We start from the raw sequence: 70,965 nt of genomic DNA, 5'->3' as shown, positions 1-70,965 counted from the left end.
CGGCAGTGTTGAGCCCGGTGCCCAAGAAGTCAGCCCTACCGTCAACCTTGATGCCGGCGAAGACGAGTTCGCCAATCTCTCCCCCCTAGTTTAGTGTTCTTTTTCCTTATTTATGTATTTTTGCTTCCAACTTTTTTTTTAATGTAACCGGGCTCTGTCCCCTCCGTTTGTAATGAATTTCTTATCAATGAAAAATTTGAATTTTTGCAAGTGTCTGCGCGGTTGTAATTAGTTCTGTCTTCAGCAAAACATCTCAGTATAACTCATCGAACCGGAATGCATAACACGGTCTAAGCACTTCAGCAGAACAAGACAACTTCATGAACCGAAGTAGCCACTTCGGCTGTAACTAAGTCGAACAAATCAACACTTCCAACCGGAGTACATCACCTCGGTTGGGAATCCAAAGTTGGACAAAACGCCAACTCTTCCAACCGGAATACACCATCTCGGTTGGGAATCCTAAGTTGGACAAAACACCAACTCTTCCAACCGGAATACACCATCTCGGTTGGGAATCCAAAGTTGGACAACACACCAACTCTTCCAACCGGAGTACACCATCTCGGTTGGGAGTCCTAAGTTGGACAAAACACCAACTCTTCCAACCGGAGCACACCATCTCGGTTGGGAATCCCAAGTTGGACAAAACACCAACTCTTCCAACCGGAACACACCATCTCGGTTGGGAATCCCAAGTTGGACAAAACACCAACTCTTCCAACCGGAGTACATCATTTCGGTCCGTAACATTAAAACAATAATTCAAGTGCTAAAGCAAAATGACTTCTATAATTTGACAAAAAGAATTACATTCTGCTTTGCAAGCCAAAAAATTGCTTTACAAATAGAGGAAAGTAAAAAGCTTAAAAATAATACAATTTCAAGTTGGCCGCATTCCATGGCCGGGGTATGGCTCTTCCCTCTAGATCTTCCAAGTGGTAAGCCCCCTTGCCAGCCAGACCAGTGATCTTATAGGGTCCTTTCCAATTTGCCCCTAGTTTGCCTTCTCCTGGCACCAGGGTGTTGCCCATAATCTTCCTCAAAACCCAATCCCCAACTTTGAATGGTCTGGGGTGCACTGTCTTGTTATACTTCTTGGAGAGCTCTTGTTGGTAGGCGGCCACATGGATGAGGGCTTTCTCCCGGCGCTCGTCCGCTAGGTCCAACTCCAAGGCAATAGCCTCGGCATTTAGCTCGGGCGCAAAACTCTCAGTTCTGAGGGTAGGCATTTCAACTTCCAAGGGTATGACCGCCTCCATGCCGTAAGCCAAAGCAAATGGAGTTTCCCCGGTCGAACGTCGCGGGGTTGTTCGGTATGCCCAAAGGACGCTAGGTAATTCCTCAGCCCACTTTCCCTTGGCCTTTTCCAGCCGTTTCTTCAACCCATCCAGTATAGTCTTGTTCGACGCTTCGGCTTGACCATTGGACTGCGGGTAGGCCGGGGTGGAGTTGTAGAATTCTATCTTCAGATCTTCACAAAATCCTCTGAATAGGCGACCGTCAAACTGGGTGCCGTTGTCAGAGATCAAAATCTTGGGGACACCAAACCGTGTGACAACGTTCTGCCAGACAAATCGCTTCACGTCTTTCTCTTTGATGGTTGCCAAGGGCTCAGCTTCAACCCACTTTGTGAAGTAATCAGTGGCCGCGATGAAGAATTTCCGGTTGCCCGGTGGCCGGCGAGTTCATCAGCCCGGCTGTTTTCTTCCCGGCCAATCCGTTGCACTCTGATTGCCTCAAACTGCTTGATATGGTCCCTGACCAGAGCTTGGTACTTCGCCATCCTATCGTCCTTCGCTTCATAAATCCCTGAAACTTGGTTAACCACAAGCTGGGAATCACTGTATACCAGGAGCTCGGCAGCCTTCATTTGAATCGCGCTCTTGAGCCCGGCGAGAAGCGCCTCGTACTCAGCCTCGTTGTTAGACGCCGGGAAGCCAAGTGTAATAGAATGCTCAATGGTTAGGCCGTCCGGGGATATAAGAACAATACCTAGGCCGGCACCATGGCGGTTGGACGCTCCATCAACAAAAAGCTTCCACATGTCCCCCACAAAAAGCTTCCAGCAGTCAGATGGGTCTTGAGAGTTGCGAAGGGCAATGGGATCACAACTGCTCGGCTGTGCGGTGTCAAGTTTGGTGTTGACCGGTTCAAATTCAGTGCCCCTAGGTGATTCGACACCGGACTCAGCAAGTTTGTCTGAAATACTCAAGTCCGTAGGCGAATCACCAGGTTGCGGTGTGAAGCCGGCCGCAAGTTTTGAGCTGCCTGGAACCATTCCTCCCCCCCTTGAGGATTCGGCACCGGACTCAGCAAGTTGGTTCAGAATGCCCAAGTCCGTAGGCGAATCATCAAGTTCTGAGCTGTGTGGAACCATTCCTTCCCCCCCTTGGTGATGCGGTACCGGACAAAGTGGATGGGTTGGTGATACACAACTCCGTCATCGCAGCACCGGGAGGTATTACCGTGCAAACTGAGGGAATTTCGATGGTGCGCGCTAACTCCGCGGCGCGACCTTCTGCAGCTGGTAGTTCCTCGGTTGGCATTGTGGGCGTCTCATCATCTGCCCCGGCAATGTCGACCGGGCATACCGGATGAGTGCCAGGTGAGAACTCGGCAACAAAATCGGCCAAGGTTTGGGCCTTGATTGCGGTGCGCGGCTGGAACTTCACATCGAACTGTCCCAACTCGACCGCCCATTTTAATATTCGGCTTGAAAAGTCTGCGCGCTCAAACAAGGCCTTGAGAGGGAACTCGGTCAGTACGACGATGGTATGGGCGTGAAAATAATGTGCCAGTTTCCTCGAAGCCATCATCAGTGCCAACGCAAGCTTTTCGAGCGGCAAGTACCTCGTCTCAACCGGCAGAAGGGTCTTACTTACGTAAAAAATTGGGAGGTGCTTAATTCCTTCAGCCTGGACTAACACCGCACTTACTGCGTGCTGGGAGACGGCAAGGTAAAGGTAGAGTTCCTCACCGGGCTCTGGTGTAACCAACAGCGGCGGAGAAGACAAATAATCTTTGAGCTCGGCCAAAGCTCGGTCACACTCGTCATCCCATGAGAACTTTGACTTCAATGCTTGAAAGAAAGGGCGGCAGCGATCTGATGACCGGCTTATAAATCGATTAAGCGCGGCGGCCATCCCGGCCAGATGCTGCACGTCCTTAGCCGAGCTGGGTTGTTTCAATTCTTGCACGGCTCTGATCTGAGTAGGGTCTGCTTCGATGCCTCGGTTCGTGACTAAGAATCGCAAAAATTTCCCGGATCCCACGCCAAAGGCACACTTCGATGCGTTCAAGCGCAGCTTGTGCTTCTTCAGAATGGCGAACATCTCGGCTAAGTCGGACAAATGGTGTGCCTCATGTCGGCTCTTTACCACCATATCATCGATGTAAGCCTCCATTGTCCGGCCGAGCAAAGGAGCGAACATTTTGGTCACCATCCTCTGAAAGGTTGCCCCGGCGTTTTTCAAACCAAAGGGCATAACTCGATAGCAGAAGAGTCCCCTTGGAGTCGTGAAAGAGGTGATCTCTTGGTCAGGCCCATGCATGGCAATCTGGTGATAGCCGCGGTACGCATCCAAGAAACTGAGCCGATTGTGTCCAGCCGTCAAATCCACTAGCTGGTCAATGCGCGGCAAAGGGAAGCTGTCTTTTGGACAAGCTCGGTTGACTGTCTTGTAGTCGACACAAACTCGCCACTTTCCATTTTTCTTGGGCACCACTACCGTGTTGGAAATCCACCGAGGGTAGTGCACTTCCTGTATTGCTCGTGCCTCAAGCAAGTTCTTTACCTCCTCTGCTACTACCTCGGCGTGATGCAACGCCGATCTCCTTGTTCGCTGGATGACTGGCTTTGCTCCAGGGAAGACATTGAGGTGATGGCAGATAAAGCTTGGGTCAAGACCAGGCATGTCATAGGGCGACCATGCAAAGACTTCGATGTTCGCCATTAAAAACTCAATCATCTCGGTTCTCTCCATGGCCGAGAGACTTGAACCGAGCAAAAAGAATCTGTCCGGCTGCTCGGCATCAATCCGCACCTCAACCAATTCTTCAACTGCCTTGTCTTCTGCTTTGGTGCCAACATCATCCAAGACACTCCGGTCCTCCGGTCCCTCGATCATTTGAACGAATCCTTTGGCAGCCCGGCTCCCGTTGACCGCCACGAAGCACTGCTTGGACATGACCTGATCACCCCAAATCTCCTCGATTGCCCCCATAGCCGAGGGGAATCTCATCACCTGGTGGTAGGTCGATGCTACGGCTTGCATGGCGTGAAGCCATCCTCTTCCAAGGATAAGGTTGTACGTTGAAGGCACTTGTAGCACCCAAAACTCCACTTGCTTGACCACGGATCCCGCTTTGACCGGCAGGATAATCTTTCCCAATGGCCACTCCGGCTGCGAGTTAAATCCAACCAGTGGCGAAGTGGCCGGAGCCAAGTCTGTCTCACGAAGTTTGAGCTGTTTGAACGCATCATAATACATGATCTCGACCGAGCTTCCCTGATCGATCAAGATCCGTCTAACATCAAATTCTTTGACGCGTAGTGTTACGACAAGAGCATCGTTGTGCGGCGTCTGGATACGCTCTAAATCCCTTGAGGTGAAACCGATCACGTCTTTCTCTTCTGTCTTCCCCCTTTTGATGGCAGGCTGTACTGACAAAACTTTCCTCATATGCTCGGCCTTCTTAATCATGCCCCGGAGTTCGCAAACACGCTCCGGTTCCACGATTCCGTGGATGACATTAATAACTCCCTGTGGTGGTGCATCTCGGTCGTCCTGTCCCCTGGGATCGACCGGAGCCTGATTCGGTTTCACTCCGCCATCAATGTAAAGGTCCAGATGCCCGGCCGCAACCAGTTCTTCCAAGTGTTGTCGCAGAGGCAAACAATCCTCAGTCCGGTGGCCCCTCTCCCGGTGAAACGTACAACGATACCGCGGATTGTAGCCCTTTTGTCCATCGCCCAACTTAGCAGGAAACCGAACATACTCCTCGTCTCGGATTTCACTAAGTATGCGATAGATTGGAATCTTGAAGACCGTGGTTATGCCAGTCCTTGCCTTCATTCTTCTGTTTGCGTCCTCGCCGTCATCTCGGGGGTAATCATCCCGGTCATTCCGACGTCCTCTACCCCGGTTTTTTCGATTTGAACCTCGGTCTGATTCCTCTGCTCGGTCATTTGAGCGGTTGGACTCTTGCCCAACTGCGTGCACCTTGCCTGCTGTCTTCTTGTCTGTCCCGACCGGAGTGGCCTTCACGGTGGAAGCCGACGCATCATCCTCTACTTGGATGTGCTCATTGATGCGCTGCATGAGCTGGCCCATGGAGGTCGGTTGGTGCATGGTAAGCGAGTCCCGCAGTCTATGTCCGATCGGGAGACCGCGCTTATATTGTGTGATAGCAAGGTTGACCGGGCAGTCTAAGATCTCGTTGAAGGTTTCCCAATACCTTGAATTGTACGCCTTCAGTGTGTCGCACGGTTCCATCTTGACACTTAGCAAGTGATCGACTTCCTTTGGTGTTTTTGTGTTAGTTTTGAAGCGCGTAACAAACGCCTCGGCCAACTGATGCCACCTTTGTATGCTCCCTTCTGGCAACCTCTCGAACCACTTTAGGCCCAGCTCGCCTAAACTTGACGGGAAGATTAGGCACATAAGTCCGTCATTGCGCCGATGTCCGGCCATAACCTGTCGGAAGTGGCTCACATGCATGTACGGATCGGTTTTTCCGTCGTAAAGTGTAAACTTAGGCTGGTGGAAGCCTGCCGGAAGCGGCGTTGTTTCTATTTCCAGGGAAAAAGGAGTGGCACTCAGCCTTGTCAAGTCTGTATCTTCGAATATTGGCATTGCTTGGCGGGGTGGAGGCATTCCGACCTCCTCGCTGCCGTGAACCCCGTAGGAGAGCCGCTGGAAAGCAGGTATTCTTTGAGCTTCGCGGCGGCGAGCCCGCTCCCTTAACACTGCCCGCAGGTCCTCTGACTGAGCAGAATAAGAATACCTCGACGTCGTCGCCGGACGTGAGGGTTTGTAGGTACTGTCTTGCGCGCTAGACTTTTCTGCATGCATGTCGGAATCACCAACCTGGTAACTCCTGGTAATGGAAATGGACTGAGTACGTCGCTGACTCTGATCGCCTGACCGGCGGGACGGGGTGCGCTCACTGTGGTCTCCCACTCCAGCTACACCTTTCCCTTTGACATGCCGCTTAAGATCCTCCATCTCCGCCGTCATTCGCCTGATGACAGCGTCTTGGTCCTTTAACTTGCTTTCCAGTCGCCTGGCGTGTGAGTCTCTCCGCCGGTGACTGTCTGGACTGCGTGAACGCCCATGACTCCTTCCGCGCTTATCCCGCGCGTCTCCTGACTGCCCTCCAGTGGGCGTCCCCAAGTCAGCCATTGGACGGACGGCAGGAGGTCCCTCTCTCCTTCGGGTATACTCCGGGGTGGCTCCGTCGATGGCGGACAACGGGAACTCGTCGTTGTTCGCCATGGACGGCGATCAGATGAACCTGGAAGACAAGGTTTTGTCTGTCAAGTTCCCACAGACGGCGCCAATTGTACGGGGGGCAAATATTTCGGCGTGCCCGTATTCCTTTCCTCCAAGTTCCGTCGATGTCCGATCACCTGCGAGCCAATAGGGGTGAGCTACCCGGCGGTGTGTGGCCGGAAAAACCCTCCGACGGTCAAGTTAGCACACACCTTAGAGGGAATAGAGAGAAGGGAGAGTGTTTTAGTGTAAGAAATTCCTTACAGAGTGTTCGTCTGTTGCGTATGGGGGACGCAGACATGTTTATATACCTTCTGAGCCCCATATCCACTCCCTGTCATCTCCTGACACGTGGCTCTGCTATCCCATCTGTCAGCATAAACCATGCCATTCATCACCTGCTCTCAACTGCCTGTCAGCACAGCCGGAGCTCGGCAGCCGAGCTGCCCTACCTCGGTCGTACCATGCTTCATACCTTAAGCGCCTAACCGGATAAAGAAATGAAGGACCGGGCTAGGCGGCATCTCGGCAAAGCCTAGCCCGGGCTCCTCCTTGGGTCGGCCTTCTCGCCGGTCAATCAACTACCTCGGCTGACCGCGCCTTTCTGAGCGCCAGTCTCTCGGTCTGTCTAGTTTCGACCATCCTCGGACCGAGCATCCTGGTCTGACCGGTCACTTCCTGGCCGAGCAGCTTCTGCACGGTCCGGGGCAGCACACACTCAGTCCAAACTCTGCCCGGCCCAAGTTCTGGTAGCCCATCTCCGGGTGAACAGTCGATCATCTCGGCCCAAATATCTGCTGGGCCCTCAACTTGCTCGGTCTATACCTCGGCCCAACACCGGATCATAAATCACCCTCTCAGTTGCCATCAATTCCAATAACCAAAATTGGATGTTTCATTAATGTCTATTTTTCCTTTGGTATGGCATTCCATTTATATGAGCTAACTGTAGCTTCTGTGTCTATGAGAACACTGAGGCTATAGGGTTTATAACCTGCTAAATTAAATGTTCCCAGTACATATGTATATCTTCTTTTTCCCTGGCTAGGAGAAAAAATAATGTCATCATTTTTTGTTTGAAAATGATACATATATGCAGACTTAATATGTTCAAGTTTCCTTATTCCTGGAAAAATAGGAATCTGAACATTGTTTGAAGTAATAGATTCTTGATTAGAATTATTACTTGATTCTCCCATGCTTAACTTTGAAAATGATTTGTTAGAAAAATCTTTTTCAAATACAGAAGTTGATCTTTTAATTTTTGGAACTGTATTTTCAATATATAAATTTTTTCCTGATGCCTGCATTTGTAATTGTGCAGGTTTTTTTGTTTTAGAAGATTCTCCTTGTCCCACTAGGTCTTGGATTAACCATTGTCGAGAGGGACTTCTAAATCGCTCCAATTCATTAGACGATGTTATATTACCGTGTCAAATGGTCTTGGTTCAAAGATCTCAACTATTTTATTATCGTTTGATCTTGTTTTTGTTTCAGGAAATTTGGTTAATTTGTTAATTGTTTTCCAACAAATAGCCAAATCATGAGAATTTGATTTCATTCCTAATCCTTGTGTTTTAATTCTTATTCTGACTGTATCTTCAAGATTAGGATCATTTATGAAAATAAAAAAATTTGGTCGAACATTAAACCAAACTACTCCATTAGCCAAATTAGACTGAATTCCTCCAATGATTGCTTTCCTTGGGTCGGAAAATCTTTTGTAAAAAATTACTGCCAAAATAGGAGTATCTATCCCTTGGCGAAATAAGGCTGTTATGGTTAATTGAAAGACCCTAATGTTATCATTAGAGTAAGATCGATGATCTATACTAGACAAGATATAGATGAATTTGATATTCAACTCCAGGAACTTTTAGACAAAAAGTTAATTGAAGAAACTAAAAGCCCTCACTCTAGTCCAGCTTTTATGGTAAGAAACCATGCTGAAATTAAAAGAGGGAAAGCCCGAATGGTAGTCAACTATAAACGGCTAAATGAAAATTTAGAATTTGATGGATATTTTATTCCACGAAAAGATGTTTTGATTAACTTAACCAAAGGATAAAAAATCTTTAGCAAATTTGATTGTAAAAGTGGATTTTGGCAAATTCAATTGACTGAAGAGTCAAAAAAATTGACAGCCTTCAGTACACATTACCACTGGAATGTTATGCCCTGTGGATTAAATATTGCACCACAGGTATTTCAACGGTGGATGGATACAATTTTTAAAGACCTTAAAGATTGTTGTGTAGTTTATATTGATGATATACTTATCTTCTCTAAAACCAAGGAGGAGCATAAGAAACATTTAAAATTACTTTGTGAAAAATTCTAAAAATATGGAATTATTTTGTCTCCAAAAAAGATTAAATTAGAAAAAGAATCAATTGAATTTTTGGGAATAATTTTAGACCAGAAAGGTTTAAAATTACAAGAACATATTTTGTCCAAAGTACGAGATTTTCCTGATACTCTTGAAAATATAACACAATTACCGAGTTTATTAGGCATTTTAAATTATGGACGAAATTTTATCAAAAATCTTTCAAAAATAGAAATTCCTTGGTTAACCAAATTAAGGAAAAATGTTATTTTTGAATGACAACAGAAGATGTTGCTTTAATTAAACAAATTAAAGAAAATGTTAAAACTTTACCGGATGTTTATCTTCCTAAAACAGGTGATAAATTAATTTTAGAAATAGACGCCTCAGAAGCATGCTGGGGATGTGTTCTTAAAGCTATACCCAGTAATTTATGGCATGATAAAGAGATACCTTTATCAGAAAATGGGATTAGACCAAGAAAAAATTCAATACCCATAAAATTAAAAAAAGAAGAATTAATTTGCGGATATAATTCTAGAACATTTAAACCAAATAAACAGAAATATATTATTTTTGAAAAAGAATTACTTGAAATAAAATCGGCAATAAAGAGTTTTCATATTTATTTAGCTCCAGAAAATTTTATTGTACGCACTGATAATAAGACAGTAAGAGATTTCTTCATCAATAAAAAACCTATTGAACAAGGTAGAAGATTAGCCTGGTATAATAAAATTTCTGAATATACTTTTGAAGTAGAACATCTTAAAGGTACTAACAATTTTCATGCAGATTTTCTTAGCAGAAATTGTTTCAGAAAATTAAATTGCTAAACAAGTAAATTTAATTTTTGCAGAAAACCTCTAGACCAAGAGGAAACAATGGATAAGGGTAAACAACCCGCTCAAGGAGATTGGGTGACAATTGCTAAAAAAGCAATCCCCAGAGAAGAAAAAGTTTATCTTGTATTTGCACGTAGACAACCTGGAATTTAAACAGACTGGAACAAAGCCAATCTGCAAGTTTGTGGATATTCAGGAGCGAGCTATAAAGCATATGATAGCATGACCAAAGCTAAAAAAGCTTTTTACAGTGCACCCGCTATGCCAATTTATCGAAAGAATTTTTGTCAAATAAGAACTAACCCTGTTCCAGCTAATATTCAGACATCTAGACCAGATGAATCTGAAATAAAAGATTTTTTCAACCCTAGTATATCCAGAGAAATTTATACGGAACTCAATGGAGTTTGGAAAACTTACATTGTAGACAACAAAGTGAAATTTCGAAAACACATGGGAGTTCTGGCAAACAAATTAGCTGAGCAAACAGCTAAATTAAAAGATTTGCAAAATCTTTGTTTCAATATTCTTAAACAAATGAATTGGAATGAAGATTTTAATTTTGAAAAAATAAACAATTTTCTTCAGCTATCAGACCTCATATCAGATGAGTTTTCTGATCCAGTTTTTGAACAAATAAAAAGAATTTGTCTTTTTGAAAAAGCAAGAACTTTGCTTCCAAAAGAAATTTTTATGTTAATTAAAAATCGAGTTGAAGATCATCATGATAAGATTAGACAAATCTTAGAACGATCTTATAATAAATTAAATTTGAAAGATGGAATTCCCAAAATAACCATCATGGCAAACCATGACATGTGGTTTTTTGAGGATATAGATTGGGGAATAACTAATCAAGTTATTTTCCAAATTTTAGATCCAATCTAATGGATAGATTATCCAATGATCATCAAAGCAATGCTCTCATGGATAGTAAAAGGCTTTCGATGGAACAAATATTTTACTTTCGGGATCTCCAGCACTGTTGGTTGGCGAGAACGAGAACATTTTTTCCAACCATACCAAATTTAGTATTTTAAAGAAACTGAAGATTTTGAATTTGAAGATGACCATTTAGATGAAGATCACCGGAGAGAGCGATTGGAAAATATCCAAAAACTTTATTTGACAGAATATTGGATAGACAGTCTAATATCTGTTTCACAAGCAGCGTCCAACATCCATGACTCAGCAAAATTGCCATTCATGGTTGCAGATGGTAGAATATTATTTGTAACTCATTTTCCCATAACATATCAAAGGTCTCCTACATAAATTAATGAGGCTCTTGACATGTTAATAAATCTCAAAAAGAGAAATAATTTAGATCTTCCGTTGGAACTAGCTATAACCGCGGATGATGTAGAATATTTCCGGAATGAGCAATACAGCCAAGATCCGGATTCTCCTCCATCAGAGACTGATGAAGAATATCACAATCTCATTAACAGAATGGAAGCATAGTGGACCCCACTATTAAATGCAGTTGTCTCCTGATCGACTCCAACCTTATCTAGGACACATGGAGCAACCTGCATCATTCGGCAGAAAGTGATCTGCAAAATCTTTTCAGCCGACGCTACACGACAAACCGCTCAGCCAAAGCTTATCTATAACAGTCTATCTTCATGGTGGAAAGGAACTTTTTACTATTTTTATTATAGAATTACGTTGGAGTTATGAAATTATGAAAAGAAGCTTTTTACTATTTTTATTATGAAATTATGGTGGAGTTATGGAATTATTATTATTATTATTATTTGTAGTTTAAGGTTACAAATCGATTATTTAGTTTTGAACTAGGAGAAGAAGAGAATTGAACACCATTAACAGTAAAACATAATCAACCTATTACAGTCATGCTTGGCACGTGGAGACGTTTGTGTGCTCCAGAACCAAATTGAACAAAAAAGACAACAGATAAAACTACAATTAAAATAAGCTGTTAACTACAGTTTTACTTGTATATTCAATAGCAAATATCAACTAACAATCAGTACACGTAAGTACCTAAATTTGTTTGACAGGTATTACCACCGTTAACAATCAACATTATAACATAACAGGAGATGAAATTCACTAGTGGGCAATCTAAAAGACGACAACTCAGATCAAAGACTAATGCCATAATATATATATATATATATTTGATAAGTAAAATGTCATATCAGAAATGTAAGCCACCAATCAAATCATTTGGTCATAGAATATTACCCCAACAAAAAAATCATTTGGTGGACATGTATACAAGTCAGATGGATAAGTAATCAGTTCTATATATATATATATATATATTTTTTTTTTATAGTTAAATCTATTGAAACAAAAACAAAAACCATAGATGTTGGGGCTAACACATCAAGCTATCCTTGAGACCACAACAAAATTCTGATTTCACAAATCGCCCAACAAAACACAAAGTGCAGACTAATTTTATTCATATATTAGATCTAATCAATGGCTTCCAGCTGGTCTTCAACCTCCTGCCTCAAAGCTGTGAGTTTCTGCTGGATCAAAGCAACCCGGTTCTCAATTTCCCGTCCCCCAGTTTTCTTTTCATAACTGTCTACCACTGTCGAGTGTTTTGACATTAGCTTCTCCTGCAGTTCTCTCTCCTTGACAACCAGCTCCTCCACCTATATGAACAGCCAACAAGCTTTCAACAGCACTTATGCCAACGAAAAATAGAAGGAATGATGTGCATAATAAATAATCTATGCATGAAGTACAAATTTTGGGTTCCAGATAAATAAAAATAAAACAAGCATGTGGCAAACAATAGGGTTTTTCTAGCTATCTTCGTGTATTATCATGTTATCTGTTACCTCAAGCAAAAACAGTTCCTTACCAAAACAAGAAAAGCCCTGGTCAACTCACTTGAGGCATACAGTCAACTCAATTTCATTTATTAAACCTCATCACATAGTGGACTTTATTTTTTTTTTAAAATAGTGGAGAGTATCAAATAGGTAGCACCCAAACCTTCGGCAATATCTGAGCAGCCTGCGGAGAGGAATGCAAGAAAGCAACCAAGGGCTTCAATTCTTTGGAAAGCTCTTTCAATGAACTGTCAGCTGCTTTCCGAGTTGCTTTACAAGCTTGCACATCCCCTGTTCTGGAGAGATCACGTAACGATGCTTCTAGCCTATCATGGATTGTCAAACACCGATTGATGATGTTTTGAACCTGCTGAATAGCTGTTTGAACCTGAAAAGGACAGCTAAGTATATAATATTATAGACTAATTAATACAGTTAGAATGAGCAACATCAAATCCTCACTACCTCATCCCACTGCAGTTTTGCCAAGTAAGAAGCAGAAGACTTCGAGATTGTTAAGTCCGCATGCATATATACAATGCAGGCAACAAACAGGAAGAAAAATCCAGAAATCAACATCAATGGCTCCCTCAGCAATGAAAGGTTGTTGAACTTGTAATAGACCTGGAAAAAAAAACCAAAAAATAATAAACCAAAAAAATTGCCACTGAGCAAAATATGTAATTCGATGTCACTAGCAGAACAAGGTAAGAGAAACAATTAACTGAAAATTATCATTCTATTCAAGGAACATTTATCAACATTAAGGTACACCGAAACTTAAGGCAGTATTTACTTATCTCAAGGAACATACATAGCAATTGAGGTGCCTAAATGGAGGGAACAACCCTGGAGGGTGAAAACTATTTGGTAACTGTTTGCACCCATTTTTGTAAACTTCCTATTGACAAGGGGATTAATTGAGTGATGACATGTGGCAATGGAGTCAGAGTAAAAGTGTTCCATTGATCAGAGGGACAGGTGGCATGAAGAAGGTGATTGTGTGCATGAAGTGGTAGAAGTAACCCTGAAGCAGTTACCAACCAGTTTGTGGCTTAGTGGGCTGGTTTGTAGGAGATGATGCTTGCAACTGGGGGCTTATACTCTGTCGATGTGGTGCTCAGAGTGATGAGGCTTAGCTTTCGTGACCATAACTTAGTAGTTGGTAAGAAAATCTCTTTGGTGAGATTTTGAGTATCACCTAAACTATTAAAATTGTTGAAATTATTTTAATAGTTATATTATTATGCTATTAATTCCATCATTTCCTCTTAATTGTCATGATTATTAATCTAATTATTTTCTCTTAAAAAAAATGATAGGTTAATTATGTTTTCTTACTGTGTCGCAAAACTCATGGCATATATTTTGAGTTGTTTTGGCAACATAGTTTTTAGCCACTTTTTTTGGTTAGTAGCAAAAGTCAAAAGTTGGCTTTTTTGTCTTTTTTTTCATTTGGGAAGTTGGTTTTTAGCCAACGGTGAAATTACAATTTTACCCCTCATGGGTCAAAATGTGTTACATAAGTAAAGTTGTAAATATTTTAAATAAATAGGAGTAGTTTGGTCATTTTATTATGATTTGACATCATAAACAAACATTAATAAAAAAATTCAAAAGTTACTTTTTACCAACTTCCCAAATCATTTGTCTAAAAAAGCCAAAAGCTTGGTTAAAAGCCAAAAAGTCACTTTTTACCATCTTCCCAAAACAACCCTTTGTTGCCCTGGCGTTTTATGTCAGATTTTGACGAGGAAGAAATGGAAGCTGAAATTGGTGCTATTGCTAATATAGAATCTTGACTAACTTGAAGTAAAGATTTTAGCAAAATAAAATTTCACTATCTTATGTATTAGGATGTTATGATGTTATTTAATGTTGTATGTGGACTTTCATTTTTTTTTTAATTTCGTGTTGTTAAACTTTTGACTGTGTGAGAAAATTAAATTTTCCCTTTAAGATGTCAAAATTTTAATTTAATAAGTTATTATGTTATTTAAATTCTTGATGTTCCAAAAATTTTGGGTGTCACAATTTGGAATCAGAACTTAGGTTCGAACCTTTGGGCCATGGGTAGTAATTAAATTTTTTTACAAAAACCTTATGTTGCCTTGTAATTTTCTATGACATAACTAAGTCAAAACTTTTTTAATTGTAGGACACTAGGATCGTTGGATGTTAACTCTCACGAGGAAGATTTGGTGGGAAATTATGAAATAGAGTCTGACCTAAGTGAAGAAGTGGAGTCAACAATAGAAGACTATGAGCTTGAGTCTGAGTTTGAGTCTGAATTCGAAGAAATTGCACCTATGTATGACCCAATGGAGGTGATTGTGATTGAGTTTGACACCGAGGAGGAATCCGTAGAGGGTAATATTGACGAAAGTACTGGAGATATAGGGGTTGCATTTGAAAATTGGAATGTTCAAAATGGGTTGTAAATTGGCTCATTTGTGTATATTAGGATTTTTACCTTAGGAAGCTGTGCTTGGAAGTCCGAAAGTTGAGTAGGTGCTTACATCGGACCTGTCTAGATTTTAAGGCAAGAAAATCCCTAGTTGTATTAGTTAGGCCGTTTCCCGAATGGCTTTACTGATAGAATGGGCAACCTTTTTGATATTTGGAGTTTTCAGTATGTCATGCCTAACCCAAATCGAATTGTGAAGACAGATGGATCGGTGGAATTCAAATATTAGAGAATTTATCGAGAGGAACCGATATAGCTATTGGGACATTTTGTGCATGAAACTGTTGTTTTTGTGAGGGTGCTATAGCGATTCATGGGGCTTTTCCAAGCCACATGGGAGAAGAAAATCCTTGTGACGAGGGACTATCCATGGCTGTTTGATTAGAGGTCTTAGAGGAGTTACAAACTAGGCTAACTAATTGTTTTATAAGCTTACAGTGTAAAAATTGCTTTAAAGTTGTTGGTGTAGGTAACTCTAATATCATTTGTATTAACCTTGATTAGTAGAGACTATCATTTGTCTTATATTAAGCCCGTAGTATTTTATTTTTTTTATTTGTATTTTGCTGTTCTATAACTTGTCCCATCTAATGAATGAAGTTTCCTTTTATGAAATCTTTAATTACTGTCTTTGCATATAAATATATATATATAGTAATTGTGATGATAATAAATTAATAAATACATAAGTCACGAATTACCAACAATTCGATCATGCAAAATGACTGGACGAACAAGAAATAATAACAGTAATGGTGATGGAGTGTCTAATGGCGATGTCACTCCGATTATACGCACAATTGCCGACAGGGTAGGCAATATAACACCGTGAAATCACGATCACAACAAATCTAAAATGATAGCAAAGTTCGAAAAATTACATCTTCACAAATTCCTTGATGGATCTAACCCCTGCGAAGCTAAAGCTTGGTTAAGACAAATTAAGAAATTACTAGACACTTTTGACATCTGAAATGAACAAGATAGGGTGACCATAGCGGTGTTTCAAATGGAAGTGGAAGCAGATCATTGGTAGGAAATGATTAGAAGTACCCAACAAGTAGAGACATTGACTTGGAGGCAATTTGAAGACCTGTTTATGGAAAAATATTTTCCCAACTCACTAAGACAAGAAATGGTTCAAGAGTTCCTCCAACTGAAACAAGGAAAAATGTCAGTTACTCAATATGCAAACCATTTTGAGGCTCTCTCATGGTATGCTTCAGCAAAAGTAACAAATGAAGAGGATAAGATTAGACGATTCAAATCGAATTTGGACACAGATATTAGAGAAAGATTGATTGCAGTACAACTCTTAGTTGCAGGAATCGCGCAACTAGGTGGCGATTCTCACTGAGAATCGCGATTCCGCGATTCCTAGTAAGAAACGTGTAAGAATCGCGTTTCAATGGAGAGAGAAACGCGATTCAATGCAAGATGGGATCGTAAAGGGAAGAGAGACAGACAAACAGAAACCCTAACCTTCGATGTCGACATGAGAGGAGAAAGGGCTTCGATCATCTTCGTCACTCTCGCGATCGTCTTCGTCACTCTCTCGATTGTCTTCGTCTTCGTCACTTTCTTTGTTCTTCTCTCTCTCTCTCTTCGTCTCTGCTTCTGCTTTTCATCTCTGTCGTTGTTCTCTTCACACACTCTCTTCGTCTCTAGATAGATCATATATAATATATAATATATATAATTTATCATATAATATTTATATATATAATAAATATAATTTATCATATATTATATATGTAATAAAAAAATATTTAATTATTATTCTTAAAATATCATATATAATAATTTTTATAAATTATTATTTCTTAACTTTTTAACATATAATAAATAAAATAAATTATCCAATTATTTAAAAGAAATCTAATTAAACCATATATAATAAAAAAAATTATAAAATAAAATATCTAATTTTTCTTTTTATTTATTTTAACATAATTTATTATTCCTTATTTATTATAATTTTTTATTTATAATATATATCAATTAAAAATAAAAAAATAAATTAACAATAATACATTATTTAAAAAATATAATAAATAAATAAAATAATTAATGTATATTAAAATAAAAATATTTATAAAAAAACTTCTAATGTGCATTAAAATATATATATATATATATATAGCTTCCCGAGACGCTCCCAACCTAAGAAGTTTCTATTGTTAAAATAAAAATTAATTATCGGATTTGTTAAAAAAATTTAAAATAAAAAATCTAATTTTTATTATAAAAAATCTAATTTTTATTCTTTATTTATTTTAACATAATTTATTATTCATTATTTATTATAATAAATAAAATATAATTAATAAAAATAATATATAAGCGCTCCTAATTTACGACTCCTCTAAGTAGCCACGTTCCCCCACTCCCGCTCCCGCTCCTGCCCCCGCTTCGTGCAACTAAGGTACAACTTTCCACCTATGATCAAATGGTGGATCGAGCTTTAATTGTGGAACGTGAATTAGCAAATTCCGAACGCATTCAAAATCAACAATCAGGGAACAATAACCAATCACGAAGAGTAGGTCCAGTTCGAAACACCAAAAACCATCCTGCACCAACACCTTATGTCGAAGGTTGCAATAGCAAGAAAGGTAGAATCGAGGAAACCAACAAGGAGGACACTCTATAAATGAGTGGAAAGGAAAGTGTTTCAGATGTAAACAGGGGCATCGTCAAAGTGAGTGTCCTCAAGGTGGGGAATATTTTATGGATCAACAAGTGGCACAACAATACAACAAATGCCAGTCAGGACAAGGTTCTAAACACACTCAAACCAACAAGGGGCAGCCACAAGCCTCTAGGAATGCGGACAAGCCAAGAACACAACAACAAGGAGATGGAGATGGAAAGAAACTAGGAGGGACTAACCAATAAGCAATAGGAAGAATGTACGCTCTTCAAGAAGAAGAAGAAGATGTTGGTAACCCATCAGTAATTCAAAGTATGTTAATTCTCATGAATTCTTGGGTTAAAGTATTGTTGGACTCTGGAGCATCGCATTCTTTTATATCCACTGCATGTATATCAAGTCCGGGTTTGGAGCCCAAAACGTAGCTATGAATGTTGCTTCACCCTTTGGTGGTTAATCCCGAGTAAATCTGGTATGTAAATCTTGTGAACTAAAAATCTCCAGCTCATATTTGATCTGTGATCTAAGGGTTATGAAAATGTCTAATTTTGACGTCATTCTAAGAATGGATTGGTTATCAGTCCATCGAGCTATTATCAACTATTACCAAAAAACAGTGACAACATCCTCCCTGAATGGCATGAAAATTCAATTTAAAGGAGATAGACAAGATTCTTCAACTCCAACATGTCGCAAATCGTGGTGGCATTATCACCTAACTAGATGGTTGGCAAGCTTAATTTCAATAGACGAAAATCGAAAGGATCCAGGATTACCCCATGTAGTGTGCGAGTACACTGACGTTTTCACTAACGAATTACCAGGACTACCCGAAAACGGGACATAGATTTTACGATCGAGCTCTAACCTGGGACTTCACCAATTTCTATGGCACCGCATCGTATGGCGCCAGTTGAACTTCGGGAACTGAAGGAGCAATTGCAAGAATTGTTAGATAAAAAGTTCCATCAACCAAGTACATCCCCATGGGGAGCGCTAGCATTATTCGCAAAGAAGAAGAATGGAACCTTGAGGTTATGCATTGATTACCGACAACTAAATTGAGTCACTTTTAAAAATCGATATCCATTACCAAGAATTGATGACTTGTTCGATCAATTAAGCGGTTCAAAATGTTTTTCCAAAATTGACCTTAGGTCTGGATATCACAAACTTCGTGTCAAGGAAGAAGATATACCAAAGACTGCATTTCGAACCCGTTATGGCCACTATGAGTTTGTGGTAATGCCATTTGGTTTGAAAATGTTTTTCCAAAATTGACCTTAGGTCTGGATATCACAAACTTCGTGTCAAGGAAAAAGATATACCAAAGACTGCATTTCGAACCTGTTATGGCCACTATGAGTTTGTGGTAATGCCATTTGGTTTGAAAAATGCGCTGAGAGTATTCATGAGTTTAATGCACAAAATTTTTACACCTTATTTGGACCAATTTGTGGTAGTATTCATTAACGATATTTTGATTTACTCACGATCGGAGGAAGATCACAAGCAGCATTTGACAGCCACCTTGCAAATTCTAAAGGAAAACCAATTGTATGCTAAAGCTAGCAAATGTGAATTTTGGTTGAAGGAAGTAAAATTCTTAAGTCATGTTGTATCTACATCAAGAATATCAGTGGATCTTGCTAAAGTAGAAGCAGTAATAGAATGGAAACAACCTAAGAATACATTTAAGGTTCGTAGTTTCTTGGGATTAGCAGGTTATTATAGGAGATTTATTCAAGATTTCTCCAAATTAGCCAAGCCGATGACACGCCTAACACAAAAAAAAAGGGTAAAGTTTTGTATGGAACGAGACTTGTGAGCAATCGTTTCAAGAACTCAAGAAGAGACTAACAAGCGTTCCTATACTAATCATACCCGAACATGACATCGGGTACACAGTTTATTGTGATGCTTCTAAAGAAGGGTTAGGTAGTGTGTTAATGCAAAACGGGAAGATAGTAGCTTATGGGTCAAGACAATTGAAGAACCATGAGAAAAATTATCCTATCCACGATCTAGAATTGGCGACTGTGGTCTATGCACTTAAAACTTGGTGACATTAACATTATGGCAAAAAGTTCGAGATATTTACTGACCACAAAAGCTTGAAATACTTGTTTACACAGAGATTTGAACATAAGACAGAGACGCTGGATGGAGTATCCTGAAGATTATTAATTCATTTTGTCTTATCATCCCCGAAAGGCTAATGTTGTAGCAGATGCACCAAGTCAAAAGACAAGAGAGATCGTAGCCAACATATCAATTAAAGAATCGGAAATGGTAAGTATCGTGAATGAGTTTAGATTACAACCAGAGACTCAAAACGAAAAGGTTAGATTGTTTACGATAGTTACAACACCTCAACTTCTTACCAAAGTGCTGGAAGCTCAAAGATTTGATCAAGAGACCGACTTCATTAAGGCACGATTAGTGTCGGGAGAGTCTTCACCGGATTGGACGCTTTACCAAGATGGTAGTTTAAGATATTTAGGTAGAATTTTTGTGCCAAATATTGAAAAATTGAGAGTAGTACTTAAAGAATTTCACCATTCAGTTTTTGCGGTTCATCCAGGAGGAAACAAGATGTACCAGGATCTCAAGCGATAGTATTGGTGGAGTGGAATGAAGGACGTTGCTCAATTCGTATCTACATGCTTAACGTGCCAACAAGTGAAGGCAGAACATCAAAAACCGACAGGGAAACTCCAACCTTTACCAATACCTGAATGGAAATGGGAACACATAACAATGGATTTTGTAACGGGAACCCGTTCGCCACAAGGCCACAATGCCATTTGAGTTGTGGTTGATCGGTCAACTAAGACAGCACATTTCCTACCAATAGGACCAGTAGACGCACTCGAATCATTAAGTCAATTATTTATTCGAGGAATCATTAGGTTGCACGGAATACTAGTATCAATAGTGTTAGATTGTGATCCTTGTTTTATGTCACAATTTTGGCAAAGTCTATAAAAAGCTATGGATATAGAGTTGTGTTTTAGTACAGCTTTTCACCCTCAAACTGATAGTCAATCAGAAAGAACAATTCAAACTTTAGAAGACATGTATCAAGCTTGTGTGATAAATTTCAAGGATAGTTGGGAGAGACACTTACCACTAGTCGAATTCTCCTACAATAACAGTTTTCAAACAAGTATTGGTATAGCACCATATGAGGCTCTGTGCGGATGCCTCGTTGATCACCAATATGTTGGACAAAAGTCGGAAAAGCACCTCTTTTAGGGCCAGAGTTAGTTTAAGAAACTACCGAGAATGTGAAATTAATTTGACAAACACTTGAAACCGCTCAGAGTAGGTAGAAAAGTTATACAGATCAAAGGAGAAGACCTTTAGCATTTCAAATTGGAGATCATGTGTTTCTAAAAATACAACTTCGTCAAGGAGTCGTTCGTTTCGGAAAGAAGGAAAGTTGTCACCTCGCTTCATTGAGCCTTCTGAAATTTTGGACAAGGTAGGAGAGGTGGCGTATCATTTGGCTCTACCACCTCAACTGGCTGGGGTACATAAAATTTTCCACATCTCTATGTTGCGGAAATACGAGCCGGACCCTTCTCACATCAACTGGGAGGAAATTAATCTTGATGAAAATGTGACATTTGAAGAAAAACTTGTCAAAATTTTAGAACAACACGAGAAGAAATTGCAAGGTAAAACTATACCATTGGTTCAAGTTCTCCGGAGACATCGTGAGATGGAGTCGTCAACGTGGGAACAAAAAGATATGATACGTGCCAATTACCCTCAACTTTTCAAATCTAAAGGTACGAATTAATTTCGAAGACGAAATTTTTTTTGAGGGGGTAGATTGTGAGAACTCTCATTTAATTATTCTTAGAAGAAAATAAATAAGTAAATGAATAAATAAATAAATTAATTAATTTTATCCAAATTCTGTCTAATATATATATATATATATATATTAGTGTATAAGTTAGGGGTTGTTTGGGATGATCTAAATAAGTGCACTTTTTGACTTTTTATGAAATATGAGTTGGGTTTGGGTTAGGTTTGAAGTGATGTGTTAGAGAGGTGATGTGACTTAAATAAGATGATGTAACTTAAATAGGATAGTGACTTTTTGTTTTTTTCAAGACATGCCAAACTTGGCCTTAGTTCAAAATTAATCCATAACCAAAAAACAAAAAAAAAAAAAACATTGTTAATAAAAAAAAATAATAATAATAATTTTGTGAGTATTCAATATTTATAATTTATTTTAATAATCCTTACTAAATATCTTAGCTAAAAACCTCAGTTAATTAATTTTTAAAAACCCACACAAATACAAAAAAAAAAAAAAATCAATCAGATTTTCGGTGGTAGTGTTGGGTGACATTTGTATACATGCATATTATTGTAAGATATAGGCCCTCATTACATCTCTTGGATTTAGAAAATTCGATTTAACGCAACAGAATGATTAGGGGAGAGAGAGAGAGCCTCACGTGAGGAGTCCATTTATATGCATACATACAGTTTACATTTCCTCCTCAAATTGATCGGAAAGAATTCTATGAGCAAGTTAAGATAAATAGGAAGAAGAAGAGTAGAAGATTAAGGAAGATATAATTTTTCCTACCATTTCATCAACCCATTTCAATCCTATTACTAAGTAAGAAAACCCTCTCAACTCTCTCATTCTTTTTAATTGTTAAAATTTTAGAATTTGTGTTCATAACAAAAATTTAGATAAAATCTTGTTTATAGTCATATGTAAATTTGTGATTTGTATAAGTATTTGAAAGTTAGTTTTATTAGTAGCCTTAAAATGATGATATAATTGTGGAATTTGAGTTGCATGTGTAGTTTGTACCAATAAAGAGATGATTGAATATTATATTTAGTTTGATTATATAACTCTTAAATCTGCCAGAAGGTTGTACGAATTTTTAGACAATTTTATACTCAACATTTTGAGATAATTTCTTCTATAAAGTTGTTAAGAATAATGTCTAGTTTATCCAGGAATTTTTGTAACAATTATTTGGATTTTGTACAAATTTATACAAAATTTTAACTAAATCTGGAACTATAGACAGATTTTACTCTATGTTTGAAAAATCATTAAAAATCCTATATTAAACCAAATCTGGTAATTTCTAAATAAAAAATGAAATTTGAGAAGTCTAATTCATAATAAATTTTTAGATTATGGAATTGATTTATAAATTTAAATATGGAATTTATTTAAGAAATTGTGATAAATCTGTATCATAAAATTTCTTGGAATTTCACAAAATTATTTATAATTTATTTTTGGGAAATGCTTTCTGAAAAATGACCATAACATGTTTATTGAATATTCTATAGATTCTCACAAATTTTATAATTGTATAAATAATTTATTTATAATTTTAATTACAAAAGGTATATTCTAAAAATTTCTAGGCAGATTGAGAGGAGCCAAAATTATTTCTTCACTTATTTATTTGGACTAAAATTATATTGTGATGGTCTAATTAATTAAATCTTGTAAATTAGTAGTCCATGCATGTGTGATTATGGTTCACTTTTAAATATATAAAACTATCATTTCATACTATGGTTTAATTTAATTGTTTATTTTAATTTTGTACATTGATTAATTATTGTATGACATGTGTAATATTTTATGTTGGGAATTTTAATGAAATAGTATAACACTTACGGTGATTAAAAAAATTGTAATTATTGAAAACTAACTAAAATGATTAACGGCATATACAAAATTAATAATTAAGGATTAATACTGATAGTTCAGGATGAGCCCTGATTTTTGATAATTTTTACATAATTGTATCGCGAAACCCTAAGATGGCAAGGGACTTATTTGAACCCTTATCGGTATTCAACTTTGAAGGATGGATGTGCGAGTGGCACGCAGGGAGGTTACATACTCCTGGAAGACCATTCCTTTAGGGTAGACCACGGATGTCACGGCTTGGGTATATAACTCTGGGTGTGGGCATCCTTAGTAATTCTTGAATATTTGACTAGGGGGCTTTCAAATTAACCATGGCCATAGCTTAGTGGTTGGCAATAAAATCTCACAATCTCTTTGGTGAGATTTTGAGTGTCACCTAAACTATTAAAATTGTTGAAATATTTTAATTATTGTTATATTATTATGCTATTAACTCCGCCATTCCTCTTAATTGTCATGATTATTAATCTAATTATTTTCTTTTTAAAAAAATGGTAGGTTAGTTATGTTTTCTTAAATTAATTCCATACTTAAATTCTAAATCAATTCCATAGTCTAAAATTTTATTATGAAACTAGACTTCTCAAATTTCATTTTTTATTTAGAAATTACCAAATTTGGTTTAATATAGGATTTTTAATGATTTTTCAAACATACAGCAAAATCTGTCCATAGTTCCAGATTTAGTTAAAATTTTGTACAAATTCGTACAAAACCCAAATAATTGTTACAAAAAATCCTGGATGAACTAAACATTATTCTCAACAACTTTGTAGAAGAAATCATCTCAAAATTTTGAGTATAAAATTGTCTAAAAATTCGTACAACCTTCTGGCAGATTTAAGAGTTATATAATCAAAACCATATAAAATCTTCAATCATCTCTCTAATGGCACAAACTACACATGCAAGTCAAATTTCACAATTATATCATGATTTTAAGGCTACTTAAACTAACTTTCAAATATTTAATATACAAATCACAAATTTACATGACTATAAACAAGATTTTATTTAAATTTTTGCTATGAACACAAATTCTAAAATTTTAACAATTAAAAAGAATGAGAAAATTGAGAAGGGTTTCTTAGTAATAAGATTGAAATGAGTTGATGAAATGGCAGGAAAAATCTTCCTTAATCTTCTACTCTTCTTTTTCTCCCTATTTATCTTAACTTGCTCATAGAATTCCCTCCAATCAGTTTGAGGAGGAAATGTAAACTGTATGTATTGCATATATACATGGACTCCTCACCTGAGACTCTCTCTCTTCTAATCATTTTGTTGAGTCAAATCGAATTTTCTAAATCCAAGAGATGTAATGAGGGCCTATATCCTACAATAACATGCATGTATACAAATGTCACCCAACACTGTCACCGAAAATCTGATTGATTTTTTTTTTTTTTTTTTTGTATTTGTGTGGGTTTCTTAAATTAACTAAGGTTTTCAACTAAGGTATTTAGTAAGTATAATTATTATGTTGAATCCTCATTAAACTAAATTATAAACAATAAATATTGAATACCCACAAAAAAAAAAAAATTTCTTAATAATATATATATATTTTTTGTTATGGATTAATTTAGAACTAACTTATACACTAATATATATATTAGATAAACTCTGGATAAAATTAATTAATTTATTTATTCATTCATTTATTTATTTACTTATTTATTTTCTTCTAAGAATAATTAAATGTGGGTCCTCACAAAGAGTGCATGAGGTATTCCAAACCCCAAATGTTAAAATTCAAGGAAACTAGCCTAGGCGCCAACCTGGGTCAAATGTTTTTTCAAACCCACTATATGGCCAAAAAGAGGTAGAAAACATAAATTTGTTTTAACACAGAATTTAATGGTTATCCTAATATGAGGCCAAGAACTAATGTGGTTTTTTAAAATTATAATCAAGGGTTTGAAAATGTTAGGTATGAAGAAGTTCCTAATGTGGGTTATGGAAATCAAGAAATCAATAATTTTGGGAATACGGGTGCATATCCTGAAGTGCATAGGCCTGACATGTACCATGAACCATTTGGTAATGGCCCAAGGTCAAGAGGTCCAGCACCCCCTTTACATGTTGACAAGCAAGAGCCTTTTGGACATGGATATGGGGGTCAAAATGTTTTCAATCATGGCCCTTTTGAACATAACTACGGGTATAAGGGGCATGATTTTTTGCCAAACATGGCTAACAGTGGCAAGCCATTAATGACTAAAAAAGAAAAACAGCCCCTTTTGACAAAAAATGATGAAAATCTATCACAAAATGATGGGGAAGATTTACTTCGGGGGGGGGGGGATGATTTTAAGCCAAACATGGCTAAAAATCATGAACAACCCACATTTGTTGAATTTGAAATTTTTGACATGGTTAATTTTGTCAAAAGTTTTGATTTTCTAAAACTATTTGATGTTATGGTTTCTGTTACCCAACAAACACCATGGGTTTGTGGTTCACATCAAAAATTGATTTTAATAAATTGGTTAACAAAAATAATATCTTATTCTTGTAAGTTTGATGGAATAAAAAATGACCATATAAAATAACCCAGGCCAACCAATAATGGCTAATGACTAATTATTTATACTTTGCATGAAGGCCAATTTAATGGCCAGTTGTTTAATGTCTACGCATCAACAGAAAACTAACTGATTATGCAAAATCGACAAAAGTAAGGGCAAAAAAAAATTTTGCCGACTAGTTTGTTGGAAGAGCCACTGCCAATATTGATTGAAGTGAAAGTATGGCAGTGATACCTTAAACAAGGAACCTTCGAATAATGACGACCACGTTGAACTCCACAAAAAATGTTAGTATCTTTTGGTTTCAAAATTTTTGCTAAATGTCATGAGTGTGGGCATACACCTTGTTTTAGTAAGTACGAGTGATTCCATTCTTAAAGAGTTGGGGGTATTGTTTGCACCATAAATTTAGTCTCATTGATTGTGGCCTGTCAGTTATGGCCAAAATAGTCTATGAATTTTAGTAAATATGAATTGTTCCAAGTTTTGCCTTTTATATCATTTAAGGCAAAATTCACTTTTACCTTAAATGAGGGGGGCATTGTTCGCACCCATTTTCGTAAAATTCCTATCAATAGGTGGATTAATTGAGTGATGACACATGGCAATGGAGTCAGAGTGAAAGTCTTCCATTGATCGGAGGGACAGGTGGCATGAAGAAGGTGATCGTGTGCATGAAGTGGTAGAAGTAACCATGGATCAGTTACCAACCAGTTTGTGGCTTAGTGGGCTGGTTTGTAGGAGATGATGCTTGCAACTGGGGGCTTATTCTTTATCGATGTGGTGCTCAAAGTGATGAGGGGCATGTGGCAGCATGGAGGAGAGTTGGTTCGACAGGAAGAGTTGAAGGTTTGGTAATGTTTGAAGGCTTGGAAGTGAGGAGATAGTTACAGTAGTAGCAGTTAAGAAGTTGCAAGTTTGAAAGAGTCATATGATCATGGGCCAAAGAAAGAGAAAGAAGATATAAAAGCAAAGAATTTGCAGAGAGAGGATCAACAACAACACAAGCAACTTAGTTTTAGACTTAGCATAATCTAGGAATAACTTTCTTAGTTTAGAAGTAGTTTCTTCTATAATTCGGATCAATGTAAACTTTTGTGAACTTTAGTAATTTCATCTTGGAATTACTTTTGTTTACTTTGTTTGCTTTGTAACTGTTACCATCAGTTGATCCAAAGAAGTCCTCATCCTTTTGAGGCATTCAAACCAGTACCACAATTGCTTGAGTGTCCCTGTTTAATTGTCTAGTTTAAGATTATTGCTTGGTTGCTGTCGATCTAGCCCCAGCATAATTTTTACTACTAGTAACGCATCAAATGTGAACTAAGTAATGTTCAACTCCTGAGAGTACGCACCCTCTTTTTAAATGATCACTAAATCAGTGCACACTTGTCACCTGCTTCAGAATAAAATGAAGAACTAAGGCAAAAATCTATGAGAACTGCTGTTTTCTTTTTCCTGATAAGTATGAAAACTGCCACTTCTGATATGATTGATCATTTTTTGGAACTGCTAAACAAAAATACAGTTTCTGGCAATTAATATTTATCATAGTAAGAATATACTAAGTTCTTTTCCAAGAAAAACATGTGTTTATGTTCAAAGAAGAATTAACTTGCCAAAGGCTGCTTCTTTCAAACATAGATTTTTAAACATCCAGGGGTCAAAAAGGTTGTAGTGTTTTGACATCCAGCATTCTAACTAGTGTTGGGTAACAATGGAGGAAATTTAAAGTTGGGTTAATTACAAAGGGAAAGTTGGTGGACCATGGGTTGAATGTTATAGCATGGCTGTGAACTCTTGGCAAGATCCTGCAAGGTTTAACTCTTAGAGGACTTTCAGAAAGCTGATGCAGAAAAATAGGTGGCCCATAAATAATTCAATTGATACAACCAAACTAGAAGGCATGGACAGAGAATCTCCAGAAAATAACTGTTCATGCAACTTGGAAAATTTTCTGCTACTACCAGTCTCTTTTCTTCTTTTAACCATTATGTTATTTGCTTGTATTGTAAAGCATTCATTGGATGTTAAAATTTTGTCAGCAATAATTGCTTTTTATTTTTCCCTTCAAAAAAGTGGTTGGACTCTTATGATGTGTTTATCCCATATTCTAGAATGTCGGGGAAATGATCCTATTAAGGGTTGGCAAAGCATATGAGAAGTGTTAGCCAAGCACTGGAATTATGAAATTGTTTCTAAATTATGGACACAGACTAAAAACGGGACGCATGTCTAGGTGTGTCCAAGAAGTATTAGTGTCAAACATGTCTAACGTGGACCAGCTCCTCTATAGCAAGTGTCCACGTAACTTAGATGCCAACTGCATCTCTCTATCTCATCCAAATTCCCTATTTGTATGAAATTTTCCAGTTTGTAAAAGGATGAGGATTTAATGTATGATAGCTACGGCTGATGGGAACATGTATACATATACACACTTAGCATAAGTATGTTGGACTCTCAAACCTTAATTATCCTGTATGCTAGCCATTTGAACATTTTATAGGAGTCAAAGCAATACCTGAAAATGCTGATTATGCTCCTGCACAACATTCATCTTCTCTAGCACAACCACTGGTCTACCAACCATATCCAAGTGGGAAAATTTTGTCTGCATCAAACCAGAAGCAACATAAATAGAAGAGAACATTTAGGGGAAAGTGGGAAAATTTTGTCTGCATCAATACCTCGTGCCACTGTTTCACAGGAAATGGGACAGAAACTAAAATATCCCTTGATCCCTCGGGCAAAACAACCTTCAAGCAAAAAATACCACGTCAACACTATGGATACATAACTTTCAACAAAATCCACTCTGCAGTTCATACTTGTAAGGCTTCAATGGTACGTCAATACAATCACAAAACTCATCATACAGCAGCTCAAGAGTGTAACCAGTAGTGATGAAATTTAACAAATGTATTAGGATAGAGATACAGTATACCTATAGTCGTTCCTAAAATCAATAAATTAGGATAGATAGTTATTCAAACAAGATATAGCTTTAAAGTGTGCGGTTCAAATTCAATTCAACTTTTGCAACAAAAGAACACCAAAAGAAAAGGGGAAAAAAAAAACTGAAACCAGTATTCATTTTATTGCAATTGTCATTGAGCTCTCAGGCTGGCCCAAACATATCAAAAGAAATGGGTAAAACGAATTAATTATTTAATGTGTGTGTGTGAGCTTCAATAAGGCTAGACCAAGCTTGAGATGAGTGGGCGACCTTTAGCATAAGCACTAGCTGAATGCAACACAAACCCATCCCAGCTTGCAGCCCAATTTTGAAGAAGGTTTCCAGATTATAGTAGCACAAACAAATTATCATTGATTCTCATGCCTGAAGAAAGGGCCATCTTAGCAAGGAAAGTATTATGCAGTTCTCAAATTTTTGTTGCTTAGTAGGAAGAAAAAAACACAAAAATGTTCTCCAATATAGAGCTAGCTTGCTTTGTTTTTACATATTGGGAGGTCACTTCCCAAAATAAACAAAAAGAAGAAAAGAGAAAAGTAATAAGATCAGTTCAATTAAATAAAATGCAGACATTGCAACAATGAAATTACAATCCTTCAAAAACTATGTGTGACAGTCTATACATAGAACTACTTCCAGGGTATCCCTGATGCAACTCCTAGAATAATTTTTGAAGTTTTGACCTAATTTCATACTGTTGAGGAGGGGATTCAGATATATATTACAGAATATCAAAAAAATGTTACCTTCAGAATGAGATTGTCAATGACCAAATCATTAATTGGACAACCAAAAGAGAAATTCAGAAAACGTTTCCCTTCTGTCTGAAACAAAAAGTCTTTAAGTGGCAGGCCATACCCAATGGTAAAAGAAGTTTTCCAACCACCAAAAATTGGATATCTGGGTTCAATTTCTAGTTGTGTCTGCAATTAAAGAGAAAACTTGAGTAAAACATCAGAAACAAAAACGAAGACTTCTTTCTCTGCATAAATCAAAATTTCTCACCTTTTTTGAATCAACCCATAAATGAGATGTTGAAATATTTCCAATTTCATCCCTGTAGTAAACGGAGTGAGCTCTTGGTGGCAATTTGGCAACAAGATGCCTAAATGCTGACGCACCTCTTACATGAGGCCTGGCCTGATAGTCCAGCCTGCAGTATTCAAACAGTATAGCAGAATAAAATCCCCTAATCACAGACACCACCAAAATTATAGACAAATGAAGAAAACATGTGAATACCTGGAAAATTCCCCCATGCTTTGGGCACCTCCATGGATAAGGTTGTAATGTTCAGTCACCTGTACATTACCCCAGTGCGAAATCTCTATCTCTCGCACCAACTCTTGAGCAACAGCAAAGGGCTGATTGTTTTCAAAGTGAACTATTATAGATGAGTATGAGAAAGGTGGTCGGCTCTCATATGGGCCATATTTAATCTCCGAACCAGAAACCACAGTGTTCTCTATTTTTGTATAGGATTCGAGTTTTGGATCAGAGGGCAATTTTACACTAAGTGATTGGACCTTGACCGCATAAGGAGAAAGATAGTATGCACTATCCTGGAACACAACAAACTGATTTTCAGCTTGAGAAATTTTCTCAGGAAATGGTCTCAGTGCATGGGTGAAAACAGCCAGAACATCTAAAGTCAATCTCTCCCCTTTACCCAGCCCCTTGGGTAGAGATACAGAATACCATATCAGGCCTGGGGGCATCTCCTTAGGATGGGCAACTTCAATAGGGAGACTGGCAGCAGAACTTTTTGCTTTTCCTTTTCCTTCATTAATTGTTGCTGCCAAATATGCCAAGTTCTTTGCCTGGTGTTCAGGGAAGGGCAACAAAACTTCTGACACTGGATCGGTTCCCAAATTTTCAACCTATATAGAAAGAATCATGAATAATGCCAACAAATTAGTTCACAAATAGTGGTTTCAAAATTCAAAAACAGAATTGACTTCTTAAAAATGAAGATTCATAACTAAAAGGGAAAAAAAAAAATGTGATGTCAAGAACCTATATAATGGAGCCAAAGAAAAAAGGAGGGATCCTACCTTTAATGTAGACGTGATACGTACAATTTGCGATGTCAAATCAACCTGCAACAAAAGGATCAGAGGTAGAGGTAGGTTGAAACTCAGATCAAAAAAACATGCAGTGAGAATTGAACTTTGTTCAACAGCTTGTCAGGTCACAGCTAGGAATGTCTATTGTGACATCTCTTGAGCTCCAATTTTGGCATAACAAAAAGATAACACCAGGTAAAAAGTTTTAAGATAATGACATTTTGGAAATGCGAGGGTATAAAAAAGTACGCAAGTAACCAAAATCCAATAAAGATGTCTTTTAATTCAATCCTTCTCTATCAGTCGCCAAAGGATCCAAGTTGAACAAACCCGAACCCTCTATCAGAAAAATAGATCCCATTAATTCAGCATAGGTGGTTCTCAGTGAACCAACACAAATAAAGTGCTTAAGAATTCAATGAAGAATTAAACTATTAAAGACAAAAATTAATTCTGTTAAAATATTTTGCATTAAGATGAGAAAGAGACTATTTATTTCAGCTAAAAAACAGGTGCTATACAAACTAACAATTCTTACAAACTTTTCTTACTTACTGATGCAATACCTATCATATCATCCTGTTTCAGTTTCCAAAGTTTCATTAAAGCATGACACATCAGTTAAGAGCGTAAGTTTGCAAGATTTGTTTGTTTGCATAGAAATTTCCTTATAGGGGCCAAGAGAGGCCATGTTTCTCCTTCGAAGCACATCCATGAAAACTAGCAAGCATTCAAATATTATTCTTCAATTCAACCACATTATCCCAATTAATGTGAGAGCACGTATTGGTGTACCAAACTGCATTCATTACGAATAACCCAAATAAGTGATCGTAGATCAAGTATTTAAAAAGTATTATCACACAAACACAGCCCAAACAAAGACAGATGAACAAGTACAACCATAAACCCTGACGATTAGCTCCAAATTCTTGCAAAGAAAGTGAACATATTGAGTTCGATCTTCATTCTAGGGCAATAAAACAAAACTAAATTGAACCGAATCGAACATGAAAAAACTAAAAGAGGATGGATTTGAAAGAAATGAAACCAAATCGAGTGGTTTTTTATTTTTATTTTTTTATTACAAACAATATAATATGATCTATGAGAGAACTAAAGAAGGAAACATACCCGTCGATCAACCTTGGACAGGACTAGATCGGATAGACAAGGTGCAGACAGTAGAGCTATTGATAAGATGAACAGATCGAAACGAATCCCCATCTCTTCTCTCCCTCTCGGCTCTGGGGTTTGAGTCGGGGAGACTTCAGAAATAATGTGGCAATAAAATGGGTAAATTACACTCATCTTCCCTAATTTTTTTTATAATTATAGATACACCTATTATATTTCTTAAATTATACTTCATGCCGCGTTTTTCCTTCTTTTTCTTCAACTATTATCTTCTATAAACATTATAGCATCTTTTTTTAGTTGTAGCTTATAAGTTGTGTAATTTTTAGATTTATTTTTATTTTTAATAAAAGAAATTTCAACTTTGAGTCAAAATATGTTAAGTCATCTTTGTCCATCCTAAAAACTAGAAGAATAGAAATTTTTTGAAAAAATATTAGAAAAGACCCCCCCCCCCCCCAAAAAAAAAATAAATAAATAAATAAATAAAAGACTTTCTGATAAAATTTTAGTTATTTTCATTTTTAGTAACCTGTTTTTTGCAAAATATTTTTAAAAAAAATTATGGTCATCTAGTAAAGGCCAAAAAAATAGGCTTTCTCATAAAATTGCACTCCCAATTCTTTTTTGTCTCTCCCACATTTTTTTTTTTTTTTTTTTGGTGGGCAAGTATTTTACATTCATGGTGAAATTTTTTAAGATTAATTTGCTGTTTGTTATTTTGTACAAAAGAATTTTGTGTAATTCACTAATTCATGGGATGGAGGGAGCTTGAACTTTTGTATTTAAAAATAAAACAAAAATTCATAAGGGAAGGGGGGCTTCAACAACTTGTTTCACTCAGACGAGAATTTCAGTTTTAGGCTTAGGGATAAAACAAAGTAGGGGTCTGAGACCTTATTATTTGTCCAAAACCAAATGTCACAAGTAGCTGCTATGAAAATAACCACCAGGGATTAGAAAGATTTGCATCAATCCTGTCAGACCAAGCCTCCATCTTCACAAGGCTTGGCCAACCCTTTTTTTCGCTAACAATGCAATCCCGAATAGCCTGGAGAGTGCTTCCAATGTGATGCTCACATAGCAGCTAACTATCATCAGGGGAGAGATGCCTTGGAGGGCCTTGGCCTTATTGGGGAGAAGACGATGTTTTCTGATAAACGTTTGTAGAGTCATTCCAACAATTCAAACATCAGAAATAAAACGCTATACTGGAAGAAAGTCATAGAATCTGTGAATCTGCAAGAAATGCTAGGATTTACCGCAAGGTTTATGAATTGAGGAGAGCAATCATCTGAGGTTCTAAAATAAACCACCTTTGATACATGAAAAGCTCTGGCAAATTCAGTTCAAAACTGGTACACTAGATTTGCCTCTATAACAGACTAGGAGGAGTTACATAAAACAGATGCAAGAACAAAAATGTTAATACTTGACAAATTGGGCCCTCAACGAAACTGTGCTTCTCCATGCAAAGGAGGACTCCGCAAATATTTTGTACGACAAGTAGAAGAATAAGATATTTGCTTTCACATAGATAGACCTCTAATAACCCACAAACCAGCTACTTGCCTTCTGGTGACATTACTTGCAAAAGCTCCAGATTCAGTTCAAATGTAGCCCCTGGCTGCAGAATGAACATCAAAATGATTTCAGTAAGCACTTCATTGTTGTTGTTTTTATCAATTTAAATAAATCCATCTGTTATATAACATGATTCATGAGTACTGAGTTCATGGTCCAGGAGAATGCATTGCAAGTATTGATTGAGATTCATCATGCATAGAACACATTGAAAGTTTGAACATGAGACAAAAAAATGTGATACCCACGGTAAAAATTAAAGTAATTAAAAGAAGCCATTGCACGCAATTGATAATATAGGATCAATGTTAATGTTTTAACAATTTAAATTTTCACTCTCATTAGTGACTTGTTTTATAATTTGTTAATCCCTTCACCTTTATATACTGTAAAGTCAAAAGTTAACAAATGAACAAAAATAATTGGTGTTTAAATTCAAAATAACACAATGATCACTGTTGTTAAGGGTTTACCGGAATTTCATTCATTCCCCTCTGGCCATACCCAGCCTCGGGAGGAACTATCACAATCCTCTGCAAGAAAGAATAAGACGAAGGCTGAGAGTGTCAGTGATGAGAGAAAAGAATATGCAAGAATGTAGTTCTGGGGTAGAATAGGGACAGTAAAGGGAATATAATCACCTTTCCCCCAACTTTCATCCCTTCAGTTACCAAATACATAGCAGCTGGGGGTTTTGGTGAAGCCTGTGCAGAGAACAAACCGTTTGGGTTGTCAACAAATTCACGTTTCCGTTCTTTTCCTGCGGGTGCTCCTACCTTGAACTCATAAGGCTACTTAAAGAGTACAAATAAACATGAGTCAATAATTTATTCATTCATGTCAGAAGTCGAGGTGCACCATGGGGAGAAGATTTCATTATTTGACTATATTTTAAAAATTGTAAAAAAAAATGATTGAAATGAGCTTGTGACATGGTTGTGGTATCGAACAAATTAATGATAAAAAGCTTTGCTAATGTCATATTTTCAACCATGTTTGTACCCAATATGTCAAGCATCAAATATGTTTGAAATTCTTTGTCACTAAATGTACATTATTTCAAGCATTGATCTGACTTCCTTGAAGAGCAACAACAAAGACAGCTGAACTAATCGAAGGCATCAAAACAGAGCTACCATCTTGGTTTAAACCTCATATTAACAGACCAAGCAAAAGAAGTAAAAACCTGTGCAATGCTGCGATTTCCAGCTAAGAGTTTAGATTCTCGACTAGACACTACTGTAACACCCCGATAAAGACAGTCGAAATGCACCTGTAGAGAAGCCGGAGAAAGGGTAAGCTGAAATCCGTAGGACCAGTACATGAGAACTAGTGGTCATCAACTTCCATTACAAACAGACCTGAACTGTCGATCCCTTTTGAGCTGCAGGACCCTTTCCTTCAACAACATCATAGTATTTCAGCCCATCAGCTGCTTCAAAAAGCAACCAATTAATGAAGGAAAATGAAAATTATCTATTTAACCACATCAACTACTTTCTAAAATGGCCATTAAATTTTAGTTACAACTTGTATAGTACTTAGTGATCATTCTGATATGTTTTTCAACATACTTCTGCTAGTATTTGTTAATTTCAGGTTAACAATATAGATTTATATATGTGTGTACCTTCTTAACATTTTGTTTTTGCAATGTCAGTGTAAAAGTGATTGCTATATGATCTATTTGCCCCAAATTTTGAAGAAGCTAGAAAGAACTATCCTGGACGTTGATAGAGAACTCAATTTTGAATTGATGTACGTTTCAACTTCAGTTGATTGCAAACTGGCCACAGAATAATGGAAATTTCATATGTTTTTGGAAAAGTAATTTTCAGTGTGATATTAATGTGGAAGTGTAGAGTATGTATTCAAATAACAAAAGAACCTTAACAAGAACCTGTGTTGAACATCAGGAGCAAAGAAAATGACAATAAATCTATGGAATATCGAAGAGGAAAATAAAAACAAATCCAAAAACATTACACCAGTAATGGGATTGTTAGTAGTTCGATCCAGGCCCCGGTTGGAACCAGCTTTTTCCTAGCAAAAGGGGGGGGAACCAAAATGGTAATCACAAAAGCACAATTATAGAATTTCAATCCATCAAAAGCCATAGCAAGTCATGACATTATGTGAATGAATTATCCAATAACTCATTGTTTCCCAAATCACAACACAAATTCTTCCGCAGAAACACATGGGTTTCAATTTCATTGCAAATTCACAAACAAGGAATTCCAAGAAATCAAAGAAATCCAAGAGGTACAGCTGCGAGAACACGAACACAACAACAGGGCAGAGAGAGGACTAACAAAGAGAAAGTAAAAGAAAAGAGAAGTGGAGAGGAAAGACTCACGAGTGGTGAGGTAGTCTTCCAGAGGGATGATCTTCTTGTTGCGCCTCTCTCTGGCCGGTGCAGGTTGGGGCAGCGAAATGAGTCCTCCTCCTCCTCCCAAAGACAGTGCGGAGATTAGAATTGCAGACCTTCTCGAAATGGGTATCATCGGAACAACAACAGTCTGTTTTGTTTGGTCCATGGACATGGTGATTTGTTTGGAACCGTGTACAGGATTCTTAACCGTCCATCTCCCCAAGGTCTGCACCGAAGCCATGGCCGTTGTCACACAAACACCCTCTCCTCAATAGATTGATTATACAAAAGAAACCCAGCATATCCTCCACCGTGGCACACTACTATTGGTGCGACTTTTCTTTTTTTTAATAATTTTACACAAAAAAAAAAAAATTGACATAAAATTTCGGGTACAACAATGCTAGGTGGTTACAAATTTTGTGGCTTAAATAGCCTGAAATTGTCAAAACGACGTCGTTTTGGGTGTAAAACGACACAAAATGACGTCGTTTTGGCAGTTTCGGCCCATTTGAGCCACAGAATTTGTGGCCCTCAAACATTTTTCTTTTGGGTAAAAGTCATAATAATTAGACTTAGGCCTCTTTTTGTCATAACCTAAAAAAATTAAAAAGTCAAAAAGTCACTATCTTATTTAAGTCACATCACCTTTTTATCACATCACTTCAAACTCAATCCATACCCAATCCATATTTTATAAAAAGTCAAAAAGTACACTTATTTAAATCATCTCAAACTACACCTTAATTTCCTTCAAATTCTATTGAAAATAAGTCATAATAAAACCGTTGTTAAAAATAATTTTTTGTGATTATTTTTTGTATATATCGATAAAAATTGACAGTTAATGACTTTTTTTTGTCAGAGTTTTTATAAATTGTTGCTAATCAATAATTTTTTCTGTGTTAAATTTTTTAAACTATCGCTAAAAGTTGAAAATTAGTTTTTTTTTTAAACGATTTTTTTAAAACTATCGCTAAAATTTATAATTAGTGACATGTTTTGTAGCAAAAATTTTAAATTATCACTGAAAATTAACAATTAGGCCCCGTTTGGGGACTTACTTTTTTAGTCAATTAGCCAAAAAGTTACTAAATTAGCCAAAAAGTCAACAACTCGTACTAAAAATTCAAAGATTCTCTTTTTTCTCTACTTTTTGCATATCTTTTCGTAATTAGCCAAAAAGTCATCCCAAACATACAAGTTTTTTTTACCTACCTTTTTAGCCAAACCAAACCAAACCAAACGAAGCCTTAAGTCCCATCAAATGGGGTCGGCTACATGAATCCTACTTCTCCACGCGGCCCTATCAAAAGCCATTTCATTAGTCAAATTAAGTAGATTCATATCTCTATTTATAACGCTAGTTAACGTTAATCTAGGCCTACCCCGTCCCCTAACACTTCCATCTACCGTTACAGCATCGCATCTCTTCACTACTGCCTCTGTTGGTCTCCGTTGAATATGACCAAACCATCTCAAACGATTCTCTCTCAACTTATCTTCTATCGGTGCTACTCCTACCCATTCCCGAATACACTCATTCCTAATCCTGTCCTGTCTAGTCTTACCACACATCCACCTTAGCATCCTCATCTCAGCCACACTCATCTTATCTACATGTTGTTTCTTAGTTGCCCAACACTCCGTCCCATACAACATAGCTGGTCTAATAGCCGTTCTATAAAACTTACCTTTTAGTTTAGTGGGTATTCGTTTATCGCACAATACCCCAGACGCACTTCTCCACTTACACCATCCCGCCTTAATCCTATGGGCCACATCTGCATCAATCTCTCCCGCTGTTGTGATAATCGACCCTAAATAACGAAAATGTTCACTCTTAGGCAGTTCTTGGTTCTCTTCTCCTCTGTTTTCATTGTTACTGTTACTAAATTTACACTCCATGTACTCTGTTTTAGTTCTGCTTATCCGAAATCCTTTAGATTCAAGAGCTTTTCTCCAGATCTCCAACTTTGTGTTAACTCCTTCTCTAGTCTCATCCACTAACACAATATCGTCTGCAAAAAGCATACACCATGGCACGTCATCCTGAATATTTATCGTCAACTCGTCCATAACTAAAGCAAAAAGATAAGGACTTAAGGTAGATCCTTGGTGTAACCCTACAGTGATAGGAAATTCATTCGTTTCTCCAGCTGGCGATCTAATAGTGGTCACCACCCCTTCATACATGTCCCTAATCACGTCAATGTAGCCTTTGGTCACCCCTTTCTTCTCTAACGCCCACCATATTATATCTCGGGGCACTCTGTCATATGCTTTCTCAAGGTCGATAAACACCATATGAATGTCTCTTTTCTTTTCTTTATACTTTTCTATTACTCTCCTCAAAAGATAGATCGCTTCCATTGTTGACCTACCAGGCATAAACCCAAATTGATTCTCTGACACCTCTGTTATGTCTCGCAATCGACGTTCTATCACCCTCTCCCACACTTTCATTATATGACACATTAGCTTGATTCCTCTATAGTTGTTACAATTCTGGACATCACCTTTATTCTTATAGATTGGCACTAAAATACTCTTCCTCCACTCATCTGGCATGTTCCTAGTCAACAAAATTTTGCTAAACAACCTAGTCAACCAAGCAACTCCCTTTTTACCCAAACACTTCCATGCTTCAATAGGGATATCATCAGGTCCTAAAGCCTTATTTGATTTCATCTTCTTAAGTGCAATCTCCGCTTCAAAATTCCTAATCCTGCGATAGAACCTATAGTCTTGGTTTATCGTATTACTGATTATTTCTTCCCCTATTGTCGTACTTCCATGTTCCTCATTTAACAGTTTCTCAAAATAATTCTTCCATCTTTCCTTAATCTCATCGTCCTTCACCAATACCTTAGAATCCTCACTCTTGATGCACTTTACTTGATTAAAATCTCTTGTTTTCCTCTCCCGTATCTTAGCAAGTTTGTATACCCTCTTCTCTCCCTCCTTACTATCTAGTCTAGTGTATAGGTCATCATAAACTTTCAACTTAATCTCTCTCACTACTTTCTTGACCTCCTTATTAGCCAATCTATAGCTCTTAAGGTTTTCCTCAGTTCTATCCTTCTGCCACTTTTTAAAGCACTCTTTTTTTTGCCTTAACTACCGCTTGGACCTCTTCCCTCCACCACCAAGTTTCCCTAGAGCTGGGTCCCGTTCCTTTCGACTCTCCAAGCACTTCCCTTGAGATTCTCCTCATACAATTGGCCATCGAATTCCACATAGTGTTAGCATCACCTTCTAAGTCCCAAGTACCTTCCTTATCCATTCGATTCTTAAATATTTCTAGTTTATCCCCTTTTAAGTCCCACCATCTCATCCTACGACGCCCACCATCCTTCCTAGCTTGGTATTGCCCTCTAAAACATAAATCTAGTATCAAAATCCTATGTTGAGAGACCAGACTCTCTCCAGGAATCACCTTACAATCATTGCATTTTAGGCAGTCTACTTTTCTCACTAAGAAATAATCTATTTGGCTCTTAACTAATCCACTCTTAAAGGTTATCAAATGCTCCTCCCTCTTCTTATACATAGTATTGGCCACCACCAAGTCAGAAGCCAACGCAAAATCTAAGATTCTCTCTCCAGCCTCATTTTTGTCACCAAAACCGTATCCACCATGCACCATTTCATAACCTACTTTATCTATGCCCACATGGCCATTAAAATCTCCACCTATAACCAGGTTCTCTCCTACGGGTATCTCCTGTAAGATCTCATCCATTTGCTCCAAAAAATCCCTCTTAGTCTGATCATCTAACCCTACTTGAGGGGCGTAAGCGCTAATAATGTTCACTATATTCCCTCCAATAACTAATTTAACTAGCATAATCCTATCTCCTTTCCTAATGACCGCCACCACACTTTCCACAAGACCCTTGGCAATTATGATTCCTACCCCATTCCTGCGTCTATCCTTACCACTATAATAAAGTTTAAAACCAGTATCCTCTATTTCCCTAGCTTTCTCTCCCGTCCACTTAGTTTCTTGTATGCAAGCTATACTAACTCTCCTCCTAATCATAACATCTACCAATTCCATCGTCCTACCAGTTAAGGTTCCTATGTTCCAAGTGGCTATCCTAAACCTATAGTCTTGGACTAGCTTCTTTACCCGCGCTCGTCCAGAAAAACGCGGAAACCTTTGCCCATTTTTCACCGCACCCAGGCGTCGATGCGGCGCCCCTTGCTCACTTTTCGAAACACCCGGAGGCAGGCGCAACGCGTCACTTGAGGGGAACGACCTAGCATTTAAACGATTCAAAGTAGGATTCATTTTCATAAGGGATCCGAGCGGCTTTTTTACGTGTTGGCTGTCGGCTACCTAACACACAACCCTCCTCCTTAACCCGGGCTTGGGACCGGCGGAGTTGTTAACAACCCCGGCGGAGTTTACCTACCTTTTTAGCCAAATATCCAAAAAATTACTAAATTAGCCTGTTCCCAAACGAGGCCTTAGTAATATTTTTTTAATAATATTTAATGAAAAATGACATTAATTCTCACAAAGGACTATTAAATAATAAACCTAAATCTCCTAAAAATTTTACAAAATTATGTAATAGGTTTGATTTTGTCAGTTTAAAAAAAAAACTTGTTAAAGTGATTTATATTTTGAAAAATGTAATTGTCACATCATTTCATTAACATTATTAATTTTATCTTTCATTTATATGATATGCAATGTCATTATAAAAATCAGTTCCAATTGGTAACTTGAAAATAATAAGGCTCAAATGATCCGAGTTCAAAACGACATCGTTTTGGATTTTTTTTTTTCTTTTTCTTTCTTGAAGAAGAAGAAGGTAAAGAAGAAGAAGAGACAAGAAAGAGAGAAGAGAGAGTTGGGGAACAGAGTGAGAGAGAGATACACATCATCATCAACAACAACATCTTCATCAACATCATCATCATCAACAACTTTTTTTATTTTTTATTTTTTTCCTTCATATTCAGATCCAGATCTTAAAAAAAAAAAAAAATAGAGTCTGAAAGAGGCGATCAGCGGTACCTACTGGCGCTGCCACCGATAGAGAAAGAGAGACGCTGCCATCACCGTCGATCTTCCTTCTCTTCCTCCTCCGCCATCACCGCCATCACCGTCTTCTTCTCTTCCTCCTCGTTCTCTCCATCTTTTTTCCTTCTTCTCTTCCTCCTCTTCTCCTTCTTCTCTCTCGTCTCTTGTCTCTTTTCTCTTCCTCTTCTCTTCTCTCTCTCTCTCTCTCCTCTTCTCTTCCCTCTATCTGTATTCAAAAGAAAGAAAAAGAAAAAAAAAAGAGAAAAAAGAATACCCAAAACGTTCGAGCCACTTTCGGGCCAACTTTTTTGAGCTATGAAGTGTTATTGTATAAAAATTGTATACTGTAGTGTTTGATTTTTTTGATATTCAAGTAGCATAGTTTACTAGAGGCGATTCATTTTATATGAAATTTTGATATACAAACAATTGTTATTCAGTAAAATAAAAGAAAATGTGCTTAAGAAATTAGTAGCTAGGATGGGTACAAGATATTTTTGTACATTTCAATTTGTATATTGAAGATTTGAGAAACCAGTTAGTAGCTAGGATGTTGAATGACATGGGTACAAGTTGTTCTTGAAGTGAGATTTACAAATATAACTAAACCCCCAAGGAAATGTACAATGTAAAACAATAACCAATTTGTTTCCTAATTGTTGCGCTAATCTACAATTCCAATCAGTATACAAGCAATAACAATAAGCTTGTTTTCCATGACTTCAACATCATTCACATTTTCCACCACCACCTTCATCGCCACAATCATGGGCCCGTTAGCAAGTCACGGGGGATGGATTTACCACACAAGAATGTCCATGCGGGCAACTATGCTGGCGGCAGTTTGTTTAGGGGAGGGTTCCATGTCCGAGTTTGGGGGAATTCTGAGGTGAGTCACTGGGGCTCCCACCTAATGTCCGAGTAGCAGCAGCCTCTGTTTTCCCGTCATTCTTTTTCTTCAAAGCATTCTTATGCCAGTTCTTCAGAGCCTTGGAAGTTTGATCATCAAATATGGACCTCTTCATAGTTGATCCCATCTGGAAATTCCCAACAGAAATATGATGAGCCTTGTGTCATTTGAAGTCAACATGAACTATATATCAGGAAAAGAAAATTGTTATATGTAGCTTGTTTTCGGGCTTCTCTGAAATTTGTGTTTTATGTATTGTAATTAGCAGAGTTTTAAAAGGCTTTCCTGAGACTCGCCTTGATGCTCGCCTCGCCTCGAGACTAAGGTAAAACGCATCAAGGCTTTGATTCTTAGGCATTACTCCCCAAAGGATTGCGCATCACAGTTTGAGACATGTGCCTTAAGTGCGCTTTGTACGCTTTTTGCGCATAAGCATGTGAGGAGTACGCACATGCAGAGGTTGCCTTGGGCTTTTGTTAAACTTAGTCTATTAGATTGTTTGAACATAATAAAAAGAAACCTTTTTTGCAACTATATTCTACAGGGAAAATTAAGTAAATGATCAATCCAAAAAAAAAAAAAGCACAGTTAATGGTCAAGTGAGAAGCTCAATCACTAAAGTCAAGAAAATCAATCACTTTTAGTGAAGGAAAGCTTCTTTTTATGTAGTAGAATGTTCAAAAACTTAGGGGGAAAAGTATTTACACCTTTATAATTAATTGTTTTTATTTTTTTTACTATTTTAAAATATTTAATTTATTCACTAAATATTAAAATTTGAAATTTGAAATGCTTACGCCTCAACGCCTTGAGGCTTACGCCTCGCCTCATGAAGGGTAAAATGCCTCGAGGTACGCATTCGCCTTTAAACACTTTGGTAATTAGATCTAATATGGTGTATAGCGATGTTGCTAGAGTTGGTCATGTAGTAATGGTTGACAGGTTTATGAGGCAGTTTGGCCATTTTGATGGCAAAATGGTAGTTTAAAATCTGTGAATCCAAAGAAAGGTAGGAAATTTAAAATCTTATTTAATATATCCTGCTTTCTCGCATATTAAAATTTTGCTCCCAAAAGAATAAACAGCAAACAAAAATGATTTCAGTGAAGCAATTAGTTTGTACCTGAGTGACGAGGGCATATAACGGAAGTGTAATATAGCTGCACACAATTTGAACTCCTATCCTGCAGAATCAAATATATATGCCCTTTATTAAATAAGAATATCATATTGATAATATGAACTAATCTATGACTATCTAAATTACTAGAGTCATGAATCTGAGTTCTGCAACTTTACTTCCAACCAAGATCAAAACACCTCCTCGGCAGAATGACTTCTGATGACAATGAAACGTTCTTGTAAAAATATTTTAGCAACTTTGACTAAACTGATTATTACACACTTACCCAAGACCAACTCTGAGTATTATAAGTGTGAAATTCTGATGAAAGCAAGATTTCAACCCGAACTCATACTGCACATAATAAAACATTAATTCACCAAACCGATTATAGTATAGAAATAATGAAGAAGAAGAAAGAGGAGCAATTCATTACCCATATCCAAAAAAAATATGTTATCTCGAATGCATTCTGCAGACACAAAAAAAGATAACGAGATTGTTAGAAAAATTTGGAAACAACAGATACTGGTCCTCATAAGTAATTTGTATCTGCTTTTTAAAGAAGAAGAAGAAGAAGAAAAATAAGAACCATTTTCTCCACTCAATGCATGCCACCCCTTTAAGAAGAGGAAATTGAATACCTGAAAGAGAGTGATATGGATGAGATGGAGAATTAACTGAGGCCAGCCAAACCAAAAATGTCTGTCGGAGACTTGCACGAGAGGTATGCCTTGGACTACGGCGTGTCTTTCTTGGATTTCGACAGCCATCTGAGTTATAATTGCTTGTAGCTTTGTTCCAACTGATAGGACAACCTTTAACGAATTCAATGGTTAATCCTTTTATTTCTTGAACTAAAAACAACATAATGAGATATTAGAACAAAAGTTTCTTACAATTAGAGGCATAATGGACAGCCAAAACATAGCCTGCCATCCTGCAAGAAATGACACAAATTAAATGGTGACGTCCCATTTCAAAACTTAAATGCTAACTATGTATGGTACAATCTTTGCACACAAAAAAAAAAAAAAAAAGAAAAAGGAAAAGGAAAAAAAGGAAGGTTAATCACCAAAATGAAAAGAAAGAAGAAGAAGAAGAAGAAGAAGAAGAGACCAACTCACCGGCAACATTGAGAAGCAGAAAGATGACTGCAGAAGCCCATAATACTGGGCTGAGGACATCATGAATGTAAGATAGCACATTAGGACATTGTTCCAAGCCGAAAATAATTTCTGAAGGAATCCGCAAATAACCAGACATACAAACAACAATACCTGATTCCCACAACTACCTTGAAATCGTCTTCTAGTGACCTTTTGATATATTTTTGAAAGTCAAAGTTACTTCCAGGTGCTAAATGAACCTAAAGAAATAACATAATAAATCCACCAACTATAAAGAATACAAACACAATTTTGAAGTTGCCACATTAAATTCTTATCCCAATAAAAGAAGTATTCTTGCACTGAAGAAAACTCACAGAGACGAATCCATGGCGCATGGTCAAGTAGTCAGCTTTACGAACAGACCTGATGAATTGCCGAAAGAAGGATGCCTGAAATGGTTGAATTAATTCAATTCATTTTAAGAAACAACTCCTCAACAAGAAGAGTTGCTATATTTTAGAAAGAAAACTTGTGTCAACAATTTTATTGAACTTAATATTTTTCACTACATGAGTTGAGTCTAAAGTAATTGGGTGTATGACTAACTAGTTGCAAGGCTTCTTTAAGTTGAAGCTGAAAAGTTGCTACTGTATTAAACGTCACTAATTAATACTTAACACTCTAGTGTGCGATCAGTTTTACTATGCCAAATTCATTATGCTAAAAAAATTAAATGAAACAACACGATCTAGCATCTTTCTTACCAAATAAAAGAGGACTGGCGTTTTGGTCCAGAATCTCATGTGATCTTTCACAAAAGATGTCTCGTGGGTTAGCCTGAATCTTGTAGGATCTGCACGATAGGCGTTGTTTATCAACGAACATGGTAGGAGAAAAAGCAATAATATGACAAGGGGATTCTTAGAAGTGAGAGCAAAAATTTTAATGGGAAGATAAGATAAACTTATTTTGTTATCAAACGTTTTACCATTGTATTCAGAGTCATTAACCATTTCATGCTCCCATTCCTTCCACCCACGTATCTGCATGTAAGAAACCTTAAATCAACAATAAAGTGCAGATCACACCATCTATAAATTGAATATCAGGATAGAAGGCTGTGAAATTTGGTAAGGCCTCTAGGAAGGCAATCGTGATAGTTTCAGCATGTAGTTTTCCAAGGATAGTATAAGGCAATCCAAGGTAATTTTGAAGTCTGAACCCCTCATGTCACTTTTATTCTGCTATTCCATATAAATAACAAAACATGAAGTATTAGAACAGAGACACTCAAAGCAATTATCTGAAACTCACCTTCAATCTCCCAAGCATCATTGTTATTGCGCTGTATATAACATGAAAGACTGCCAAAAAGAATATGAAGATGTGTAACTGATGTAATCCGTGGACAGATATAAGTGGCACGTACCCCTATTGATAAGAAGTGCATTAGTCATGACATGGGAAGAAGAGACCTTCATGCAATCAACACAAAAACAATACTATTATAGTTGTTAACCTTGACAACATAAAAGTTGGAACAATCTGCATAAGAGTTCATTGTTTTGTTTCCGAAAACACGAAAAACAAAAATGACAAATGAAGAACACAAAAACACAACTAAATAGGCCCTAATGGCCCAAGGCATATCAATGTATCAGACAGACATCAAACAAAAATCATTTTCTGGATTTCAAAGGTACTGCCCCACAAACAGTATCAATGAAACTACATGTGGTCAACAATGAAAAACCTACATGTAACATGACTTATTTTGTAGAAAGTTAAGCACTTGTTTAACACTTGAGAATTAAATCTTTCCCAATAAATATATATGCCCTCATTGGCTATCTTCTTCAGTTTTCTTCCTTCCATAACCTCCAACTTGCATCATTTTCACCCATTCCTAATAACTTATTGGTTTTCTACTGACCCACATAATCATGCTCTTAAATCCAATATCTAATCATCCCTAATGTTGATAAAAAAACAGAACCAAAACAATTAGTCCACCCATTTTTGGTTCTTTGCACAACATCCACCTGAATCGCTCTCCATTATGTAGAATACATTCTGACCATCCTTTTCACAATCCCATCCCCTCAGTAAACCAGTATGTGGAGTAGTTCAAAGGCCAACTCACATAGCACGGCCTCTGCAAACAAGCTATAATAATAAGATGAAAGGTACACTAAATTGCAGGAGGAAGGTGTAAGAAATAATGTATAGAGAAAGAGAGAGAATAAATTGTATGTATTATTATTGATTGATATATTGATATCTATTACAATGATTCATGATTCCTATATATAGAAGAGGGTGAGTGTGTAGTAGGTAAGGAGTAGGTGAAGTGGAGGTGGTAGTGGTGTAGTGGGTTAGGTTTAGTGGAGTAGGTGAGGTGGTAGTGGTGTAGTGGGTTAGGTTTAGTGGAGTAGGTGAGGTGGTAGTGGTGTAGTGGGTTAGATTTAGTGGAGTAGGTTTAAGTGGGTGAAGTAGGTGGAGAGTAGGTGGATTTTAACAGCCCCCCGCAAACTCAAGGGGGATAGGAACTAACCAACTTGAGTTTGGAGAGAGTAACAAAACAAGAAAATACATAAAAATAAAAGAGGATAAGAGACACTGTATGGTCGTGTCAGACCATTGGTGAAGACACTGGATGGTGGTGTCATAACGTTGTAGAGGACACTGTATGGGGGTGTCATAACGTTGTAGAGGACACTGTATGGGGGTGTCATAACGGTGTAGAGGACACTGGATGGCGGTGTCAGACCGATGTAGAAGACAGTTTATGGGGTCATGTCGGACCGTTGTAGAAGACAGTTTATGGGGTCATGTCGGACCGTTGTAGAAGACAGTTTATGGAGTCTTGCTGGACCCTTGTAGAAACTAACCGGAATCAATGTCGGGACAGTTTATAGAGTCTTGTCGGACCCATAAAGGAGCTAACCGGAACCAATGTCGGGACAGTTTACAGAGTCTTGTCGGACCCATAAAGGAGCTAACCGGAATCAATGTCGGGACAGTTTACAGAGTCTTGTCGGACCCTTGGAAAAGCTAACCGGAATCAAATGTCGGGACAGTTTACAGAGTCTTGTCGGACCCATGTAGAAATTAACCGGAAACAATGTCGGGACAGTTTACAGAGTCTTGTCGGACCCTTGTAGAAACTAACCGGAATCTATGTCGGGACAGTTTACAGAGTCTTGTCGGACCCTTGTAGAAACTAACCGGAATCTATGTCGGGACAGTTTACAGAGTCTTGTCGGACCCTTAAAAAGTCGCACCCTCAAAAGGTGTGCCCAATCTGTCAAAAGGCGTGCCATCAAAAAGCGTGCCCAATCCATAAAAAGGCGTGCCATCAAAAGTTGCGCCCTCAAAAGGCGCGCCCACTTCATCAAAAGTCGTGCCCGACAGAAAGCGTCGAGCCATCAAAAGGTGAGCCGGAGACGCGGCGAGGCACGTGAGCGACAGAGCGGCGTGTCGGCCGCGTCGTCAGTGTCAATATAAACCAATGCGGAGGCGGAGGAAACCAAACCAGACTGAAACCTCTGAACTTGTCATTCTGAAACAATCTGTAAATACTCTGTATCCAACCCTTCTCGGAAACACTCAGCAACCCAAAAAACATGGCCTCTTCTTCCCGTTCAGCTACCCAGAACATGGCCTCATCTTCCCGTGGTCTGCTCACTCTCTTTCCCGACCTCAACGAGTCAACAGGAGAGATAACAGGTGCGGTGGCCCGTGAACCTCAACCAAACACCTCTGGTTTTGCTCCGTTGAACTTTCCGATGCGGTCGGTAGAGCAAAAAATGGCGGTGCAGTCGGATGTGGAGGCCAATCAGTATACCTTGAAGTCATGTGTGGAAACCATGACTGCGGTTACAAATTTGTCGAACCGGCTGCAGAGTAGGACAAATGAGGTGCAGCAGTTAAACGCCCAACTGGCTCTGCTCCAACGCATGTATAAGGATGCGCGAGCAGAGATAAGTGTGCTAAAGGCGGAAAACAAGGAGCTGAAGCGGAAGGCCAGTTTTATGTTCCGATTTGGAGGGCCGCCATATGCTGCAGTGGAGGAGCAGGGAGTAGTGATCATGCCCAGTGGAGTGGGAAACACGGAGGCAACACCGGCAAGGGCCGCCCAAGACGGTGGCAAGAAGAAAAGACCGGCGGAATAGGCGAGAAGAAAAATCCCACTGTTCCGATTTGTGTTGGTTGTGTTTTGTTTTGTTTTGTGTTTTTTTTTTTTTATTTTTTTTTTTATTTTTTTTTTTTTATGGTGTAAAATGCTGATCGGGGTTGATCCCCGGCATGAAGAAATGACAAGTTTGTAAAATGTTGTTTTTTTTTTTTTTTTTTTTTTTTGTTTTTTTTTTTTTTTGGGAGTGTTTTGTTGAAAAAATAAAAATAAAATGAAAGAAAACAAGGGAGAAAGAAAATAGATAAAAAATATTTATAGATGGATTATATGAAAAACATCAGTGCGATTGTTTCAAAATAAAGTGGGGTATTTAAAAAAGAGGAAAAGTGACTTGGAAAAAATAAATAAAAATAAGTGATTTTTGAAATCAAATGGAGGAGAGAGAGGGACAAACCCATGTGATAAAGTGGAGAGAGAGTCGGTGAGTGGGGTGCAAAAGGTGAAGGAGAAATGATGGATTGAAAATGGTTTGGGTCAAAAGTGGACACTGTTAGTGGGGAACATGAGTGCATTGATTATTTGATATAATAATAATAATAATAAAAATAAAAAGTTAGAACAGTTGGAGAGAATGAGTGGAGTATGGTAAGGGTTTCATCCAAAGCCAAAAATCCTGCAGCGAATCACTTCGCAAATCCTAGCATGAGCTTTTTCTCTTTCCAGGCTTATTCATGAATTTCCTGGTGATTTCAAGAGCCTCTGGTGGCATTGTGGCAGAGAACACCCCAACCTGGATTTTGGGTGGCAGCAACTGAGAACACCCCAACCTGGATTTTGGGTGGCAGCAACTGGAAAATATCACAGATCTGATTTTTAAAAACCTCGTGACAGCATTTCATCAGCTTCATCCAAGACAAACATTTTGATGTAAACAGGGCGAAGTGATTGTCTCCGCAACATGTCAAACACACGACCAGGAGTACCAACAACAACATGAACCCCACTGGAGAGAATGCGCTGATCTTCGCGCACACTAGTCCCTCCAACACAAGCATGAACCTTCACACTTTGCTGGGCAAGTTCAAGAGTGGGTGGAAGAACCAAAGCTTGGCACTCAACCAAGCTATAATCTAGCTGCTGCAGAATTCCAGAGCAGAATGTTACAGTGTTTCCAGTTCCAGACTGTCTCGTCATATGAGGTGAAGAATTCTTCTCCATCAGCCTCACACATGACTACAGTTGCACAAATCTTTGTTGATTTTATCAGCGGAATAGGTTGAGATCCGGCGGGCGGCTAAGGTGAGGTTGCCGCCCGCCGGGGAAGCGAAAATACTAGGTTTTAAACCAGCTCTGATACCATGTAAGAAATAATGTATAGAGAAAGAGAGAGAATAAATTGTATGTATTATTATTGATTGATATATTGATATCTATTACAATGATTCATGATTCCTATATATAGAAGAGGGTGAGTGTGTAGTAGGTAAGGAGTAGGTGAAGTGGAGGTGGTAGTGGTGTAGTGGGTTAGGTTTAGTGGAGTAGGTGAGGTGGTAGTGGTGTAGTGGGTTAGGTTTAGTGGAGTAGGTGAGGTGGTAGTGGTGTAGTGGGTTAGATTTAGTGGAGTAGGTTTAAGTGGGTGAAGTAGGTGGAGAGTAGGTGGATTTTAACAGAAGGATATTTAGATGGACAATTGAGGTTCAAAACTTCGAACCAGGAAATCTGTGATTTCATACAACATTGGCATTCACTGAATCAAACTTCAATCTAATGGTTTCAAGCTCTCATCTGAACTAGCCCTAGTGTGTGAATGGGGCTTTTAAACCATTTGCCTACAGGAAATGGTAATGTTGAGACATGGTCAAAATGGAGCAAATTTGGCTGGGGATGTGTGGGTGATGAAAGAAAGAGAACATATAATGTAGTTCTTCTATTAGTCTTTTATATACATATCTATATCAACGTCAAGTTATCCACAAATTGAATAAACAAAGAAGTTTCATCTTGAAATTTGTTCAGTACTTGAACCTTTGAATTCCCCTTTTTCTATAAATTTAGTGCATATGCATAAGATATGCTTGAAGATACAATCTTTTTGTTGCAACAAACCAAAAAGATCAAAATCGAGATTTAAAAATCACCTACTGAACAAGACACTAACCTTCTTGCACCCTGAAGCTGGACTATCACCTGCTAAAAATCTATGCTCATACCATAGAAGCCTCCTATGGTGTTCGGCCACATGTTCAGGCTCATGTTTAGGCTCAAGAGGCAAATTATGTTCATCAGGCACATGTTTAGGCTCATGAGGCGCATTAAGCTCATCAGGCTCATGAGGCAAATTAAGCTCTGGTCCATGGTGCTGGGGAGGATGTTTCATGGGGCATGGCAACATTGTGTCTGCGAGCTTTATGGGAATACAGATGTTGGCAATGTAGTGTTGGCCAAATGTCAAGAGTAGGGAAATAAATCCAAGAACCATAAGCTCTGCAAAAATTAATCAAGAAGAAGATAGCTTACTAAGAACAAGAGAAACACATGAAAAAAATCAATTGCAAAAACCAACAACCCATATAACTTCATAACTATTTTAAAAGTATTATATCTTAGGATCCAGTGCTCATGTAGTTACCGGCTTTAATTTTCTCGAGCGCTTCCAGCATAGGTTTCTTGCGTCTTTGCCTAAACCACTGAAAAGAAACATTGTTTCTTATAGGAGAGAAACCAATGAAGAAACTAAAAATAGATGTGAAACATAAAAATTCCAAGCAGTAGAGATTTGATTTTTTTATTCTTTCATTGTTCAGTCCAGCATTGAGAAAAGCTTTCTGTGTGAATTGAGTTTCGAACCCAAAATTCATCATATGGAAAAGAAGAACAACTCTTCAATCTGATCGTTTTCCTTAGCAATCCACCAACTTATGGATGCCATTTTCCAAAACAGAAACAAAACAGTTCTAGAGAAACAATGTGTTACCTTGAGTCTTAGGTGAATAATCTATTGAATAAATAATTTAAATAAACCCAAAATAAAAAATAAGGGTATTCTCAAGAAACCTCTTCTGATAATTTCTTTCTGCTCTTTTTTTTTTTTTTTTTTTTTTTTTCCCTTTTCTTTTTGTTTGAATTCAATTTCAACAGCCCCAAAAGAGAAGAAAACCAGAACTTCACGCCACCAAGAATTACAAATTTACAATCTATCCAACATGCAGATTTTATATATATATATATATATATCAACAAATTTCAAACACTGAAAAAAATGAAGATTACCTAACCTCCGAAAATTGAAAGGAGAAAAAAAGAAGGAAAAAAAAAAAAATGGGCATCTCTTGAATTGTTTAAAAGAAAATTGTTGATAAAATAAAACAGCATTGTTGACAGAAGAAGAATAATATTATAGAGAATTACCTCACCAACGTGGTGTAGAAGTTTCTCCAACAAAATAGAGATTAGAATGATGACCGCACAAACCAATGCTACTGCCCATGTCGGTGTCTGATCGAGCTCCCTTCCATTAGCATCTCCTCCTCCCGCCATTTTCTATACCTCAATTCAACACCTTCACACATACAAACACGTACACACACACACACACACACACACACACACACAGAATCTATATCCTAGAAATCTTTGAAAAAAAATATAAAAAAAACTAATGTATGACAATGTGTGGGTATGGTGGCTCCTGATGAGCAAAGGACCTTTGTGCTGGGTTTTGACTTGATGATGTTGAGAACGGTTCGATTTTTTCTTTTTCTTTTTTTCCCCCCTTCTCCTTCTTCTTCTTCTTCTTCTCTGTTGACGGAACTGAAACTGGCTTGTACGGACAGATTTTGAAGAATCTACACATCCTATATGTGAGAGAGGCTGTCTAGTTTTTGGTGGTCTATGCGTATTTGTAGGAGCTTTGTTTTGGTAGTTCCCATGGCTTATCTTCTGACTTGTCATCTTTTTTTTCCTTTTCCTTTTCTTTTTCTTTTTTATTTTTTTATTTACATTTTATTGTAAGGCATATTTTATGAAACAGGAGTACAAACCCAGCCTAATATTGCAACACATATACTAAAGGATTATAACTACTAAGTTTCCAAATTTTCTTTAATTAATTTTTAATTTCAATTACATATCTATTTATTTTCTTATAACCGGAAACTATATCATAATTAAGATTTTTTGAGCCCCATCCTAGGACATAAACCTAAGATGAGAGGGATTGACAAAAGTCTCGAATCTGAATTTGATATCCAATGTGATCTTTACAACCCATGCAATGGAAGCATAATCCCATGCTGTTTTCTTTCTCCTTCTTCGGATAGAATTTCAACCCAACTAGAACTCTTCGGATATTAAATCAACATCAAATTTTAACTAAAAATTAACTCTTTGGTTTTTCAGGACAGACATAGACATTGGTGCCAATCTGAAGCGAAGAAATACACATGATGGCAGTCATGAGTCAAGAGCATCTCCTTGCAAGCCTGTGCTTGCGTCCGTCCTTGCAGGCCTTCGGGTCTACTTTTAGGCCCAATTTTGATAATCCGAACCGTTTATATTTTATGATTTATTAAGTATATTATACCTGTAAAAAATCAAGTTGATCGGATATCAGAAAGTATGTGTTTGAAAAATTGAACTAAACATTATTTTTTAAAGAATTTAATAAACAGTTTTCCGAACACATGCTTTCTGATGTCCGATCAACTTGATTTTTTACAGGTATGATATACTGAATAAATCATAAAATATGAACGGTTCGGATTATCAAAATTGGGCCTAAAAGTAGACCCGAAGGCTTGCAAGGACGGGCGCAAGGACGGAAGCTGCAAGGAGAGGATCCTCACTCGGCAGTCATTGTTGACGATCTTGTTCTTGAGATCATATCATACTTGCCTCTGAAATTTGCAGTTCAATGCAAGGTTTTAAACAAGAATTTCAATGCTCTCATCTCCGATCATCACTTTGCTGCGAAACACACAATCCAATCACCTTCTCGAAACTTCACTACTCTCTTTCATTGCTCTTATATATATCCTAAAATCTTCTATAACATCCTTCTCAACCCCCCTCCTCATCATGCTGTGAATCTTCCAGGGCGTTCTGTAACCTTACCTCTCATAGTCCCAATCTTGGCTTCATCCAATGGCCTCCTTCTTCTCCAGTTTTCCAATGCCGATGTTTACTGCGTCTGCAATCCAATTACAATGGCGTACCAATTGATATCGTACCCATCAGATTCATCTTTTGGCGGACATGTTGGATTGGCAGTTGAACCAAACACATTCATCTTGCCTCAATACAAGTTGGTTGCCGTTGCGAGCCGCCAAGCATTGTTTGAGCAACTGATTCAATATGAATTTCACATATTCGCATCAGATGCAAGTTCATGGAGAAAATCCAAAACGATTGCATATGAAGACAGTGAGTTTAAGAGTTGGCAAGCTTCGATTTCATATGAAGATAGTGAGTTTATGAGTTGTCAAGCTATTTACTTAAATCAGTGTTTGCACTGGCTTAGAGAATGTGGCGACATTGTTGCATTCCACACAGAGAAGGAACTGTGTCACATCATTAAGAAGCCTCCACAGTTTGAACTTGGAGAGATTGTATGGTTTGGAGTCGCTGAATGTATGATTACTATAGTCTCTTCTTTAAAGGAAGAAATAGTAATTCGCAATTACAAAAATAAGAGTTGGATGATCAGAGCCAGAATCACTAACATAGCTAGCCCAGAGGATGATTACAGGAATGGGGTTCCAATCCTATTCAATGGTGATCGGCTTCTTTTGCAACTACGAGCCAGGGGGATTGATGGGGAGATTCATATGTATGATCTCAATACCAGCTTGTGGAGGAAGATTGGAATGGTGCCGGGTCTTATGGATTCAGTTCAAGTTTTTGTCCATTTTGTTCCTACTTTAGCAAAGGTCTCAACTATCAACCATGTTCCCTGCAAAGAAAGGACAATGTCAAGTTCACTGCATGAAATTGCACAAAGCATCTGCATGTTGAGCAAGCTTCTCACTTAATTTCGAAAAATTCTAAGTGGACAGGTCACAGAATCGGATACAAACCATGCCACAGGCAATTATGAGTTGGCTTCAAGACAATTAGGATAGAAGTAAAATTGATTTTAGGACATAGGCTGACAAAGGTTTTGTTTGGTTGTTTATATAAGCTTTATTTACTACTAGATTATAATTTTACTCAAAGCAACAAATTAACTTTCTTTTCACAATGCCATTGATTATTGAATTTTTGACTGTGAGCTATGAGAATGTCCTGAGTTGAGATTTTATTTTATTATTATTTTGTAACACTAGCATAATTTCTCTTATATTCTTTGCCTATTTCTTATTTTTCTTGCCATGAAATATTGCTAATTAATTGAAATATTGCTATATATTGGTAGTATCATTTTTTCAACAAGCATGGATTTTTCAATGATAGGAAAAGTATTATCTTTTATGACAAAATGAAAGGAGGAAATAAAGTTATTGAGAAGGCTAAATTCATGCAATACATTTTATCAATACTGAATTGAATGGTAAAGATACAGTTGGATAATATTGACAATCTAATCTTTAGGAAAAAAGAGATTCTAAATTCAGACACCAAAAACATTCCCATATAAACAGATGAACAACACTATATGATATTCGATGTTACATTTCATGGATTCCAAAGTTTATAAAAATGACTTACTCCCAACACTTGAAAAAGTAGGAGGATGAAAAAAAAAAAATTGAAAAAGGCAACAAACAGACTATTAACATTAAGTGAAAAATCACCACTGAAGCCGATTGTACTGGATAGTTGACATAAACAACATATTAGGCAAACATGCATACAGAAAAATGTTTGAACATATAGATATATTATAGAGCAGAGGGGAGCAAATTTGAAAGTAGTTAGAAATCGACACAAACAGAATTCTGAATCCAGATGGGAAAGGTCAAGTTTAAAATTTTACCTAGTCTGAGGGTTTCTTTAGTTGGTTGGTTGCATCATCAGCCACATGTGGCTTATATACATATATATATATTTTTAAATTTTAATAGGCTTGATAACCAACAATATATTATTGGCTAAAGATTTGAACTAAAAATCTTCAAGACTTCCTAGGCAGAGGGGTAAAGAATTTAAATCTAAATCCCAAAGCCCTCATTCCATTTTGTGTTTTTGGTGAACAATCAGGTTGTACCCACAGATAAATAAACTTATTTTAAAAACACCACAAATTCAATGTTTGTCATGTGTAATTGGCTCATCAGTAAATGTAGATTATTAGTGAAACTATTCATGGTAAATGACAAATCTATCTAGCCCGATGTGGCGCAAACATTGCTGCAATTTTTGTGGGTTTTCACAGTTTCTAGCAAGTTAGCAACCTAACAACAAAGTCTGACTTCCAAAACATGAAAAATCACAATCATTTGCAATATCATAAAGGAACACAGAATTTATGAAAGGGATCTGAGTTATGTTACCATCTATGTAGCATAGTCTGGTCGATGATCCAATCACAAGACTCTTAGTTGTTGGGGATTCAGGACTCTGTCTAGGTGAAGCAACTACAACTGCAAAAGAGCTATCAATAAGAAAATAGAACCACTTCAGTGGGATTGAGATAGAATAAAACAAAAGCATCAAGGTTTAAAAGAGAACATTGAACATCAAATTCTGAAGTGTCGATAAGCATTTTGCTTATGGTCAAGAATAATGAAAACATGATTGAACATACAAAGAAGAATTCAATTGTCAACTTTTTCCTTAATGAGAATTTGAAACCTATTTCATGTAATCAATTGGAGCACAAATAGCATAAAAATAAAAATTATTTCAAACATTAAGACCAATCCGAACATGAAAAAGGAATAATTAACAGGCCTAAGTTGGTTTTTTTTTTTCTTGGGGGGGGTAAGTAAGGATCAATCAAAGTTGCTAGAAATAATTTATATAATTGGTGCATCTTTTTAGAAGTTTATTAACTGAGTGTTGTTAGTTTGCAATGATTCAGTCATTTCATCATAAACTTGGCTGCCAAAAGCAGAGATAGAGAGGTCCATATGCTTAAAAAAAAGTTGCTTAAAAAGAATGACAGTAGTGTTAAAAATGTTCCTCCAGCGAGTCTATGCAATAAAGGACTTGATTTGAGAATAAATTTTGCAAGCACAGATGCAGCAAAAAAAAATTTGCCCAACAGTTATTAGACAGTTCTAGTTAAATAACAAAAAAACACATAACGCCGTTGCCGGGGATCGAACCCGGGTCACCCGCGTGACAGGCGGGAATACTCACCACTATACTACAACGACTTCATTGTTCAAAGCATTTCATTTTTAAAATTATAATTTTATCTTGGAATCCATCCACTTCAACATGTCAACCCGCACGAGTGGCAAAAAAAAAAAAAACAATTGAGTCTACAATCTTAAGAGAGAACAACACACTTTATGAATAGAATATCCATCATTTTGAACAAATCAAAAATTATGTTATGTATTTCATTATACTGTGTTTGGTTAAGAGATTTGAAGAGAGATTTAGAAAGAGAAATGAAAAAGAAAACAAAATCATAGGAATAACTCAACAGGTTTATGCAAAGTAAGGTCAACTCACCAGGGATGGTTGCAATTCGAAAATTTCCTTATTATATAGTAGTATTAGTCAAAAATATTTTAAAATTATATAAATTTTTTTATATAAATATATGCCTTAGTGCACAATTTTTTAGGTGTACACAGTCGGAGATTTCAGGTCCTCTTGCGGCAATTTAATGTATCAATCCATTTCTTTTTGTTCAACAAGACCACAACAAATCTTTGAGCTCCTATTAAAATATAAAGTTGATAGACCATTTTTTTTTTTGGATAAATAATAGACCAATTGAATAACAGCAATTTGTTATGCGATCGCCTGCTATTATCAATAGCTGATCCTCTGCAAACAATGATTAATGCAGGCTAATTCAGTCATAGGGTTTACTGCAACTATCCATCCCGAGTTCTCTGATAGTGTGTTTGGTTGGAGGATTTGGGGAGGGATTTGGAAAGGGAAAGGGAAAAGGTGTATGAAACTATGTGAAATATAAGCACGATTTATTCACATTTCACCTACCTTTTCCATTTCCCTTTCCAAATCCCTCTCCAAATCCCCCAACCAAACACAGCATGAGGAAAAAAGAAAAAAGAAAATCTACATCAACAATGGATGCTGAGGTTAATTAGCATACCTAAGATCCCAAGTAATTACAACAGTAACAACTTTAAACTCTTGAAAAAGAGGATGGTTGCTGCATCAATGCTTGGGCGCACAGATATCTAATATCCGTACAAGATTAGATCAGTAAAATAAAACAGAATCTTCAAAACTGAAAATTGTGGATCTAACTCTATATATACAAATCTGCGAAAACAAATCAGTGTCTCATTTGAAGTCTCGGGCAAATCTAGAAGAAAATTGATTTTGCTGGGAATCACTTGGAACAAACACAGGAAGCTGTCCACCCCTCTGTGATCGGCCCTGCTGGAAATAACTTGACGTGGGACCGACACCTCTCTCTGGAGCAGCAGCAGGCAGGGAGCTTCCACTTATTGGCTCTCTGTTCGATTGTTCATTCACAACAGGACCACCAAAGAATATAGATTGACCCGTGTACATAAGCTCTGTTCTTGAAACTTGAGAAGAACCAGCACTTCTGGTAGCTGCAGAGACGAACCTCCCAGCTTCCTGATCCCAAAAAACAGAAGACCTTGAGTTTTCTGCAGCTCCCAAGTTGTTTTTCCTTGTGGGTATCCGTGATAAATGATCACTGACAGCAGTTTCATTCCTGTCACCTGCTTTTGCTGACCATTGAGATTGATCCGCTGATGACTGATACATTTGGTTGAACTGATCTCTGTTTGAAGTCCGCTGCTCCAAGGGAGAATGGGTGAGGTTGTTGGTGGGATGTGGACTACTTAGATTGCTAAGGCTGTGATCACAAGTTTCAAGATCTTCCCGGCTAGCATGACTAGGAGGATATGACCTCTTGGAAGATGTCCCAGCTCTAGCATTTCTGTCTTGAAATCCTTGATTGGTACTGACCGGACTGCTTCTGCCACTCACATTGCTACTTGATAAGCGATCACCATCATAAGGATGATGCCGAGAACTTACTGGGCGTAGCACAGATGATGAAGCCCGGGCCTTAGCACCTGCTTTGATTGCTTCATTAGAATCCAACTTCGCAAGCTTCCATGCACTGATTCGGACTGGACGCTGGGGTATTTTCCCCTTGTCTGGTTGTATTGCATCTGGATCCACTGTAGATGGTAGACGTCCTGGCTGCAGATGTGGGATAATTTCATCCTGCTCATGAGATACCAAAAACAAATGAACATTAAGCACAAACTTTTGGAGAGGTATTAACAACATATTTTCATATATGAATAGGTAGATGTGTTTATGCAAATGTATATGATTGTGATGATTCCTCCTCTAACCTGTTCTTCAAGATAAACCTCAAGTGTCTTACATCTATTTTTCAAATATTGTTAAACTTGTCGATAAGTTCTGTAAACCTGTTTCTTCCACACTGAAAGAAACCCGTACCCCGACATCCAAAGTCAGTCTTGACATGTTGGAGAGTTGAGAAGAAACGTCAATCAAGCATCCAAAATTAAATTATGAGTTCTATATTTACGTAATAGACGTCTCCAAATTACATGTGCAGCACATGCAATGCTCTCTCTTGAAATGTTGGTGTTTTTTAGAAAGCATATAAGAGTTCAGAATTGGAATCAGTACCTGGTGGTCCATAAAGATTCTTGGAGGGGTACACCAAGCACCTTTATATGGCAGGCCAATCCCAACAGAGCTTCTTCCACTAATTGCAGTCACAGCAGAACTCGTTGGTGAAGAAGGCAAACTAAGCTGCTGATCTCCACCATCTACAGAGGGTCCAGGAGGTTCACTCTGTACCCTCAGGGCAACAACATATTCATATGTTGTGATGCCCTGCAGCAAAAGAATAAAACTCAGCTTCCACACACCAGAGAGAGAGAGAGAGAGAGAGAGAGGAGGCTAAGAGACAAACCTTTCTAATCAGAATCATATGGAAAAAGAACAGTTCTCCCAGAGGTAGAATAGCGAGTAAAGAAACAGCCGTACATAGGGCCTGAAACAAAGGAACCACACAAGAATAAAGTTGATTTCAAGTGAAATCCCTGTGGCACCAAATGTAGCCACAATTAATATGATCTTTCACTCAAAATTTTGATGAGAAGAGAAATACGAGGCAAATAAATTCCCAAGATCTTAAAGTGACACACATTTACAGTACATTTGCAACCAAAACATAATGAAAAATCTATTACTTACGAAATTACATACAGCTAAAAAATCATTCTCTCATTATTGTTACAGCAGGTACATAAAACACCTCATTTATATGTTTTTAAAGTTAAATTTGCAAGGATATTGCAACAACCATCAGTTTTCACAACCTTTTCTTCAAGATTTTTTGGCAACTCTTCATAAGAATCGACGAATGCAAAATGTGCAATTTTATTTGTTAGCAACAATAGAATTATTGACAGATGGTTGCATATGATCAAGCATTCTATTAGATGATTGATGAAACCAACCCTGGAATTTCCAGATCAGGGTGCTTTTGCACATCAATTGCAACACTACTGGTCAATCATTAAAACAAATTTACTAACCCAGTAGGAAGACCGACTCTCCTAATAACAGATAAAAATAATTTCTGAACATACAGAGATGTAACCAGAGAGTGAAAGAGAGAGAGAGAGAGAGAGAGAGAGCTGCCCGCAAAGATGGAAGTATATATACCACAACAGTAGCAAAGGGGGCCCGGGAGAATCCATCTCCAAGCCTTCCAGTTATCTGATTTTCAGTGGCCTTTCGATCAACAAAGCATCGGACAAGAACAGCAATGCCAACCCCAGATTCAACAAGAAGCTGATGCACATATGTACCCACAGACACATCCACAAAAAGAAAAAAGTTTAGTTGTGATTAAAAGGAAAGAAGTACTAAAAACAAAGCCTAAAAAAAGAAATGAAAAGAATAATCCCAATAAGCATCTCAAACTTACCCAGACAATGCTCACTCCCATAAGGCAAACAAATGTGATATAATTTTTCCTCCCCACACAATTATTTAACCACTGCACCACAAATTACCATTACCAAACATATATCATGACTTCGCCCCAAAATAGGAAAACAATGAACTGATAAGAAAAGCGAATTATCAGTTCACGAGGGAGATTCCCATCATAGATGTCAACTACAGTCACATAACAGCCATCATCAGATCTACATATTCCTTCAAGGACCAAACACAATATCTCCCTAAGCATATTGATCATATGATCATAAATGTTTACTCAAAGGTCTTTACCTGACAAAGTTTACAATAATTAGAATATTATACTTACCCGGCAATGATGATCAAATCCATCCACACATTTGTCGCAGCTTCTGCAATGTTTGCTGAATTTGTGTACCTACAGAAGAACAAAAACCACATTGGAATGAGTGTTCTCATCTTTCTTGTTCCAGTAACTGAATTGATATCAGATCCAACAATTTGAGTTTCTAGTGGAGATCATATGAGGTATGGCGTAGACAAACTCTCAAGTTTGATTAGCATATCTACTCTCTCTATTTATTTATTTTTTTCTTTCTCCCCTTTGTTCTTTCCTTTGATGCCCAAAGGCAAGAATTTGACTATATAATTAATTGGAAACAACACAAATAAGTGGTAAAATTGTTTTGAAATAGGTTTAGTGTTCTGTTTTTCTTTTTTCCTTTTTGGTGGGGTGGGGGAAATCAAATGGTAAATCAGAAAGAAATGTCGACAAGGCAAAACTCAAACCTAAACTATAATGCTTAGGCATGAAAATAGGCTTTCCTCCATCCTAAATTGGGAGGCACAAAGTGGAGAGAGAGAATAATTTGGAACCCCCAAATGGAGAGAGAGACAGAGAGAGAGAGAGAGAGAGTGAATTATTTTAGGATGACCTCTACATGTGAGAGTCTATAAGGCTATAATAATAAACTAACACCAAATCACTTCAAGAGGCTCAAAGCCTATGCCAGCAATTGAAGCAGTGTCAACAGTGTTGCCATCTCAAAAACTTGAGCTGAATAAGCTCATTTTCTTTTCTTTTTTCCTTCCCATTTTTCTTCTTCTTTTTTTTATCTTTTTCTTTTTTCATTTTTTTTTTGGGGGAGAGGAAGGGGAGGGTTGTTATTGTGATTCCCAATTGAATTCCTAAAAACTCTAATAGAACAACCCTTGTCTCTACTTATTTCTTTGTCAAGAGAATGAATTTGTCACTTAATAAGATCAAAACCCAACAAATTGTACGATATAGAAACCCAATGAACTTCATGAATCAAAATTGTTTACCTCAGCATGACACAGTGTACAAAACAAACCATCTTCTTCTCCAGATATTTGCTGCAGAAGATCTTCATCTTTTCGGCAATCTTCATGAGCAAGACAACCACAAAAGAATCCTCCAACTTTTGAACAACAGCTTGAACCATGGCTATAAGTTTTTCTTCCATTCTTAAATCCTACACTACTAGGTTCCTCAACAGAAGATGCATTCCCTGATCACAAACCATATATTTTAATAAAAATGAGGAGAACAGAGCAACAAAGTGATTTTAACTCCTCATCTTAAATTACCCTTCTACCCCCTATAAAAGACAAAATCCAGAGAGCCAGGACTTGTGAGAAATCCAGGAAAAAAATAATTGGTGATTGTAACCCTTATTTACAAACAACTTCTGAGGAGTGAGGAGCATTGATCACTTTCCTTTTCAGATGGTCCAAAAGGGACATGGGCAGGTGTTATAATCATCCTTGGAGGATCCATCACATGGTGAACTTACACCCCTCTGACTATGCATATCTCTAATAATAGAATTATATTAACAGAAAAAGCACTAACCGGGTAAATCTGTGTCATTTTGCGATCTATAAGCTGATGTCTTGTCAGCTTCAATCAGAATTCCAGGATCAGCAGGATCAATAGCTGTGCATCTAACATAGAGTGTAAATACACTGATTGCCTGAAGATAGAAATGCAAACAATAAGATATAATGAATAAAATGAGCAAGGGATACCACTGGAATTATAACAAAAGTAACCAAATGGTAGGCCCCATAGCATGCTTACCAAGGTCGAATAGACACCAATGGCCACGTATTCATAGATGTTCTTTCCAAGAAAGGGAGCAAAAAATGCATAAAATGCAACAGATAACAAGAAAAATACTGTTATGGCCACAACCTGTGCATCAAGGAAAGTGAGAATGAGCAAAAAGGATTCAAATAAAAAAGAAGATATGAAATCATCACAGGATCAAGAACATGATCTCAAAAGTTCATAAAATATATGTCAGGCCTTGATAAAAATCTGCTTTCAACCAACCCCGCCCCCCAAAAAAAAAAAAAATTAATAATAATAATAATAAAATCCATATGCGCACCAAAAAATGGTGATGGTTCGTGGATACCTAAAAGAATATGCATAGGAATATGATGCTAAAGTTTTTCCTTTCATACTGATCTTACTGATACTTGAATAAACCAATCAAGATCACTAAACTGGCGTGGATGAAACTTGCAATAAACAAAAGTTATGACAGACTGGGAAAATCAAACAATATATGTTAAAGATTTTACACTAATTGACAACACTAGTAAGAAGGAGTGTTATTCATTCAGATCAAGTGAGTTGACTAGTAATTTAAGGTCGCCCTAGTGAAAATTTATGTAGCAGGTAAAATAATGGTTACCTATGATCTTCTTCCCAATCAATAATTTATGCAATTTTCACAAACACACACAATGTACACCAACAGGGAACATGAAGCATTTCAGAAGCAAGCATGTTCTTTCTATGATAACGCTTTCTCGATGGGATTTTACAGTCTCACCAATTCTCCATGATTTTTATCACAAAATAAAATATATGCATATACATTTAAATGCCTCCCACAACATATAATTCCTGCAAGACTCACACATTGTTGATTTGAGGAATCAAAAGCAAAAAAACAAAATTGGCCCAACAAAGAAAAATTGGTCAAAAACTTGATGATTTGTAAACTAGATGAGAAATAATGGAAACCCATGAATCAAAAACTCCACAGATAAGACTCAACTTACACAGCATATATAAGAGAAACCCAAAAATAATTCAAAACAAGAAACATTTATAAATCAAACAGCAGTGTTTTGAAATGTTACAAAAGATAAACGAACTAAAGGTAAACCCGCATACATAAGAGCCAAAAAAACCAGGAAAAAAAATCCACATTTTGAATTCCCAAGAAACCAAAGGATGAAGGAGGGGCCAAGAACAACGAACCTGAAACGTGTGAGCAGGGAGTTCCCAACCATGACGCCTAGCCATGGTCAAAAATCGAGTCCAAACTTGTCAATCAACAGTATCTAAACTCAAAGAACTTATATTAACTAAAACAAGAAGACAAATCTGAAACGAAAGCTCAGTCTACTGGTTCAGAACTGGTCGAAGTCTTGCTTTCTCTCTCTTCCTTCTTGACAGGTTTCGATCTCGACCCAGATGTTCAAAACAAAGTTGAAGACGAACCATTTAAGTGCATTTGAGTTTCTAGGGTTTGAGCAGTTCGATTCATCGATGAATGAGCCATGGAAGTTGAAGAAAAAAGGCTTGTGAGACCAGTTCTCTTCTCTAACAATAAGGTTTTTTTTTATCTGACATTTCTGCAATTTTCGGTTATAAAGGCAGAACAAGACACTCCCAAAAATACTAGTGGATTATGACACTGCTTGAGCCGGCTGTGTTGATTTATCTATCATTTGTGGGTTTTTGAAAGTGAAAAAAAAAAAAAAAAAAAAAAAAAAAATTAAAGAGTATAAGATATTTTTTTTATAAGGAATTTTTTGATATTTTTTAAATAAGTGTATTTTTTTTTTAATTTTTTTTTTTGTATTTTTCATAATCCCTAAATTTAATAAAATCTTATTGAAATAAAGATACTATTCAATATTTTCACATATTTTCAAATTTTTTTTTTATACATTTCTTACTTTAGGAAACACAATTATTATTTATTAGGATAAATTATTGTGTACCCCTCATTTGTGCCTTATTTATAATTTACACCCCTAGATGGTGGTTATTGGGTGCTCTTAAAATACAATACAGTTGCATGGTGCTCCAAAGTGTTATGATTGGTAGAGAAGATAAGACTTATGAATTTGTGTCGGGTATGAAAGGGCATGTTGTATGATAATTAGTGTTGAATCATGAATGTGTGGCGTTCCAAAGTATTGAATAATTTTTTCTAAATATGATGTTAACCAATTTTTATTTTGGTAAATGACCAAAGTAACATCTAGTTTGACGAGGAAAATAATAGAAAATGAATCTACTAATAAAAGTTACAGATTCGGTTAGAAGAGAGAATCTTATAATATCGTAATTATTTATGATTATCTTGATCGATTGATCTTTTTATAAATTAGATTATTTTGTATCAATCTTTTAATATTAGTTTTAATGAAATTTTATTAGGAATGTAAAATTGTAAATAAAAAATTCTTATAATCTTTAAGTACATTTTAAAGCACTGAATTTTATTTATTTATTTGTTAGATAAAGAAAGATACAAGGTACAATTAGTGCATGGCAAAAGAGAACATGAGGGCATACCTAATCCAAAGAAGAAATACATACAGATGAGGAGGTTTTTGATAATTATACCAAGCTAGATAATAAATTGCAGTTTGACTGGTAGTAGTAGGGATGCCTTTAGCTTAGCTGTCCCTACCATTACCATTAGATTATTTAACTATAAACTGCTTCCTGTTTTGTTCAGCAGGGACCTAGATGCGTGTCCAAAAGGTTTTGTCGTTTTATTGCAAATGCTTTCATGATATTTGCTTTTTTTTACATAAAAACTTTTTTTAGATCTAGAGGAAACCTAGACCCTTCATTTATTAAAACAGTAATGGTGGTGATGCATTGTCTCACGCTGCAACTGTTAGAATAGTACAGGGAGAGAATAAAATATATTATATTAAATAAATTGTCTTATATAATAGAATGTATATATATATAAATTGAGAAAAAATATCTTATTAGATATCTAAATATGAAAAAGAATATTTTATAAGAGACTTAATTATGGTAATACTTACCATATATACATTAACATCCTCTCAAACTCAAGATCAAACTCAAGTAGGATAAACATCTTGAGTTTGGAGAGATAAACTAAAATATGAAATAAAAAGCAAATAGATTGCAAAATTTGAACCGGAGTGCAAAGGCGCTTGAAATAGATCAGAGACCGGAACTAATGCCGAGAGACAGTTTATGGTAGTGCGGACCATGTAGAAACTGGCTGAAACTAATGTCAGAACAATTTAAGGTCGTGCCAAACCGATATAGAAACTAGCTAAAACTAATGCCGAGATCAGAGGCCGGAGCTAATGTCAAGGGACAGTTTATAGTCATGCCAAACCGTTGTAGGAGATAACCGGAAGCAATGTCAGAACAATTTTCAGGGTCATGCCAGACCGTTGTAGAGATTGGCTAATCGGAATCAATGTCGAGACAGTTTAAATAAGCCATGCCAGACCGATGTAGAGAACGAAGGTTAAACTAGCAAGCGTGGCACATGCATAACTTATGACGTGATGCTGAACAATGATAACAACAGACGACTGAGTGCACCAAGAGGCAACTTATGAGAGAGTGCGCCAAGGAGCAGCTTAAATGATGCGCCAATAAGGCGGCTTAGAGAGTGCGAAATAGAAGACGACTTTATAAGGAGTGCACCAAAAATATGGCTTAGAGAATGTGCCAACGGAGACGGCTTAGGGAGTCTGCATGGTGTATAACTATGCTCCCCATGATATATGTATAATAACCCCCCTCAAACTCAAATAGGTTTGAAGGTAGAAACCTATTTGAGGTTGAAGCAGAAGGAAAGACAGAGTGAACTAGAAGTAAAAAAAAAAAAAAATAGATTACGAGTAAGAAAACAAAAAAAAATAAAAATAAAAATATGATAAAGATATTTGGGGTAGAACTAAACCAGCAGACAAAGGAAAAGATCACCATGAAGCGATACTAATAGGAAAACATGACAGCGGAATAGGTTGAGGTCCGACAGGAGGCCAAGGCAAGGTTGCCGCTCGCCGATAAGGTGAAGAACACCAAGAGCTTAACCTAAAACTCTGATACCATGTTAGAATAGTAGAGAGAGAAAGAGAGAAAATAATATGTATTGTATTGAATGAATTGTATTAAATGAATTGTCTTATGCAATAGAAGGCCTGTATATATAGGCTGAGAATGAATATCCTACTAGAAATCTAACTATGAGAAAGAGTATTCTATAAGAGACCTAACTATGGCAATACCTAATATATCAAGGAAATCAATACCTAATATATATATATATATATAAATATATACCATATATACATTAACCGCAACTATGGTTAGAATCTTGTGTGAGTAATTTTCTTACCACACTGCCCGCCTAGTAATCAGCTGGAGAACACCGGCAGAATAGATGGCTCCAGTAACCTGTAACAGAAAGAAAGGGCTCCGGCGGTGGCTCCTCCACCCGGGGGTACTCCGACGATCAAGTCAGTATATCTCTCAAAGATAATCAAGTGCTAAACTCACAAGCTTGAGTATAAAACTACGTACCTTAGACCCATGGGGGTGCCTCTCTTTTATAGTTAACTCAATCCAAGTCCTACTAGAAACATGACTTCTATAGACTTTAATTTAGTGATTACTTAGGATTTCTCAAGAGATAAAGATAAACTCCCTAAGAGCTTTATCCTTATCTTGGCTAAGTCCCCTCTTTGTCCTAGGACTCTTGTCCCTTATCCGCTTATCTCGGATTCCGATATCTTCGGAGACAACCTCGGCAACTCCGAGATCACCTCGGCGTAATTTCCATGACACGTGGTACCTCGGCCAAACACGTCGGCGTCGTCATGCTACATGTTGGTACCCAAGAAATATATCCCTACAACTGCCCCCTAGGTTCTATTACCTCGGCATCCTGAGGTGATGGAACCTACATCGATATTTCTTTCTGCATAGTGGCTCAAAAACTGTTTGGCCGAAATAATTTATTTTTAAGCCGATGTGTTCTCTTCGGAGAATAAGAATTCAAATGTACTCTATCACGCGCATGAGCTGTCATGCACATCTAACCGTTCCTTTCACGTGCTTTGTCTTTATTAGCCCGTGTCTGTGACGCGCCTACAAGCTGTCTTTTATTTGTCTGCGCCGTCTGACGTATCCGGTGCTCCAGGCGCAATAAATGCCCTGTTTTGCCGCCGTTTTAAGTTTTTTACAAACCTTTTCTTTCCCTTTTCTTTTCTTCATTTTTTGCATTATGATTTCTTGTTTTCTCTCTCTCTAAAAGCTCTAGCATTCTTCGAATCCGCCATTGTTCTAAGTTCCAAATTCTGTGATCATCCTTACTCTTCCATTTCCGTGAAGCTTTCGCTCCTGTTACAACTGTCGTCTGGTCTCGGCGAATATTGCTTCGGCTTCAGTTTATCCGGTAAGCAACTGGCCCCCTTACCCTCTTTTTCTAATTCTTGATTGTTTCTGAAGTTTCTTGCTATTACTGTTCTGTTTAAGTGTTATTCGTGAATCATTCACCTAAATGCGTCTTATTTCATGATTTTATGAACACTTGCACTGTTTCACTACTGTTCTTGGCCCTTAACCCTTTGTATTCTTCGTATTCTTGATAACCCATCCCTGTTCTTGTCTTTGAAACTTTCGCTTTTGTTCTCTGTTTTTTGTTTTTTTACCAGATCTGTGCCCCCGATCTTCATCTTTATAATTTTAGGTTTGGGATTTGTCTGTAGAACCTTCAATCTTTAGGAAAAACTGAAACAAACTTTACCAGCCCTTTCCCAGGTTTTGAAACCGAGGTTCTAGCAACCCTCTTGAAACACCTATTTTCTGAAACACAGCTTTCTGAACTTAGGCCGACGTTATGGGTATGTGGAGACATCAAGTAAATTCCCCAACAAAACTTGAATACTTTAGGCAGGAGTTCTCCATCCCAGCCGATGTTCACCTTAGGCTTGCTGGGGACGGCGATTCCATCATGCCCACAGATCATACAATGCCTTTTCCTATTGTAGCCTTTACTGAATGTGGACTCCGGCTTCCACTCAATCCCCTCTTTCGCGAGGTTCTCCACTTCTATAGGTTGAACCCTATGCAACTTACCATCAACTCTTATCGAGTGATTAATGGTATCATAGCCCTGGCTAGGCAAGAGAACGTTAGGATCACCCTTGCCGATATCCAATTTTGTTATACCATGTGCCCCCTTAACCTGAAGGAAAGAGGTTATGTCTACTACCTCAAGCCGAGGTCTACCGAGTTCAAAATTGTAGCCGACCTCTCGGATTCCAATAAGGGAGCCGGGGATGACTTTGTCATTGCTTCGGGAAATTGGGAATTTGGCCCAGACGAAGATGTTTACCTCTACCCTCTTCCTCGAACAGTTAAAGAGGTCAAGGGTAAGAGCCCAGTGCCAATACTTAGTTATTCTTTTTCCAAGTCTTCAAAACTTTGTCTGTTTCTAATGACTGTTTGCTTGTCCTGCAGATCTTCATCAACCACCAAAAAACTTTCGCCAATCGTTCTTCCCAGGAAAAGATTTAAAGAAGCTCCTTGACCTTCCAATCCACAAGCGCAAGGCTCCTCTGCTACTAAATTTTATCCCGACATACAAATCCACACTGCCCGACGTCCCAAAAAGTAAGAAAAAGAGTCTTTCTCTACCTTCTGCCACAACTCCTTCCATTGCTTCCATACCACGAGCAGACGAAGGATCCACTTCTGACCCAGTCGATCTGCCATCTTCTTCAGCCCCATACTTGATCCCAATACCAGAAAGAAAACGTCGGCGCCGTCTTGTCAAAACTGCCGAAATGGGTCGCGCAAAGCCAATTGCTCAAAATCTCTTAGCCGACCTTCCGACTGATGCTGATGTTGTACCGACCCAACCAATGCCCCACTGAAGCCGAAAAGAATCAAGAAGGCCCAGCCTAAGGCCAAGGCTGTTGAGGCTGAAGATAGTTTGCCTATCTCAAAACTGGCTGAGAGTAAGAAGACTTCTTCTGCTCCTGCGAAAAGGTCTGCCGAGACCCAGCCCTCCGAGTCTACCCAATCAAAGAAGCCGAGGTCCTCCTCTGCAACGACTTCAAAATCCAAGGTGCCAAACGTCCCTTGGACGCCCGAGATTACCCTGGAGGACAAGCCGGTCATGGTTACTGACAGTGCCGACGACATTAATGTCGGCGTTGCCCTTAGTACAGCTCTTCTTCTCCCAGGTGATCTGGAAAAGAATGCTGGAATGAGTGAGTATGAAAATTATGCTTTCATGCTTCAACACTGTGTTCAAGTAAGTGTCTTCACTTGGTGACCTGTCTTGTCCTTATTTGTTTATAAAACTTCTGTAATAACTTCTTGCTTTTGTGTTCTTTCAGGCTGTTCAGCATGCCCACTCCTTCTCCATGCAATCTTTTGAGAACAGGGAGAAGTTAACTGACTTGCAGAAGGAGTGTTCTGCACTCCAGAAAATCAACAAGGGTCTTCAAGCAAAAATGAAGAAATTGGAAGACCAGGCCGAGGCTGCCACTAAAGCCCAAACTTTGGCCGAAGAAAAGGCCGAGGCTGCTGAAACTATAAAGAAAGTTGCGAAAGCGCAGAAAAATGAAGCCGAGGACAAGGCCACCCAAGCCGAGAAAGAGCTTCAGGAGGCCTTGGCCACGAAAAAGGCTGAAATCAAAGAAGCTGATGAAAAGGCTTATGCGCAGGGCATGGCCGACGTCGCTGAGGAGTACAAGCTTCAAGTCAGGGAAGCATGCAACAGGAGATTTTCCCTTGGTTGGATGTCTCTGCCAAAAAGACTTGACCTCCTTGCTGACTCGCCTTTCCGTAATGTCGACGTTATTCCTCTTCCATTTCCACCAAGCCAAGCCGAAGAAGAATCTGGGTCGGAGCCTGAGGATGTAGATGATCAAGATGCTGAGACCTTGATGAAGAAACCCAAGGGTAATGCTGGGGTCAAGTCTCCTTCTCAAATTGAGCCCATCCTGGACTTAACTTTGGATGAAGAGGGTGATGAGGTCGGGGAGGCGCCTAGGGAAGCTGTTACAGGGGTATTATCGTCCGACCTCCTATTAGCTGAAAGAAGTCTTAACAAAACGCTTGCAGAGATTGATGCCGAGCTGGCAGCAGAGAAGGCCGCTGAAGTAGTTCCACAGGAATCTGCCGAGGTTCAGACCCAAATTGCTTCTGAAGCAAAAGAATCATAACTTCCATGTTTTTTGTACTTTTTTGTTTGTTTGGCAATATAGGTTTCTTTGTATGGCCGATGTGCCTTTTTCTGAACAATTTTTCTTATGGATGCCTCAATCTTTTTAATGTCTTTTTGATTTGCTTCTGCATTTTGCTACATTTGTGCAATCTCCTCGGGGGTACATACCTCGGGTATAATAACATCAAACTTTATTTTGGCAAGATTCAGTCCTGAAAAACTTTTGAAAAAATTCCAACAAGTGTT

At 37.7% G+C, this 70,965-nt stretch overlaps 5 protein-coding genes, 1 long non-coding RNA gene and 1 other non-coding gene across 10 annotated transcripts; 2 read left to right on the top strand and 5 right to left on the bottom strand.

Moving 5' to 3' along the window:
- Positions 1-11,847: 11,847 nt before the first annotated feature.
- Positions 11,848-32,552, bottom strand: LOC114313823 (Ribophorin I). Its single transcript, XM_028260223.2, has 10 exons — positions 32,038-32,552; positions 30,892-30,936; positions 30,080-30,717; positions 29,843-29,990; positions 29,584-29,760; positions 28,551-28,619; positions 28,385-28,474; positions 12,956-13,114; positions 12,654-12,878; positions 11,848-12,307 (listed from the first exon to the last, which is right to left on the bottom strand). The coding sequence occupies exons 1-10, from the start codon at positions 32,212-32,214 to the stop codon at positions 12,122-12,124; spliced, it is 1,914 nt and encodes a 637-aa protein (XP_028116024.2). The 5' UTR covers positions 32,215-32,552; the 3' UTR covers positions 11,848-12,121.
- Positions 32,553-33,297: 745 nt separating this feature from the next.
- Positions 33,298-36,310, bottom strand: LOC114313822 (FKBP-like peptidyl-prolyl cis-trans isomerase family protein). 4 transcript variants are annotated; one of them, XM_028260221.2, is made up of 6 exons: positions 35,984-36,310; positions 34,986-35,056; positions 34,811-34,897; positions 34,266-34,415; positions 34,098-34,157; positions 33,298-33,667 (listed from the first exon to the last, which is right to left on the bottom strand). In XM_028260221.2, the coding sequence occupies exons 1-6, from the start codon at positions 36,237-36,239 to the stop codon at positions 33,605-33,607; spliced, it is 687 nt and encodes a 228-aa protein (XP_028116022.2). In that variant the 5' UTR covers positions 36,240-36,310; the 3' UTR covers positions 33,298-33,604. The 4 variants fall into 4 exon arrangements, with proteins under 4 accessions (XP_028116022.2, XP_082778498.1, XP_028116023.2 ...); XM_082922372.1 differs by having other exon boundaries at positions 34,266-34,328; positions 35,984-36,298; XM_028260222.2 differs by having other exon boundaries at positions 34,266-34,328; positions 34,986-35,059; positions 35,984-36,289.
- Positions 36,311-41,561: 5,251 nt separating this feature from the next.
- On the bottom strand, positions 41,562-51,997 carry LOC114313821 (MLO-like protein 9). The gene is made up of 15 exons (XM_082922371.1): positions 51,728-51,997; positions 50,949-51,006; positions 50,478-50,803; positions 45,496-45,612; positions 45,170-45,224; positions 44,946-45,034; positions 44,556-44,630; positions 44,350-44,438; positions 44,197-44,246; positions 43,969-44,009; positions 43,714-43,887; positions 43,506-43,541; positions 43,356-43,423; positions 43,070-43,130; positions 41,562-42,073 (listed from the first exon to the last, which is right to left on the bottom strand). Exons 1-15 carry the CDS (start codon positions 51,854-51,856, stop codon positions 41,885-41,887), a joined length of 1,557 nt encoding a protein of 518 aa, XP_082778497.1. The 5' UTR covers positions 51,857-51,997; the 3' UTR covers positions 41,562-41,884.
- On the top strand, positions 46,392-47,341 carry LOC145823130 (uncharacterized). The gene is made up of 2 exons (XR_014365327.1): positions 46,392-46,616; positions 46,659-47,341. It is a non-coding gene; the product is annotated as an uncharacterized LOC145823130 (long non-coding RNA).
- Positions 51,998-52,525: 528 nt separating the features above from the next.
- LOC114313880 (putative F-box protein At1g20800) lies at positions 52,526-54,348 on the top strand. Its single transcript, XM_028260309.2, has 2 exons — positions 52,526-52,613; positions 53,228-54,348. Exons 1-2 carry the CDS (start codon positions 52,526-52,528, stop codon positions 54,346-54,348), a joined length of 1,209 nt encoding a protein of 402 aa, XP_028116110.2.
- Positions 54,349-56,565: 2,217 nt separating this feature from the next.
- Positions 56,566-56,637, bottom strand: TRNAD-GUC (transfer RNA aspartic acid (anticodon GUC)). The gene has a single exon. It is a non-coding gene; the product is annotated as a tRNA-Asp (tRNA).
- An 869-nt stretch (positions 56,638-57,506) lies between these two features.
- LOC114313820 (protein S-acyltransferase 21) lies at positions 57,507-64,175 on the bottom strand. The gene is made up of 10 exons (XM_028260217.2): positions 63,720-64,175; positions 62,523-62,636; positions 62,295-62,415; positions 61,745-61,950; positions 60,768-60,836; positions 60,423-60,494; positions 60,158-60,286; positions 59,400-59,480; positions 59,111-59,320; positions 57,507-58,672 (listed from the first exon to the last, which is right to left on the bottom strand). The coding sequence occupies exons 1-10, from the start codon at positions 63,762-63,764 to the stop codon at positions 57,749-57,751; spliced, it is 1,971 nt and encodes a 656-aa protein (XP_028116018.2). The 5' UTR covers positions 63,765-64,175; the 3' UTR covers positions 57,507-57,748.
- Positions 64,176-70,965: the final 6,790 nt, after the last annotated feature.

The sequence above is a fragment of the Camellia sinensis genome, chromosome 3, assembly GCF_055761805.1.
Source record: "Camellia sinensis isolate YWXY chromosome 3, ASM5576180v1, whole genome shotgun sequence".
Lineage (NCBI taxonomy): Eukaryota > Viridiplantae > Streptophyta > Magnoliopsida > Ericales > Theaceae > Camellia > Camellia sinensis.
Note: the sequence above shows the minus strand (reverse complement) of the source record. Positions and strands in the feature narration are given on the sequence as shown.

Bases quoted from the DNA above. Each gene is read 5' to 3' on its own strand.
- LOC114313823 (XM_028260223.2), bottom strand. From the start codon at position 32,214: ATGAGTGTAATTTACCCATTTTATTGCCACATTATTTCTGAAGTCTCC. The intron at 28,620-29,583 runs GTAACATTTTTT...TTTTGCTTGAAG, and splicing joins TTGACAATCTCATTCTGAAG to GTTGTTTTGCCCGAGGGATC. The intron at 28,475-28,550 runs GTATTGATGCAG...GGTTTGATGCAG, and splicing joins CTGTGAAACAGTGGCACGAG to ACAAAATTTTCCCACTTGGA.
- LOC114313821 (XM_082922371.1), bottom strand. From the start codon at position 51,856: ATGGCGGGAGGAGGAGATGCTAATGGAAGGGAGCTCGATCAGACACCG. The intron at 51,007-51,727 runs GTAATTCTCTAT...GTTTCTTTTCAG, and splicing joins TTCTACACCACGTTGGTGAG to TGGTTTAGGCAAAGACGCAA. The intron at 44,247-44,349 runs GTATTGTTGTTT...TGATGTCCTCAG, and splicing joins AAGGTAGTTGTGGGAATCAG to CCCAGTATTATGGGCTTCTG.
- LOC114313822 (XM_028260220.2), bottom strand. From the start codon at position 36,239: ATGGCTTCGGTGCAGACCTTGGGGAGATGGACGGTTAAGAATCCTGTA. The intron at 35,060-35,983 runs GTGAGTCTTTCC...TGCTTTTTGAAG, and splicing joins GGAAGACTACCTCACCACTC to CAGCTGATGGGCTGAAATAC. The intron at 33,668-34,097 runs GTAAACCCTTAA...TTCATTCTGCAG, and splicing joins GGGGAATGAATGAAATTCCG to CCAGGGGCTACATTTGAACT.
- LOC114313880 (XM_028260309.2), top strand. From the start codon at position 52,526: ATGAGAGGGATTGACAAAAGTCTCGAATCTGAATTTGATATCCAATGT. The intron at 52,614-53,227 runs GTTTTCTTTCTC...TGAAATTTGCAG, and splicing joins TGGAAGCATAATCCCATGCT to TTCAATGCAAGGTTTTAAAC.
- LOC114313820 (XM_028260217.2), bottom strand. From the start codon at position 63,764: ATGGCTAGGCGTCATGGTTGGGAACTCCCTGCTCACACGTTTCAG. The intron at 60,495-60,767 runs GTAAGTATAATA...TTTGTGGTGCAG, and splicing joins GATTTGATCATCATTGCCGG to TGGTTAAATAATTGTGTGGG. The intron at 59,321-59,399 runs GTTTGTCTCTTA...CTTTTGCTGCAG, and splicing joins ATATGATTCTGATTAGAAAG to GGCATCACAACATATGAATA.